Source organism: Lactuca virosa, chromosome 5 (genome assembly GCF_052849685.1).
Source record: "Lactuca virosa cultivar CGN04683 chromosome 5, Lactuca_virosa_CGN04683_v6, whole genome shotgun sequence".
Classification (NCBI taxonomy): Eukaryota; Viridiplantae; Streptophyta; class Magnoliopsida; order Asterales; family Asteraceae; genus Lactuca; species Lactuca virosa.
Window position 1 is genome coordinate 361,863,188 of NC_136430.1, and position 72,089 is coordinate 361,935,276.

Here is a 72,089-nt window from a genome sequence, read left to right on the forward strand (position 1 = left end):
TCAGGCCACTCTAGTCCTAAAATATGAAATACCTAGCCTATCTCTAGCATGCATAGCGTATCACATAATATCTCATAACACATAATGTAAGGGTATTTTGGGAAATCACCGTTCGGGCGCTGGCTGATCGTACACACTGCTCCATTCTGATTTTCTCAAAAACCATTTACTCTTTTAGAAAAATTGTTTCTTTTATGAAAATTTCATCAAATCCTCAGTTTGAGTTCAGATACGCCCGAAGGTGCATCCGAATCCCTCAAACCAAGGCTCTGATACCAACTTGTAACGACGTAAATTTTTAAAACAATTTTTCATTTTTCAAACATAATAAAACTCATATAATATTTTCAAATCTCGTGTATCAATGTCATCACACAACATCTCCCCAGAATTTCGACACATAATCTTCCGCCAGTGTGTACAAATCATGCCGGTGCCTTCCCGCGATTCCTGATAAGAACCTGAAACACATAACACATAACACGGTAAGCACAAAGCTTAGTGAGTTCCCCAGAATACCACATACAACAAATAAGCCACTCGAGGCTATAACTTGGTATGACACTCCGGTCAATGTGTCTCAACGGGATCCTCCAGTCCCGTAGCTCGTTGGACCCTCCAGTCCGGTCTAGCTCTTTGGACCCTCTGGTCCGGTCTAAATCGTTGGATCCTCTGATCCGGTCTATATCGTAGGACCCTCCAGTCCGGTCTTTATAACACATAGCATACATATATCACAATGCACATAAACTCAACATACACAGAACACATAAGACCCTCCGGTCTGCACATAGTTACCACTCTAGGTAATGTATAGTGAGAAGACTCACCTCGGCTAGCAGGTGAGCAAATAACCTCACGCTCGGATCTCGAACTAGCCTCCCCCTAACACAAAGGATAAATATCTCTTATTAATATTCTTCTCACGACTCAGATAATCGAAGGCGGTTCTTTCTCTTTCTAACTCATTAAAGTGGGTAAAAGACCATTTTACCCCTCCAAGGTCTCTATCACATATGTTGACCAAAACCCCAAGGTCAACAAAAGTCAAACTCGAGTCAATAGTCCAAGTTGACCCGACTCATCGAGTGCACTCCTGCGACTCGTCGAGTCCCCTCGTATCCTCAGAAGTCTCAAAAGTCCAGCTCAACTCGTCGAGTTGACCCCCAACTCGCCGAGTTATCGCACAATCAATCCATCGGGACAAACCCTCGCCGACTCGTCGAGTCAGGTCATAGACTCGGCGATTCCCTTTGATCTGATTTCTCATTCAGACGATTTCAACCAGATCTATCACTCTAAACTATAGATCTATCATCCCAAGGCTCAATAATTACGTAAACTTCGATCTTTACGTTCATACATGATGCTATTGCTTCAAAACGCCAATACATGCTCTTCATGAAGGTTTTTGCTCATCAACCCTCATTTGGACCACTAAAGCTGAGACATCTAGACTCTAAGGACCTTAGGAGGTCCAGATCTTAGGTTTCCAACCACAACCAGGTCTCATTCGACTCATAGATTCAAAAGGATGGAAGCAAAGCCCTAAAACTCCCAAAATGAGATCTAGTACAAGGAATGAACAACATGAGGACTTTGTACCTTCTCTTAGTAGCTGAAACACTCAATACCACAGATCCACTGCCTTCCTTTGTTCCCCATCATGAAGCTCTTCATCCTTCTTCATAGAAATGCACCAAGAACCACAATATGAGCTTCTCTCTCACTCTCTAGCTCCAATAGCAAATAGGGTTTGCTCTCAGGGGAAGGTAGCCGCAAATGAGGCTATAAATGCCTTTAAATAAGTCCCAAACCCAGGAAATTAGGGTTTCTCTGCCCAGCACCTACTCGGCGAGTCCCTCCTCTGACTCGTCGAGTCCATTCATTAAATCCACGCGACAATCTCGACTCGACTCGGCGAGTTGGTCCCTCAACTCGTCGAGTCCCTCCTTAAATCTCAATATTAACATACACAATAATGTCCCTGAAAATCCGGATGTTACAAAATGTTTCTTGTGGCCCCTTTTACTCGTGAGGAAATTAAAAAAGTTGGTTGGGATTGTGGTAGTGATAAGGCCTCGGGGCCAGATGGTTTTTCTTTCACTTTTTTGCGCCGGTTTTGGGAAGTTTTCGAGGATGATGTGGTGTCCTTTGTGTTGAGGTTTTGTGAAGTGGAAAGGATTCCTAAAGGGTGTAATGCTTCTTTTTTACACTCATTCCTAAATCTAGGAATCCTACTTCTATTAAATATTTTCTTCATATTAGCCTCATTGGGTGCCAATACAAGATCATTAGCAAACTTCTTGCAAATAGACTATCAAATGTCATTTCTTTTGTGGTGAGTGGAGAGTAGTCGGCTTTATGAAAGGTCGACAGATTCTTGATGGTCCTTTTATTCTCAATGAAGTGGTAGCTTGGGTGAAAGCGAAACAAAAAGCTCTTATGATCTTTAAAGTTGATTTTGAGAAAGCTTATGATTCGCTTTCTTGGGATTATCTTTTGGAGATTATGAATATTATGGGCTTTGGGAGGAAGTGGTGTAGTTGGATCCATGTTGCTCTTGTTTCTGCCAGATCTTCGGTCTTTTTTAACGGGTCCCCTACTGATGAGTTTGACATTCAGAGGGGGCTTCGGTAGGGAGACCCCTTATCCCATTTTTTGTTTATTTTAGCTATGGATGGTCTTCATGTTGCCTTCCTCCATGCTGAAGAGGCAAAGATGTTTTCAGGTTTTCATATTGGTAGGGATCTGATATGTATTTCTCATCTTTTTTATGCAGATGATGTTGTCTTCTTGTGTGATTGGTATTTGGAGAATGCTAAAACAATATTGCGTATCTTGAGATGTTTCTTCTTGGCTTCTGATTTGTGCATTAATTTGTTTAAAACTAATTTGATTGGCGTCAGAGTTCATTTTTCTCAAGTTGAATTTGCAGCTTCTTGCATTGGGTGTTCCCCTTCTCGGATTCCTTTTGTTCATTTGGGTATTGTGATAGGCCAGAATATGGTTAGATTGGATGCTTGGTCTTCGATTATTGAGCGTGTTAAGTCTAAACTTTCTTCTTGGAAAGCTAAGACTTTATCTATTGGGGGAAGACTAAATTTGGTAAAATTAGTTTTGGGAAGCATTGGTAATTATTTCATATCTGTTTTTCCGATTCCCTTATCGATTCTAAAAACTCTTGAGTCTTTAAAATCGTCTTTATTTTGGGGCAAAGATTTGGGTGATAAAAAGATGCACTGGTTTAGATGGGATAAAACTTTATCTAGAAAACAAGGTGGGTTGGGTATAGGAAGTATTTATGCCTCGAATAGGTCTTTGGTTTTCAAATGGAAATGGAGGTATTTTCACTACTCGGAAGCCGTTTGGGTTAAGGTTGTTAATTGTATTCATGGTACCCGACAAACTATTTCTTCAAATCGTGGTTATTATTCTATGTCTTCATGGTTAGGAGTTTTAAAGGTGATAGACAGTTTGAGGAATAAAGGGTTGGACCTGCTTCCTTTCTGTCCTATTCGGATTGGAGATGGGAAAAATACTCGATTTTGGTATGATATTTGGGTGGGAGAGACTCCTTTAGCTATTATTTTCCACCGTATATATGCTCTGGACTTGCAAAAAGAAGCTGGAGGTATCGATAGAGTGGTTGAGGATACTTTTCTTTCTTCTTTACGCAGGATGGCGAGAGGTGGGATGAAAGAGACTCAATGGAATGAGATGATATCTATTCTCGGTTCAGTTTCTAATTCTTCTTTTCCAGATCGTCTAGGTTGGTCGCTTAATACCAAATATATGTACATGGTTTCATCGGCTCGTTCTTTCATTGATGCAGGTTCTTTGGTTAATGGAGATGTTAATACAAGGTGGAATTCTTGGATCCCTATCAAAATTAATATTTTCCTTTGGCGGCTCAGATTAGGTAGAATCCCGAATAGAGAAAGATTATCTACTAGAGGTATGGATATTGATTCTATTATGTGTCCGATTTGTTAGTCTCAAGTGGAGTCAATTTTACATCTCTTTCTCATATGCCTGTCTTTAAAAGATATTTGGTTGCGTATTGCTAATTGGTGGAATGTAGATCTTCCAAATGTGATTTCGATAATGGCTTACATTTCTTTGGCGGATTCTATTGCTGGTACGACATTAGTTAAAAAGGTGTTTGATGGGGTTGTTTTAACGACCTTCTGGTGTTTATGGAGATTTAGAAATAATCTCATTTTTGGAACGAGTAATCCGAAGCTTTCGAAGATTTTTGATGATATTGTTAGTTTTAGTCACTTTTGGATTTCAAATAGGTGCAAAAAGCTAATATTTCTTGGGTTGGTTGGCTTCATGACCCTAAGTTAATAAATTTTCTGTCGTTCCAAAGAAAAAACCCTCAAAAGCTTGTGTCGGTGGAACAATCTCGTTTTCGTTATACTCACATGTTGCATTTCCTTCGTCTTTGTGAATCGTATTGTGCAATATGTTACAAGTATACATCACCTTACTTATTTTCTTCTCCTCCATATAAGGCGCGGGATATTTAAGAAGTTCCAAATGCTCGTTCAACATCATTTCTCCCCTCTCTTGAGCTATCTTAAACTTCAACCTTTTACGATCGTTTGGACAAGACAATGACTTCACAAAACAAGCATGCTCCAGATAGATCCCATCCATAAGATAATACCGATTTATATACGAAGTTCCATCTACTTGAAAGGATGAGTTGGGTGCAGTCCCATTATAAATGTCGTCAAGTAATGGAGACATGTTAAGAACATTAATGTCATTGAGGGAGCCAGCTGAGCCAAAGAATGCATTCCGTATCCACATATCCTGTGAGGCCATCGCTTCAAGTATAACGTTTGGATAACCATGATCGCCTCAGGTGTATGGCCCTTTATGGGCATTCAGAAAACAACCCCATGCCCATTGGATGCAATCTGGGCTTCCTAACATTCCAGGAAAGTCATACACATTTGAGTGATGAGCATACAATTGTTGGATGTCGCTACAAGTAGGTTTGCGCAGATATCGCATATATCCTTTAAACGTGGTGTTATCCACAAATTAATCGTGCATGAGGCGTTCATTAGCCGCCTCACGAAAACTTTGTATGTATCTTCTCTTCCTCCGACGTGCATTCTCCACATTTTCTTGTTGTAGTTGATCGATCATCTGTTCTGCCTCCTGAACGACCTATATGGTTGTTTCAAGCAATGCATCAAACATGCCCGATAAAGATGATGAAGACGACATTTTGAGAGAGTGTATATGAGTTGTAAATTGATTTTGATGGGTTAAAATGGTTAAGGGTTGTAGTATTTATATGAGTTTTTTTTAAGAAAAAAAGGGAAGTAGCCGGTGCCAACCACCCCATTGGTCCACTCAACATAGTCAAACTCGACATTTACTCACCGAGATACCGAGCCGAGCTCGGCAAGCCGAGGGGTTGGCCTGGTGTGCGCCGAACTCGTCGAGCTTATTGCCAAGCCCATACCGTCCAACCTTATTGAATTCCCTCTTATGTTCTTATTTAATACTCACTTATGGTGCAACATCCCAAAATCCAAGACCACAAATTTCATTTTGGATTTAATAATTCATAAAACGGATTATTGAAAACATCATTAAGTTAATTCATATCATAAAATCCCATAAGTCATATGTCTCAAAATAAGTCATAAGATAATAATGTAAGAGTACAAGTCCCAAGAACATCATAGTGCGGAAAATCGTGTTGTGATGCGCTGCTATCGTACCAGCTCTTTTCCCTTCGCAGAAGAAGGACCTGAAACAAAAACTGAAAACCGTAAGCACAAAGCTTAGTGAGTTCCCCCATAATACCACATACCATACAATAAACATACTATCTAACATGTCTGGGTACTGGCCTACCCCTTCGGTCTCTTTCAACCGGTAACTTGCCTAGCATATCAGGGTGCGGGCCTACACCTTCGGTCTCTTTCAACCGGTAACTTGCCTAGCATATCAGGATGCTGGCCTACCCCTTCGGTCCTTTCGACTGGTACCTGGCCTAGCATATTAGGGTGTTGGCCTACCCCTTCGGTCCTTTTGACCGGTACCGGGGACGAATTTTTGTTGGATTAGGTGTCTAAGCCTATAACTATATTTGGTATGTATTTGACCCGGTTGTAACATGGTCCTTTTGGGTTGCCTTCACCAGAGCAACTTGACTGGATGATTAACGGAGAAAGAGGTTATTATGGTTTATTAATATATTATATGAATAATATATTAAAAGAGAAATCATATTGGTTAATTAATATTGGTCAAGAATTAATTAAGAATTAATTTTGTGATAAAAAGATATTAATTGAACCTAGGGGACTGGAATTGCAATTATAAGATAATTGGATTTTGGGTTGTGGATCCCTTAAAAAGGGGTGGACGAAATCAAGGGGAAAGCCCACATTGAATTCGTCCAAGCCTTGTTTCTGGAAGGTTCCTGTGGACTGCTTAAGGCCTAAGCAATCCAATTAGGGTTTTGACTGAAACCCTAGCAGCTCACCTATATAAAGGACCCTAAGGCTTCACAAATCGGCTACCACTTGAACCCTAGAGATCAAGAGCCGATTTTTAGCCTCCTTCCCCTCTCTCCAAGATCATCCAACTTGCTTTGGTGTTTGTGATTCATTAGAGGCATCACATTTGAGGTGCTAGGTTCTCAAAGCTCAAGATCTTCAAGCTACAATTGAAAGGTAATTTCCTAACCCTAGTTTAGTTATGATTTTCGATTTTTTATATGCTAGAATTAGCGTTTACAAGCTTTGGATGATTTGCATGTACAATTAGAGAAACCTAGATCCAAAGCTTTAGGGTTTGCATGTGCACCATAGGATTGATGTAATGCTCAAAACCCATCAGTGGTATCAGAGCCTATGTTGTTTTCTATTGTATTGTATGCCTTGTTTGATCATTCATTGCTTGAAAAGTCGAGATTTCTGCCCTCTGACAGATGAACTCGTCGAGTCACCTGATGAACTCGACGAATCCAGTCAGTGACTCGGCGAGTCGGAGAGTCAGAGAGCAGATCTTTCGGGATTTTGGCCTATTTTGGATTGGGATAATTACCAAAAACGTTTTTGATTAAAAAAATCCGATTTTTATTAAATTGATATGATTATCCTTATCAAAATAGAATATAATTGCCAATTAATTAGATAATTATTGCCTTATATGATAACTTTAATTATTTGAATTATTTGATTGCATTATCTTGCCATGAACTTGAAATTTTGAAAAGTTTCAAAACTTGCCCTCAAGTTTTGGAATTTAAAAGTTTGATTAAAAGTTTAATTTTGAAATATTTAAATTTTAAACCCTAAAATTTTACAAGTTTAAAATTCAACCCTTATACTATTATACTATTATAAGATTAAGAATATATATATATATATATATATATATATATATATATATATATATATATATAAGATTAAGCTAGTCTTAACGTTAGTAGGCTCATATAATAGAAAAGAAGCCTAGACTCTAATACCACTGAAGGGTTTTCAGCATCCTAACAACCTTAAGGTGCACATACAACCCTAAATGCTTTGGAACTATGTTTTCTCTGTTATACATGCAAAATTGATTTCCAAAGCATTGTCCTATCTAGCATGCAATTGTAGGTTCTTATACAAAAAAAAATCTAGATAGAAATACATGCCTTTTCTTGTAGTTGATTGCTTGGAGCTTTAAGAGCCTAGCACCAATAATGTGAATGCCTCAAGTGGAATCACAAATCACCACAACAACTTGGAAGTCTTGAGAGAGTATGATGCACTCTTAAAAATCGGCTAGCCTTTGTTATCTCACACACTAGTGCCAATTTCAAGTGCTAAGGATACCTTTATATAGTATGGAGGATTAGGGTTACATCCATGTAAACCCTAATACCCATGACCTTTCATTTACTTAGGATCCATGGGTTAAAAACTCCATGGACTATCCATGGACTTCCATGCAAGCTTAGCCCATCCTAAATAATCCATTGGCCCATACTATTAGAATCCATATTTAACTAACCTCTTTTGATCACTAAATTAATTTCAAATTAATTTTTGATCAATACTAATTAATTAATATGATTTCATATTAATATATTATAACTTATAATATATTAATAAATCATAAATATACTATTCTCAAAAGACTATCCATACAAATTGTTCCGGTGAAGTCCAACCCAAATAGACCATGCCGTGTCGGGTCAAGTACATACCAAATATAGTTATGGACTTAGACACGTTATCCAACAGTCTCCCACTTGGATAAGTCTGATAACTATAGTTGCAAGTATGACTTCAGGAATCGACCAGCAATCGTAGCTCTTAAAACCTTGTCGAACTATGAAGTGCCATTTTAGATAAGTGATCATATAATCCTCTGTTCTCAAGATATCAGCCGGACAAATACATGGAACAACGTCGTACATATTGTCCAGCAGTTTGTTTCCCGATTTTCGATTTGTTTGACATAGAACTTAATTGAACACATCAATTTGGTTATGACCGGGCCCGACACATAGGTTAAAACAAAATCATCGAGGGGCCCAAATATCGCTTTTAATCCTCCAAGGACTAAAAGGAACAGATAAACTTCGACTCATATGCGTGTACTAACTACTTGTTGAATCATACACAATAGCACGTTTTATAACATCAAGTTACTGATGCGTTTTCGTACAATCAATGTACAACTAACTCATAGTCAACAACTCATATCTCTAGGTTTGAAGACTTATATGATATTACCGTCTCACGATCACTCGAGATAAATTCCATGAAGTGATACAAGTGAGCGTGGGTTTAATCCAATACTTAGAACTTATGAGCACTCATGAATGTTGCAGCAATCATTGCTATGTCTAATACAATTCAGACAAATCTACAAACCCAATTCATGACAGTCTTATTTCAATACCTACTTCCAAAGTATGATCGACTGTGGAAAGTTTGAATAATATAATTATCCTGGAAGTCAAAACATGCAAAGTTGAAACAATAGTAAACGATTGACACAAGATAGTAACTTTACTCATAAATAAATAACAACTTTTATTTAATCATCAAATGTCAATTACATTTTACAAGTTTCAGAAATAGCTATCTAATTATTAAAACTAATATCGTCCTTCAGCCCGATGCTCCTCGCATGCTGCAAATGCTTAACCCTAGTCAGTCCCTTCGTGAGGGGATCTGCAAGGTTCTCTTCTGATGATACCCTCTTTGCCACGAGGAGTCCTTCTATCTTGTGTCTTATGAAGTGATATTTTATGTCAATGTGTATGGATCTGCCATGATCTCTTGGTTCCTTAGCTAAGGCAACCGCACTATTGTTGTCACAAAAAATCTCCATAGGCTCTTTTATAGCTGGTACAACTCCAAGGTCTCTAATGAAGTTCTTCAGCCATATCGCCTCCTTCGCCGCTTCACTTGCTGCTATGTACTCTGATTCACATGTCGAATCAGCTACTGTCTCCTTCTTGGAACTTTTCCAAGTAACCGCCCCTCCATTCAGAGTAAAGACCCAACCCAAATGAGAGCGGAAATTATCTTTGTCGGTTTGAAAGCTGGCGTCGCTATACCCCACCACTCTCAAGACATCACTCCCACCAAGGGTAAGGATCCAATCCTTAGTCCTCTGCAGGTACTTGAGAATGTTCTTTACTGCAGTACAGTGAGCCTTGTCGGGGTTCCCCTGATATCTGCTGGCCATGCTCAAAGCAAAGGCCACATCAGGGCGAGTACAAGTCATAGCATACATGATCGATCCAACAACGGAAGCATATAGTAATCGACTCATCTCAGCTATCTCAACCTCTGTACTTGGCCTATGAGTCTTACTTAGTTTGGCATTGCTCTGGATCGGTAAGTCTCCTTTCTTGGAATTATGCATGTTGAACCTCTTCAACACCTTATCCAAGTAAGTGCTTTGACTAAGTCCAATTAGTCTTTTACTCTTATCTTTCAATATCCTTATCCCTAGGATATAGGCAACTTCTCCAAGGTCCTTCATAGCGAAACACTTCCCAAGCCAGGACTTAACCTCCTGCAAGGTTGGGATGTCATTTCCTATGAGTAGTATGTCATCCACATACAATACCAAAAAGCTGACTATACTCCCACTAGCTCTGACATATACACAAGACTCATCCTCGCTTCTCGAAAAGCCAAACTCTTTGACTTTCTCATAAAAACAAAGATTCCAGCTGCGAGATGCTTGTTTTAATCCATAAATGGATTTCCCAAGCTTACACACTCTATCAGGGTACTTTGCATTGACAAAACCCTCTGGCTAACTCATGTAAACATCCTCAGCAAACTTTCCATTTAGGAAAACGGTTTTGACATCCATTTGCCATATTTCATAATCATGAAATGAAACAATGGATAGCATAACCCTAATAGACTTAATCTTCGCTATTGGCGAGAAGGTTTCATCATAGTCAACTCCCGGAGTTTGAGTGAAACCCTTCACGACCAGTCGCGCCTTGTAAGTGTGTACCTTCCTATCCATGTCAGTCTTCTTCTTGAAGATCCATTTGCATCCACCTGTCTTACGACCCGGTATATTGTCAACCAAGTTCCAAATTTGATTGTCATACATAGATTGGATCTCGCTATCCATAGCCTCTTTCCATTTAGCAGACTCAGGCCTGTCATGGCTTCCTTATAGATGTTAGGTTCATCCAAATTTACCAGTGTACTATCACTGATAAATTTGTCACCTTCCATAGTAATATGGAAACCATAGTAATGCTCAGGTGCATTCCTAACTCTAGTGAAACGCTTTAGAGGTATGGGCTCGTCAGATGATTCAACAGGAGTTTCCTCCTCAGGTTGATTGCTAGGGTTTGAGGTTCCTTCACCGCTTGACTCTTGAAGCCCTTCAAGGTCAATTTTCCTCCCACTGTTTCCTTGGCTTATGAATTCTCTCTCATGAAAGACTCCTCTTCTTGCCACAAAGACCACATTTTCATTGGGTTTGTAGAAGAGGTAACCAAAGGATTTCTGTGGGTAGCCGATCAAAATACGCCGCTCACTACGAGGTTCGAGCTTATCATGAGTCTCGCGCCTCACGAAAGCCTCGCAACCCCAAATCTTGATGTGGTCCAATGTGGGAACTTTCCCAGTCCACATCTCATGAGGTGTTTTGGCAACCTTTTTAGTTGGGACTAGATTAAGGATATGGGCGACAGTCTCTAAGGCATACCCCCAAAATGAGATTGGTAACGAAGCTCGACTCATCATGGAACGGACCATGTCCAACAAGGTTTGATTGCACCTCTCAGCCACACCATTAAGCTGTGGTGTCATGGGAGGTGTCAATTGTGAAACAATCCCACATTCCTTAAGATAGTCAAGGAACTCTGTACTAAGATACTCACCACCTCGATGGGATCGAAGCATCTTAATGTTCCTGCCCAACTGATTATCCACTTCCTGTTTAAACTCTTTGAACTTTTCAAAGGTTTCCGACTTATGCTTGATTAAGTAGATATAGCCATATCTACTATAATCATCAGTAAAAGTCACAAAGAAGCGGTTAGCATCCCTTGTGGCGGTTTTGAAAGGTCCACACACATCTGTGTGTATGAGATCCAACAAACCCTCACCCCTTGCACAAGTACCAGTGACTTTGTCATTTTTCCAAGTAAACAAGACTCACAACTATCATCCGACTTTAAGTCAAATGATTCCAAGACTCCAGACTTCTGGAGTTGGCCTACGCGCTTCTTGTTGACATGTCCAAGACGACAATGCCACAAGGATGCCTTATCCAAACTAGTGGAAGAATTAATATGCAGTACATTATTTCCTAAGTTATCTACAACAGACACAATTTCATATACACCATCACAAGGTAATGCTTTAAAATAAAAAACATTATTATAAAAAGCATTAATACCACCACATTCATTATCAAATGAAAAAGTAAATCCATGCTTGTACAAACCATGAAAAGAAATAATATTTCTCGCCATTTCAGACGAGTAACAACATTTATTCAAATCTAACATTAACCCACTATTTAGCAATAAAGAATAAACTCCAATCTTGGTGACAGGTGAAACTTTCCTATCCCCCATGATTAAGTTTATCTTCTCGTGCTCCACATCCTCACTTCTTTTTAGCCCCTGCAAATCAGAACAAATGTGAATTCCATACCCTGTATCAAGGACCCAAGAATTAGTATGTGGTGATTTATTAGACAATATAGTGTAAATACCTGCATGGGTGGGTTTTACTTTCCCATCCCTAACATCCTGCAAGTACTTTAGGCAGCTTCTCTTCCAGTGCCCCTTTTCATGACAATAGAAGCATTCAACTTCTTTAGGGTTGGCAGAGGCAGTAGCAGAACCTCCTTTGGTTCCACTTGAAGAGTAACCATCAAGGGACTTTCCCTTGTGACCCTTTGTAGGGGTCTTCCTCTTCCTCCCTTTACCTTGCCCGAGTGCCAGAACTGGGGCAGTGGTAGGAGTAAAAACAACATTTTTCCCTTTGAGGTTGCTTTCAGCAGTCATCAAAAGTCCCTGAAGCTTGCTTAAGGTGACCTCCTCCTTGCTCATATGATAGGTCATGCGAAACTGATCATAACATGGAGGTAAGGAGTGTAGAATGATATCTATAGCCAGCTCTTCATCAAAGTTCACATTCAGTTTGAGCAGACGGTCCACAAATCTTTGCATTTTTTTTAGGTGGCCCGTGATGGACTCTCCATCCTTCATCTTAGTTGCTATCATGGAGGCGATTATTTCATACCTCTCTTGACGGGCACTCTGATGGTACCTTCCATCAGATCCTGGTGCATCTCAAAAGGGTAGAAGTCCTCATAGGACTTTTGGAGTTCAGGTGCCATAGTGGCAAGCATGATACAAGCTACCTTGGTGGCATCTTTCTCATGTGCCCTAAAATCAGCAACCTCCTGTGGAGTAGCAGACGACTCATCAAGTTCCTTAAGCTCCTTATCAAGGACATATTCCTTGTCCTCATAGTGTGTAACCATTATGATGTTCCTAATACAGTCATTGAAATTAGTTCCATCGAAAATGACCCTCCCACAAAGGTTCATGAGAGAGAAGGAGCCGGTAGGGTTTGAGCCTAAAGCATTGTTGGAAGACATCTAAAAAGGAAGAAAGACAAGTTTAGATTAGATAAAGAAGGATGCCGTAATCTAAGCTACAAAATATTTGAAGGTAAGTGAATGACGATTCACCAATTTCCACCATGAAAAACGAAATAAATTATGAATTTTTAAATGAATCGAAATTCCTAGATTCTTTTGAGATTCATTGAACTTTTCAATGGCATGTTTAAATCTCGATTGTGCCCTCCAAGTTTGTGAGTGGGATGCCGAGGATCACAAAACAAGATGTGAATAACCATGCAAATTAACTTGGTACACTTAATTTTATCACCTAATCGATGTGCCGTTTAACCACACGCGCTCCACCAATCTATGATAAACATTAAGCCACCCTTTTCCACTCTTACTAGTCCATGTTAATGTGTCGGTTAACCACACACGCTCCAGTAACGACTTGGTAAGTTACAAAGTGTAATTTGATGGGTTAGCACCAAATTCACATTTTCCTAAAGTAACTAAGATTGAGAATTTCTAAAACATTTAGTTACTTTATTATAATAATCATTATACTTAATGAGAATTAATGTCTTATCCTACCCGTTCGGCTAACGACCCTCCACCAATCAAGGAAGCGGTGGGTGATAATGGACACCCATTAAACCGCCATTTTATAGGGAGTAACCTTATACCCCCCTTATAGATTGGCTTCGTAAATGAGGCCTACTAACGGTAAGACTGACTTATCTTATACATATATATAATAATTAAACTTTTAATGTTATAATAGCATAAGGGTTGAATTTTAAACTATTAAAATTCTAGGGATTGGAATTAAAGTATTAGTGTGTGAGAGTTTACAAATTCCAAAACTTGAGGGCATGTTTTGAAACTCTTCAAAACTTTTCAACTCCATAACTTATGAGTTTAATGACCTATTAAAATGAAGACTCTTCATTTCTATAACCTATGAGTTCTTAATTACTCTTTTAAAGAAAAAAGACTTTTGGTAATCCATAACTTGAGGACAAATTATGGACTCCATTAAAACACATACATCATGGATTCAATTAATCAAATAAGCATGCATGATCATATTCAAACTCATAGAACAAGATTATTCATATCATCAATATTCAAGATATTAGCATAATCATATTAGTACAATTCTTGAAATTATAACAATCACCTTATAATTAGATTAGGATAATCATTACCATATCATAAAAAACAGTTTAAATGATTCAAAACAGTTATAGGTAATGATCCTAACCCAATTCTGGAAAAAAAACTCGAACAACATGCTGTCTGATCATCAGACTTGCCGAGTGCAGGAACAGACTCATCGAGTCCATGCCTAAAAGCATCAACTCGTCGAGTCTGTTCATGGACTCGTCGAGTTGAGCAGTCAGACAGCAAAAATAGCTTTGCAAAATCACAAATAAGCAACAATATAATAGAAAAGAAGCCTAGGCTCTGATACCACTGAAGGATTTTGAGCATCCTAACAACCTTAAGGTGCACATACAACCCTAAATGCTTTGGAACTATGTTTTCTCTATTATACATGCAAAGTTGATTTCCAAAGCATTGTCCTATCTAGCATGCAATTTTAGGTTCTTATACAACAAAAATCTAGATAGAAATACATACATTTTCTTGTAGTTGATTGCTTGGAGCTTTAAGAGCCTAGCACCAATAATGTGAATGCCTCAAGTGGAATCACAAATCACCATAACAACTTGGAAGTCTTGAGAGAATATGATGCACTCTTAATAATCGGCTAGCCTTTGTTATCTCACACACTAGTGCCAGTTTCAAGTGCTAAGGACTCGTTTATATATTATGGAGGATTAGGGTTACATCCATGTAAACCCTAATACCCATGACCTTTCATTTACTTAGGATCCATGGGTTAAAAACTCCATGGACTATCCATGGACTTCCATGCAAGCTTAGCCCATCCTAAATAATCCATTGGCCAATACTATTAGAATCCATATTTAACTAGCCTATTTTGATCACTAAATTAATTCCAAATTAATTCTTGATCAATACTAATTAAATAATATGATTTCATATTAATATATTATAACTTATAATATATTAATAAATCATAAATATACTATTCTCAAAAGACTATCCATACAAATCCGGTGAAGTCCAACCCAAATGGACCATGCCGTGTCGGGTCAAGTACATACCAAATATAGTTATGGACTTAGACACCTTATCCAACAGTCTCCCACTTGGATAAGTATGATAACTATAGTTGCAAGTATGACTTCAGGAATTGACCAACAATCGTAGCTCTTAACACCTTGTCGAACTATGAAGTGCCATTTTAGATAAGTGATCATATAATCCTCTGTTCTCAAGATATCAGCCGGACAAATACATGGAACAACATCGTACTTATTGTCCAACTGTTTGTTTCCCGATTTCCGATTTGTTTGACATAGAACTTAATTGAACACATCAATTTGGTTATGACCGGGCCCGACACATAGGTCAATACAAAATCATCGAGCGGCCCAAATATCGCTTTTAATCCTCTAAGGACTAAAAGGAATAGATAAACTTCGACTCATATGCTTGTACTAACTACTTGTTGAATCATACACAAGAGCACGTTTTATAACATCAAGTTACTGATGCGTTTTTGTACAATCAATGTACAACCAACTCATAGTCAACAACTCATATCTCTAGGTTTGAAGACTTATATGATATTACCGTCTCACGATCATTCGAGATAAATTCCATGAAGTGATACAAGTGAGCGTGGGTTTAATCCAATACTCAGAACTTATGAGCACTCATGAATGTTGCAGCAACCATTGCTATGTCTAATACAATTCAGACAAATCTACAAACCTAATTCATGACAGTCTTATTTCAATACCTACTTCCAAAGTATGATCGACTGTGGAACGTTTGAATAATATAATTATTCTGGAAGTCAAAACATGCAAAGTTGAAACAATAGTAAACGATTGACACTAGATAGTTGTTGAGTTTTGAGCATTCTAACACTCCTATGGTGTACATGCAACCCTATAAACCTTGGATGTATGTTTTCTTTAAAATACATGCAAATAAGAATTTCCAAGGTTTACATCCTAACTAGCATGGCATGGGGAACTTGAATCATAAAAAGTACTAGTAGAATGACATACCTTTTAGTAGTGGTTGATTCCTTGGAGTTTGAGAGCCTAGCACCAATAGTGTGGATGCCTCAAATGGAAATCACAAATCACCACAAACTTTGGAAAACTCTTGAGAGAATAATGCACACTCTTGAATTGGCCACCACTCTTGTACACACACAACTAGTGTCAATGACTCCTTTATATAGTGTGGAGGATTAGGGTTACATCCATGTAAACCCTAATACCCATGACTCTTCCTTTCCAAGGATCCATGGGTTAAAAGCTCCATGGACCATCCATGGACTCCCATGCAAGCCTAGCCCATTCCAAATGAGTATTAGCCCACACTATATAAAATACAAGAGCCCATATTTAATTAGTCACCTTTTGATCACTAAATTAATTCTTAATTAATTTCATATCAATACTAATTAAATAATATGATTTCATATTAATATATTATAACTTATAATATATTAACAAATCATAAACATATTATTCTCAAAAGATTATCCATACAAATTATTCGGGTGAAGTGCAACCCAAATGGACCATGCCGGGTCGGGTCAAGTGCATCTCAAATATTGTTATGGACTTAGACACCTTATCCAACAGTCTCCCACTTGGATAAGTCTAATAACTATATTTGCAGATATGACTTCAGGAACCAACCGACAATCGTAGCTCTCAAAACTCTGTTGAACTATGAAGCGCCATTTTAGATAAGTGATCATATAATCTTCTGTTCTAGATATCAGCCGGACAAATATATGGAACAATGTCTTACTTATTGTCCAGCAGTTTGTTTCTCGATTTTCGATTTGTTTGACATAGAACTTAATTGAACACATCAACTTAGTTCTGACCGGGCCCGATACATGGGTCAACACAAAATCATCGAGGGGCCCAAATATCGCTTCTAATCCAAGAAGGAACAGATAAACTTTGACTCATATGCTTGTTATACTACTTGTTGAATTATACACAAAGGCACGTTTTATAACATCGAATTACCAATGCGTTTACGTACAATCAATGTATAAACAACTCATAGGCAACAAGTCATATCTCTAGGTTTGAAGACTTATATGATATTACCGTCTCACGATCACTAGAGATAAATTACATGAAGTGATGCAAGTGAGCGTGGGTTTATTCCAATATTCAGAACTTATGAGCACTCATGAATGTTGTAGCAACCATTGCTATGGCTAAACACCTTTAGTCATCTACAAGCCCAATTCATGACAATCTTAATTCATACCTACTTCCGACGTATGACCGACTGTGGAAGTTTGAATAACTTAGTCATTCTGAAAGAATAACCTAGTTATTATCGAAGTCAAAACATGCAAAGTGAAACACAAGAATAATTTAATCCAATATGTTCTCAGCACTTATGAATATGAATAAAACACCTTTTATCCATCACCATATTGATTACACATTATTCTGTTTCGATTTATCAACTTAACACTTGAATTAAAACAATAGTTGTCCCATGCTCCAAGCATGTACACTATGTTTTTCTAAACAACAATTATGCCATACTCCAAGTATGCAAACTATGTTTGTCTATGATCTTTACTTTGTGAAATAGATCAATTGAACATGGTTTCAATGATGCTCATTTCACAATCCCAAATCCTTACTATAAATGTAAGAACATCAAATTCTTGTCATGTACTGTAATCTGTTAGATTTTAATCTCATATGCATTGATCCTCTTGTAATGACTATGCACAAAAGTCACAAGGACCTGGCAACAGACATTACAAAGTATTTCAGTGGAGATCAATTCCATGAAACGAAGTCTCACATTCAAAGTACATTCCTTTGAATATCCTTCTTGCATAGAAGTTTCTAACTTTCTCATAGATTCTAAAATCCAACTTCCAATATGGAAAACATTTCCATATTCCCATTTTGACTATCACTTTTGAACAAGAGCTACCTCTTTTCAGAATATGTCAATATGGCCCTTTCCAAAATTTAGCATCATACTTCCAACTGTCCATGAGAAACCAATCTTAGGTAAACCTCAGATTGTTCTCGACAATTGCTTAATCATTTCAGTCAAATCCGGTTCTATTCCTTTTTTTTCTCTTAATGCTCTAGGCATTTTTGAAAATTTAGAACGGATAAATATTATAGCACATGTTATCGATCCTATACCCGAAGCATATGGGACACGATTCATGATGTCTCACATAAAGACATGATGCTAGATCAGTCTTTTGCTACAATATTTTTTATTTGCCATGTTTTCAAAAATCGGCTATGAAGAGGGATGCCGTAATCATAATCGAAATTTGAGAACGCAATGTATATGGAATTCCCTTATGTTGAACCATTCCAACATAAAATTCATGTATATATATCCTTGACTAAAGATGATTGAAATCTCAATCTAAACTTTTCGGATTGAAATGAAGTATAATCTCCTCTCCCTTAATTATAGCAAAACAACCTTTTTCCAAGCGAAACTTTGTTTTCTATAATTAACAATATTTATCATAATAGATTATGCTCCCACTAGCATAATAATTATTTATCATAACAATTATGCTCCCACTAGCTTTGACATATACTCAGAAATCGACTTCTAGAAATCAATACTTTATTGACTTTCATCACCAAAGTTCAGACTTTTGATACGAGATGCTTCGATAAAACTTTATCTAAGCTACTCAGACTCATACATCTTTCCTTAGATAGTCACATGTGTGTCTAAACAATTATGAAGAGGATGCCGTAATCATAATGTTTAGACCTTTTTGCCATTTCTCACAAGTCCATGTTAGTGTGCCGGTTAACCACACACGCTCCACTGACGACTTTGAGAATGCAAATATCACAATTGCTATCTACTTAAAATCTACTTAGTGAAAGCGTTTCCTCACCATCATTTTCATGAATCGGAAAGAAACCTTGTGACACTTAGATTTTATGGTGTATGTGTTCCTATCCATGTGAATTTGTCAAAACCATTATCACAAGACAAGGTTAGTGACAAACTCAAACTCATATGAATTGAACTTGTTCAATCTTGATTTCTTGCCTCTTGGTAGCTCAAGGGCCCACCATTGCTTCCAAGTTGTTATGCACACAATTGAGAACTCACAGAACTCATATACATACTCAACTTTACCGGAATAGGCACAGAAACAAGAATTATGTCAACACGATAGGTTACAAACCTCAAGTCGTGTGCTAGCGATAAACTATAGGTTTTATCCTTGATTAGCTCTTGAAACTTTCAAGACCTTTAAGACGCCTACTGTCCTCTTGACATATAAGTTTCTCTTTGTCAAGAACCATTCCTTGACAAACAAACAAATATTCAAGAGTTAGTGCGGATTCTTATCAAGACAAACACTTCACACAATTGGCGTTAGTTGGTCTTTGTTTTATCCAAAACATCACAACTTACCAATTTCAAATGTACAAGAGCAGAAAACATTTTACTCTTACATTTGACAAGTGTTATAAACCTTCTTTAAAATGTGTCACTCAAGTTACAATCTTGGAGTATGAGTCTAAGACTTGTTTTGGAACGAAGTATGACTCATCTTCTCGATTTTAACCACTTCAATAATTCATGACTCCTCTTCTTAGCCATAAGAATGCACTAAGATGTCCCTAGAGGATGAATTGTGATATGGTATCACAATCATTAAGATGATCATAAAACATGATACTAAAGTACTCTCCCATCTTTTCAGATTTGAGAAACTTTTATCTTTCTGCCAAATTTGTTTCTTCCCATTCGTTTGGCCATACATCAAAACTTTTCCAATGTTTCAGAATTATACTTAAACTATTAAGTATAACCATATTTACTAAACTTTAGTAAATCATGACGAATAGTCTTATCGATCCTTTTGTGGTGGAATTTGACCTGCACACACCCAGTGTACCCAATCCTTAAGTCTTTCACCTGACTCACATATACATGTGGTCATGGAATTTTTCTTAACTTTACAAAATGAAAATTCTCATTCATCATGCAATACAAACTGCATGATTCCAAGTTTCGGTCCAATTGAAACTTGGGTGAATAGAATCTTTCCTTATTTGGTAAATTTAGACACTACCACAGATGAAAGAATCAAATTCATTATTGCTAGAAACATACAAACATCAACTTTCCATAAATGTCATTGCAAGGAGATATCAAATAAAATAAAACAAAAATTTTATTTATTTATAAAATGCGGAAAAAACTTTTTCCTTACAATGCAACTTTAAATGGAAACTATGCTATTACATATTTTCTAGCAATCTATCATAACTCCTAAGTAGCAGCTCAAGAATCCGATCTTCGAACCATGCGATTGAAATCCATCTTCGCGATTAGATTCAGCATACTCTTCTTTTCAGCTTCCTTCCCTTTGCTTGATCCTACAAAACATTAAAATGCAACCCAATCACATCATGTATTAAGAATCAACAATTAGGAACTTAACAAAGTTAGATAGTGGACTTACCTGAAGCAGAACCATATATTATGACTAAAGATCTCAGGTAGTCAGGGCAGCTTCGATTCCAATGTCCCTTTCCTTGGCAATAAAAAACACACAGGCTCATCTGAGCCATCACATAGAGCAGTCTTAGAAATGGCCTTTCTCTTATGATCATCACTTTTGACCATGGCCAATTCCTTCCTTTTTGGAGAAGGAATCATTTCTGGGATGTCCATGTCAGCTTGGGAGGCAGACCTTCCAATCAAAGTTGCTTGACCATTGCACCAAATCATTGTTGATTCAACAACAATAAGCAAATAGGTAAGATCTATTAGGGTCATGTCGAGATCTGTCACACAGTAGTCTTTAACAAACTCACTATATGACTCAGGAAGTGACTGAAGAACCCAGTCAATAGCCAACTTCCTAGGGAACCCGACACCCATCATCCTTAGCCTGTCAATGTGTGCCTTCATCTCCAAGACATGTGCACACACTGGCTTTCCATCCTTGTGTTTACTATCCAATAGGACTTGAGTGAGTTTGAACTTTTCAAGTCTTCGAGCTTGTGGGTCGGGGAGAATAATTGGAGGAGGTGGAGTAAGTGAAGCATGATGTTGTGGGACATCATCTTCAAGAGGAAAGCTTGTTCCAAGAGATTTGGGAAGATCATACTTGTCTGAACCAGACATCTACAATGGGGGAGATTCAAGTTAGTTGATTTAAAATCCTTAATATAACACCCAATATGAAATATTAAGGCTAGGACCCAACACAATATTTTATAACTTGGAAGAGGGATGCCGTAATCCAAGCTATAGAATATTTGAAGGTAGGTGAATGACGATTCACCAATTTCCACAATGAAAAACGAAATAAAATTAGGTTTTAATTGGTTTGAAACTCCTAGATCTTTTGAGATTCATTGAACTTTTCAATGGCATGTTTCAAACTCGATTGTGCCCTTCAGATTTTGTGACTGGGATGTCGAGGATCACAAAACAAGGTGTGAATAACCATGCAAATTCACTTGGTACCCTTAATATTATCACCTAATCAATGTGTCGGTTAACCATACGCGCTCCACCGATCTATGATAAACATTAAGTCACCCTTTGTCATCCTTACTAGTCCAAGTTAGTGTGCCGGTTAACCACACACGCTCCACCAACGACTTGGTAAGGTACAAAGTGTAAATTTCATGGGTTAGCACCATTTTCACATTTTCCTAAAGTAACCAAGATTGGGATTTATAAAAGGTTTAGTTACTTTATATTCATCATTATACTTTTAATGAGAATTATAGTCCTTGTCCTACCCGTTCGGCTAACGACCCTCCACCAGTCAAGGAAGCGGTGGGTGAGAGTGGACACCCATTAAGCTGCCATTTTATAGGCAACAACCTTATACCCCCCTTATAGACCGGCTTCGTGAATGAGGCCTACTAACGGTAAGACTAAATTGCTCTTATACATATATATATATATATATATATATATATATATATATATATATATATATATATATATTATTAACTTATAATACTATAAAGTATAAGGATTGAATTTTAACTTTTAAAACTCTAAGGGTTGGAACTAAAGTGTGTGTGAGACTTTACAAATTCCAAAACTTGAGGGCAAGTTTTGAACAATTCAAAAACTTTTGGATTTTCATAACTTATGAGTTTAATAAAGGTTTAAAAACTTTTAATGAAGAGACTCTTGGACATCCATATCTTGAGGGCAAATTATGGAGTCCATAAAACTATTTATGATGAAAAGACTCTTCAACTTATGTAACCTATGGTTTTTAATGGACTTTAAAAAGAAAATACTTTTGGTAATCCATAACTTGAGGACAATTTATGGATTCCATTAAAACACATCAAGATCAAGAACTAACTAACAAACAATTTGTAAATAATTCCTATGATCTAACAAAACTCATAAGTTCATGAACATCCATTTCAACAATTTCAAGAATCATATGAACACATACAAAACTTGAAATTTTGATATAAGCCATTGTAAATGGATTAGCACACCCATTACACCATCTAAAACAGGTTTTAAAACACCAAAACAGTCTAGGGTAATGTTTCTAGTCCATTTCCAGCAGCAAAACTCGAAAATCTGCACTCAGGTCTGCCAACTCGTCGAGTGCATGAACTGACTCGGCGAGTTGGTTGAAGATATGCATGAACTCGGCGAGTTCCATGAGGGACTCGGCGAGTCAGCTGGGCAGAATGTAGTTTTTCGATATTTTTCAGCAATTTGCATCAAGTATTCAAGAAAACAAGCCTATGCACTGATACCACTGTTGGGTTTTGAGCATTCTAACACTCCTATGGTGTACATGCAACCCAATAAACTTTGGATCTATGTTTTCTCTAAAATACATGCAAATAAGAATTTCCAAGGTTTACATCCTAACTAGCATGGCATGGGGAACTTGAATCATAAAAGTACTAGTAGAATGACATACCTTTTAGTAGTGGTTGATTCCTTGGAGTTTGAGAGCCTAGCACCAATAGTGTGGATGCCTCAAATGGAAATCACAAATCACCACAAACTTTGGAAAACTCTTGAGAGAATAATGCACACTCTTGAATTGGCCACCACTCTTGTACACACACAACTAGAGTCAAATCAAGTGCCAAGGACTCCTTTATATAGTGTGGAGGATTAGGGTTACATCCATGTAAACCCTAATACCCATGACTCTTCCTTTCCAAGGATCCATGGGTTAAAAGCTCCATGGACCATCCATGGACTCCCATGCAAGCCTAGCCCATTCCAAATGAGTATTAGCCCACACTATATAAAATACAAGAGCCCATATTTAATTAGTCACATTTTGATCACTAAATTAATTCTTAATTAATTTAAGATCAATACTAATTAAATAATATGATTTAATATTAATATATTATAACTTATAATATATTAACAAATCATAAACATATTATTCTCAAAAGATTATCCATACAAATTGTTCGGGTGAAGTGCAACCCAAATGGACCATGCCAGGTCGGGTCAAGTGCATCTCAAATATTGTTATGGACTTAGACACCTTATCCAACAATAATAACTTTACTCCTAAATAAATAACATTTATTTAATCATCAAATGTCAATTACATTTTACAAGTTTCAAAAATAGCTATCTAATTATTAAAACTAATATCGTCCTTCATCCCGATGCTCCTCGCATGCTGCAAATGCTTAACCCTAGTCAGTCCCTTCGTGAGGGGATCTGCAGGGTTCTCTTCTGACGATACCCTCTTTGCCACGAGGAGTCCTTCTTTTATCTTGTGTCTTATGAAGTGATATTTTCTGTCAATGTGTATGGATCTGCCATGATCTCTTGGTTCTTTAGCTAAGGCAACCGCAATATTGTTGTCACAGAAAATCTCCATAGGCTCTTTTATAGCTGGTACAACTCCAAGGTCTCCGATGAAGTTCTTCAGCCATATCGCCTCCTTCGCCGCTTCACTTGCTGCTATGTACTCTGATTCACATGTCGAATCAACTACTATCTCCTGCTTGGAACTTTTCCAAGTAACCGCCCCTCCATTCAGAGTAAAGACCCAGCCCGACTGAGAGCGGAAATTATCTTTGTCGGTTTGAAAGCTGGCGTCGCTATACCCCACCACTCTCAAGACATCACTCCCACCAAGGGTAAGGATCCAATCCTTAGTCCTCCACAGGTACTTGAGAATGTTCTCTACCGCAGTCCAGTGAGCCTTGCCGGGGTTCCCCTGATATCTGCTGACCATGCTTAAAGCAAAGGCCACATCAGGGCGAGTACAAGTCATAACATACATGATCGAGCCAACAGCGGAAGCATATGGTAATCGACTCATCTCAGCTATCTCAGCCTCTGTACTTGGACTATGAGTCTTACTTAGTTTGGCATTCCTCTGGATTGGTAAGTCTCCTTTCTTGGAATTCTGCATATTGAACCTCTTCAACACCTTATCCAAGTAAGTGCTTTGACTAAGTCTAATTAGTCTTTTACTCCTATCTCTCAATATCCTTATCCCTAGGATATAGGCAGCTTCTCCAAGGTCCTTCATAGCGAAACACTTCCCAAGCCAGGACTTAACCTCCTGTAAGGTTGGGATATAATTTCCTATGAGTAGTATGTCATCCACATACAGTACCAAAAAGATGACTATACTCCCACTAGCTCTGACATATTGTAACATCCCAAAAATCATGACCAAAAATTTCATTTTTGAAACATTACTTGAACCATATTTTTCAATCCATAACATAAATCATTACATAAGATCAGAGTGTTAATTCAAAACATATTCTTATTATCAGAGTAAAACATCCCAGGCTGACTAAACAATGGTGTGTGCCATGTGATCACCCCGAGCTCTTCCCTCTGCTACCGGAAGTACCTGAAACCAAAACTGAAAATCGTAAGCACGAAGCTTAGTGAGTTCCCCAACCTACCAGTCTTACCACACTCCCTAGGCTGACTATCCCGCAGTCTTACCACACTCCCCATGCTGTCTACCTGCTGGTGAATGCTACGACTGTCCCGTAGTCTTACATCCTAGCTAAAATCACGTCCTGCCGAGAAAATATTCAATCTGGTTTCCCAAACCAATCATCTACTAGTCGCAATTACACAAACTCAACAATGAGAAGTTTCCCAAACTCTCAACTCACGCGTTTCTCAATCCGAACAGCGAATCAGACTACTATCCTGCTCAACAAAGTTGCGAACTTATCCCAACTTCGCACTTGCTTCAGTTCCTGACTATACGAGGGTTCCTCCCCCACTTCGATTCAACTAGCTCCTTACGGTTCACTGTCTGGAAGGGATTCCCAATCCTTCTTACCACTCCTTGGTCGATCTGCTAAAAACTGAAGCTTACCGCTACTGGTGCTCTAAAACTAACCAATACCACGACGCCACCTGTCCTTGAAAGCTGGTGAAATACTTCTAGAATCCCAATCTAACGCTTGCTACAGCGACCGCATCCTGAGTGACCTGCTCAAAAAGGGGTACGACTACGGACTACTACTCTAAACCCATGGTATGCAGATGACATATAACTCAATCATAAGCAGGAAACAGAATCCAAAGTACAATCACTAATATCGATGCAGTTCCATATCAATTAAATCATAAATAAAACTGTCAAGCAGCTAAAGGATACGCACATGCCACATCCGGGGCTGCTCGCATGTCATCTAAAACCAACTGGTACGCCCTGCTCCGTGCCGTAGGCACCTCTGCCCGGCCCTGCCGACCGTCGGTGATCCTCAAAGTCGCAGGAGCAAGTGCTATCACCTGCCCTGCTGAAAGCAAACTCGGACACTGGGCCTTCTTGTGGCCCCTCTGACTGCAATGAAAACATATCAGGTCTGATCCCAGAGTGATGGTAGCTGTACAATCTCGGCTGAAATGGCCAGTCCGGCCGCACTTGAAGCAGCCTAAATCACCACCACTACCGCTCCTGCACGCACCCTCATGCGTCCTGCCACACTTCCCGCATCGGCTGCGGCTCTGATAATCCCTCGACCTCGAATCTGACCCCTTGGGCCTTTTCCCGAACCTATGGCTACCTGAATCTCATCCGGCTTCCTCTTCCTGATCTGCTCCAGATCAATCTCCCTCTCCCTGGACCGAGCAATCATGTCCTCCAGCGTCTTGCAGCTGGACCTGCTCACAAACTCCCTAATGTCAGCTCTCAACATCTCGTGATATCGGGCCTTCTTCATTTCCTCATCCACGACATACTGCAGAACAAGAAGAACCCTCTCTCTGAACTTGGCGGTGATCTCCGCCACTGTCTCAGTATTCTGCCTCAGATCCTGAAACTCTCGTGCTAACTGTTGCACCTCAATCATCGGTGAAAACTCGGCCCTGAACCGGGTCGAGAAATCACTTCATGTCATCTCGTCCAATGCGACATCATCACCAATGGCATGTCCAACTTCCTCCCACCAATCTCGTGCTTTGTCCTTCAGAAGACAGGAGGCAAGTCGGACCTTGTCCCCCTCAGGACACCGGCTCGTACGGAAAGCGTTGGCGACATCGGCCAACCATCTGCCGCTAGCAATAGGGTCCCTAGCCCCGTGGTAATCTGGTGTGCCACAAGCTCTAAACTCTCGAAACGTCAAGGTACGCGCTCCCATCAAAGCCATCATCTCTGCGCGAAAGGCTCCCAGCCTCTTGTCCAAAATCTCTAGTATACCCTCCTTGACCGTGCCAAATATCACAGGAGTCTGGTCCAAGATGCTGCGTGTGATCTTAGCTGATACAAACTCTCGCATCCGCTCCTCGAGCTACTCGGTCCCTGATCCCGAGCCTGAACCCTCTCCGACACCTGATCCGCCAACTGGTCTACCCCGTAGTGTCACCATTCTGCAACAAATCATAGCTACTATCAGAATACGCCCTTCTACTGAGGGATCACACTCACACTACAAGTTTCCCGGTTTCATCTCAGCCCTTCTTGAATCGAGTACAGATCCTCTGCTTTCAGTAGTATGGGCCCCTAATACCTTCCACATCTATCCATACTTTCCTCAAGAATTGCCTCGACTACACCAAGTCCCTTTCACTGCTACTAACACTGCTCCCAGCATTACTCTCATCCTAGGCTTTCCCCATAGTAACCTCCAACTCACTATCTGCCATCAGCTGCATAAGAAGTCCCTGTTATCTCCCCTTAACTAACTCGCGAATACCATTACATATTGCTTAGACTTGATAATTCTTCGAATGAGAGGTCCTCCCCTACAACGGTTAGACTCAAACAAGAGCTGCGAAATAGGGCTAGACCTAACCTTCTGAAATTATTTAATCCTTGCGATATGTAACTTAACATATTCGTTTACTAGTTAATTGGAGATAACTAAAACCCCTAGTAGCACAAAGCAAGCAGCATTCAGGCATTGGGAAAGATAACCACATAATACAATCAAGTTGTTCTATCCTCTACTCAGGAATCTGTACTAGCATGCAATTCATAAGGCTCATACACATATAACAGGAACATAAGGCATCCTCCTAGATCCTTAGTCCTAATATAGCATGCAGTTCTAATAAGTATATCATAACATAACTTGTATGGGTATTCTGGGGTACTTACTTGAGCTCGGCTGATTGCATGCACCACACCTATTTTCTTCTTTTTCAAAACTCCTTTTCTTTTTCTAGAAATTACTTTCTTTTTCAAAAAATATTTTCGAAAATGATTTTCTTTTGAAAACCCTATACCATTTCCTTTGTTTGAGTTCAGACACACCCGAAAGCATGCCCGAATCCCTCAAACCAAGGCTCTGATACCAACTTGTAACATCCCAAAAATCATGACCAAAAATTTCATTTTTGAAACATTACTTGAACCATATTTGTCAATCCATAACATAAATCATTACATAAGATCAGAGTGTTAATTCAAAACATATTCTTATTATCAGAGTAAAACATCCCAGGCTGACTAAATAATGGTGTGTGCCATGCGATCACCCCGAGCTCTTCCCTCCGCTACCGGAAGTACCTGAAACCAAAAATGAAAATTGTTAGCACGAAGATTAGTGAGTTCCCCAACCTACGACATACCATACTCATAATCACATACTGGGCCTCGCCACTGCTGCATCGGGACTAACCCGACATCAGACTCATTCCGGCATCGGGCCCCGCCCGGCATCAGGCCTCGCCTGGCATCGAGCCCCACTCGGTATACAGATCTGTCTCACTTAGGCCTCTCCTGTCTCTGGGCCTCACCCGCTAAACATATACAAACATATAACATATTGCATAACACATAAGCTATAGTACTCTACTGCATTACTGATCTGAGGCCTCACCTGTCTTGGGCCCCGCCCCTGTCTACTACTAATGAGTCATGGAACCTCGTCTGCACTCCTACTGATAATGAGATACGGGCCCCAGCCCACACTCACTCTTTCCCTAACTCGGGCCCCGCCCCCGCTCTGCTACTAATGAGATATGGAACCCCGTCGATACTCTGCTGATGGTAAGATACGGGACCTCGCCCACACTCACCTCCCTACCAGGCACGTACAAGTATCATACAGACAACGAGTATAATCTAACATGCAACTTTCCTCGGGCTTACCCCGACATCGGATATTGATCCAGAATAACAAACACATAACCTTCCTCAGGCACTCGCCTGACATCGGACCTTGGTCCGGAATAACATACTAGCATACAATGCCTAGAGCTAACCCCCGAGTCTTCCTACTATACATAAACGTAACATAATGGGCCAGCATTGTGGCCGTAGACCCATGCACACAGTGAGGAGACTCACCTCGTACAGCTGAAACTGCTGATAACCCTCTGGCTGCTATCCAACAACTCTCCGAACCGTTGCTCCTCTAGCTCCCCGAGCTACCAATACCAATAATAGTAACACTTAGCCTATCTGTCCTCAAGAAGTCAACTAAGTCAACTCTGGTCAAAGTCCTTCTCAAAGTCAAAGTCCTGGTCAAAGTCAACCTTCCAGTTGACTCGACTCGTCGAGTTGTCCTGCCAACTCGTCGAGTCCATGCTCCTCAAGTCCCAAACAACCCCGACTCCACGCGTCGAGTCTAGCGAGACCTCGATGAGTTCTCCTTCATCTAACACTTCAGGACTATCTTCAACCGACTCGCCGAGTTCATCCTTGAACTCGTCGAGTTCATCATCATCGCATGAATGTCTAGACCATGACTCGCCGAGTTGTATGAACAACTCGTCGAGTTCATCTTCATAACTAAGGAGACTGTCTTGGACTCACCGAGTTCCTCCTCGAACTCGTCGAGTACTATGATCTTCATGTCCATGAGGGACCGAGTCTGGCTGAATCCTTCACTAACTCCACTCACTGATCCGAATCATAACAGAAGGGTTTGGGTTTGCGACCCGACTCGCCGAGTCCATGAACGGTCTCGTTGAGTCCACCTTGTGACATCTCTATTCTGTCGATTACAGTCCATTCCAACACTTCCAAATCATAGATCTGGACTCCTAATGCTAGCATTGCACGTAAAGTTGCTAACTTTACGTGCATGCAAGGTGTTATGAGGCTAGAACACTTAATCCAAGCTACAATGAAGGCCTAGGTCATGAAATGAAGCCATGGCTGGGTAAAGCTGCCCCCTTAGAGCTTCTAAAGCTCAGAAATGCCTAGATCTTAAGTCCTTTTCGTCCTTAATGGCTCAATGTTCGGATTGACCTTGGAAATGGTCCAAATGTGACAAAATCTATACTAGAAAGGGGATCTAGATGATTAAGAGTCAAGGTGTAAGCTTTTTACCTCTAAATGGTCTGAAATGCTACCCCAACTCTGGATCTATAGCTTCTTCTTGCACCACCAAGGTCCTTCTTCCTTCTCCAAGCTTCAATTCACTCCCAAGGCAAGAACTAGCTCAACAATGGAGTTGGGTGGCTAGGGTTTTGGGTTCTGGACGAGAGAGGCTGTAAATAAACCCTAGGGAAGAGAATAAGATGCTTAAATAGGGTACCAAGTCCCGAAATTAGGGCTTCCAAACCCAGACCAGACTCGCCGAGTCCACTCGCCGACTCGCCGAGTCGGTCACTTAATCTTTGACACGAAACCCGCTCCGACTCGTCGAGTTCTTTCCTAGACTCGACGAGTTGACCCCTTTGACTTAGGGTTTCCTTTCATTTCTTGGTCTTTCTGATTCTGGGTGTTACACATATACACATGACTCATCCTCGCTTCTCGAAAAGCCAAACTCTTTGACTTTCTCACCAAAACAAAGATTCCAGCTGCGAGATGCTTGTTTCAATCCATAAATGGATTTCTCAAGCTTACACACTCTATCAGGGTACTTTGCTTTGACAAAACCCTTTGGATGACTCATGTAAACATCCTCAGCCAACCTTCCGTTAAGGAAAGCGGTTTTGACATTCATTTGCTATTTCATAATCATGAAATGCAGCAATGGTTAGCATAACCCTAATAGACTTAATCTTCGCTACTGGCGAGAAGGTTTCATCATAGTCAACTCCCGGAGTTTGAGTGAAGCCCTTCGCGACCAGTCGCGCCTTGTAAGTGTGTACCTTCCCATCCATGTCAGTCTTCTTCTTGAAGATCCATTTACATCCGATTGTCTTACGACCCGGTATATTGTCAACCAAATTCCAAACTTGATTGTCATACATAGATTGGATCTCGCTATCCATAGCCTCTTTCCATTTAGCAGACTCAGGGCCTGCCATGGCTTCCTTATAGTTGTTAGGTTCATCCAAATTTACCAGTGTACTATCACTGATAAATGTGTCACCTTCCATAGTAATATGGAAACCATAATAATGCTCAGGTGCATTCCTAACTCTAGTGGAACGCCTTAGAGGTATGGGCTCGTCAGTTGATTCAACAGGAGTTTCCTCCTCAGGTTGATTGCTAGGGTTTGAGGTTCCTTCACCGCTTGACTCTTGAATCTCTTCATGATCAAAGGGAACTGATATTGTAATTATAAGATAGTTACAAAGTTGGGCTTAGGATCCATAAGGAAGCAATGGACGAATTCTATATGGGAGTCCATATAGAAATCGTCCAAAGGGCCTTCTGGAAGGATCTTTGGGCTGCTTAAGGACTAAGCAACTGGATTAGGGTTTCCAAGTTGAAAACCCTAGAAGCCTCATTTATATAAGGACCCCATAGGCTCCCAAAAACGTGTCTAACACTTCTAAGAGAACCCTAGACATTTTTGGTGCCTCCTCCTCCCTCTCCTAAGTCATCTTGTTGCTAGTGGTGTTTGTGACTCTATTAGAGGTGCAACATTTAAGGCACTAAGCTTTCAAAGGTTAAGGATATTCAAGGAGAACTTGTTATTACTACATAACAAGAAAGGTAAGATCTAAACCCTAGTTTATATGTCAATTTGATTGTTTTATGCTAGTTCTTAGGATCATTGCTTTGGTATTCAATATTGTTATGTTCATATTAGAAAAAGCTAGATCAAAGCAATTAGGGTTGCATGAACACCATAGGAATGATGTTATGCTCATAACTCAATAGTGGTATCAGAGCCTAGATCGTTTTTCTAGTTGAATAGATGCAAAAGTGAACTGCCAAAAGATCAAAAAATTGAATTTTTTGCTGTCTGCGAAGTCGACTCGGCGAGTCCATCAGTGGACTCGGCGAGTCCAGTGTGCTGTTGCCAGGATTTTCGATTTTTTGAGCAGATTTTGTTAAGGATAATTACCAAAACTCGTTTTTATTGCCTAAAATCGATTTTTTATGTTTGGAATGATTATCCTTATCAAAATTAATGGATTTGGTTAAATATGGATAATATAGGATTATTATGAGTCAAATATTTTACCTAGTAAGTTTGAAAAGTTTCAAATTACACCCTTTAGGTTTTATAGTTTAAATTTGAACTTAAAAGTTTTAGTTTTTGAAATTTAAATAGTTAAACCCTAATGTTTTGAAAGGTTTCAAAACTTGTCCTCAAGTTTTAGAATTTAAAATTTAATTAAAAGGTATTAATTTTGAAATATTGAATTCTAAAACCCTAGTACTTTGAAAAGATTACACCCTTATGGTTTTATTAAATTAATTAAGTGTTTAATTAAAAGAGATAATTAATAAATCCATAATTATATGGTTTAAGTTAATCAAATTAAAAGTCTAATTTGTTAATAGATTGAACCACATAGTATTTTTAAAGTGTAAAATACACCCTTATACTATATAGAATTAAAAGTTTAATATTATATATGTATAAGTAAATGTCAGTCTTACCGTTAGTAGGCCTCATTCACGAAGCTGGTCTATAAGGGGTGTTTAAGGAAATTTCCTATAAAATGGCGATTAAATGGGTATCCACTCTTACCCACCGCACTCTTGACTAGTGGAGGGTCGTTAGCCGAACGGGTAGGATAGGACACAACCTTCCATTATAAGTATAATGAAATACAAAGTAACTAAACACTTTTATAAATTCCTAAATCTTAGTTACTTTAGGAAAAATGTGGAGTTGGTGCTAATCCATGAAATTGCACATTGCACCTTGTTGGTCATTAGTGGAGCGTGTGTGGTTAACCGGCACACTAATATGGGACCAATGAAGGATGGCAATGGGTAGCTCGTATATTTTCATAGATCAATGGAGCGTGTGTAGTTAACCGGCACATAGATTAGGTGATAGACATCTTCGAGAGTACCAAGCTAATTTGCATGGTTATCCACACCTTGTTTGTGATCCTCGGTATCCCAGTCACAAACTTGAAGGGCATAATCGAGATTAAACATGCCATTGAAAAGTTCAATGAATCTCAAAAGATCTAGGAGTTTCAATTCATTTAAAACCTAATTTTCATTTTCGTTTTTCACGGTGGAAATTGGTAAATCGTCATTTACCTACCTTCAAATATTCTGCAACTGGATTACGGCATCCCTCTTTCGAGTTGTAGAATATTGTGTTGGATCCTAGCCTTGATATTTCATTTGGGTGCTATATCAAGGATTCTTATCAACTAACTTGAATTTCTCCCGTTTTGTAGATGTCAAAATCTAACAACTACGGTCTTCCCGAATCTTTTGGAAAAAGTTTTCCACATGAAGATGATGTTCCACGATTGGATTGTGGAAAGGGAAATCATGCTTCACTTCCTCCACCTCCTCCTATTATTCTCCATGACCCACAAGTTCGAAGACTTGAAAAGTTCAAGATCACTCAAGCCCTGTTGGCAAAAAGACATGAAAATGGAAAGTCTGTATATGCTCCCGTCTTGGACATGAAGTTGCATTTTGACAAATTGGGAAAGTTGGGTGTCGAAGTCTCAAGGAAGTTGGTTGTTGACTTGGTTCTTCAATCACTTCCTAAATCATATAGTGAGTTTATTAGAGAGTATTATATGATGGACCACGACATGACCCTCATTGATTTGAATTATTTGCTTATTGCTGCTGAATCAACGATGATTTGGCGCACTGGTCAAGCAAATCTGTCTGGTAAATAAATGTCCCAAACTTCCATGGACATTGACAATGGCAACATTGGAAGTCCAGAAAGGTTTTCTCTACGCAAGAGAAATGCTAAGTCTGAGATTGGCCCGTGTGATATTCCAAAGAAGTCCACTTGTTTCTACTGCCAAGAGAAGGGGCATTGGTTGCGAAGCTGCCGTACCTACCTGAAGGATCAAGAGGATGGGAGAGTCAAGATGTATGACTCTGCTTCAGGTAAAATCCACTATCTAACTCTAGTAAGTTTCTTTTTGTAGATTCTTAATACATGATGTGATAAGATTGCATTTTGATGTTTTGTAGGATCAAAGAAAGGAAAGTACACTTAAAGGAAGAAGCGAGCTGAGTCTAATCACAAAGAAATGGATTTCGATCGCATGGTTCGAAGATCGGATTTTTGAGCTACTACTTTAGAGTTAGGATAGATTGCTTAGGAATATGTAATAGCAAAGTTTTCATTTGAATTTGCATTGTAAGGACAAGTTTTTTCGCACCTTTTATAAATAAAATAAAATTTGATTTTGTCTTATTTATATCTCCTTGCAATGTTATTTGTGAAAATTGATGTTTGCATGTTTCTATTATGAGCAATAATAGTGGATGTGATTATTAGTTACGTTATTTGTGGTAGTGTCATAATTTTCTAAGTAAGGAAAGATTCCCATCGCCCACGTTTTAATTGGACAGAAGCTTGGAATCATATGATTTGAGTCATGTGATGTATGGAAATCTTGGTACTTTGGAAAATTAAGACTAATTCCTTGTTCTCACAAGCATGAGAGTCAAGTGAAGGACTAAAGGATATAGTACACAATGTTGTGCACTGGTCAGATCCACCACAAAGAACAAAAAGACTATTCATCATGATTTGCTAAAAGTTTAGTAAATATGGTTATGCTTAAAAGATTAAGTATGATTCTAAATCATTGGAAAAGTTTCAATGAATAGCAGAACGAATAAGAAGAATCAACTAGGCAGAAAGATAAAAGTTTCTCCAATCTGAAAAGATGGGAGAGTACTTAAGTATCGTGTTTTATGATTAATTTAGTGATTATGAAACCGTATCACAATTAATCCTCTAAGGACACCTTAGTGCACTAGTATGGCTAAGAAGAGGAATAAGAAATTGTTGAAATGGTTTAATCAAAAAATGAATCATACTTCGTTCCAAAATCAAGTCTTAGAATCGTACTCCAAGATTGTGATATTGAGTGACACATCTTCAAAAAGTTTAAAACACTCATCAAATATGGAGTAGAAAATGTCTTCTTATTCCTGCACATTTGAAATTGGTAAGTTGTGATGTCTTGGACAAGACAAAGACCAACCAAGACCAATTGTGTGAAGTGCTTGTCTTGATGAGAATCTACACTAACTCTTGAATATTTTTTTGTCAAGGAATGTTTCTTGACAAGAGAATCTTATATGTCAAGAGGTCAGTGGGAGTCTTAATGGTCTTGAATAGCTTCAGGAACTAATCAAGAATAAACCTATTCTCTATCACTAGCACACAACTTGAAGTTTATAACCTATCGTGTTGACATATTCTTGTTTCTGTGCCATTCCAGTTAAGTTGACTATGCATGTGAGTTCTATGAGTTCTCATTTGAATTCATAAAGGCAAAGCACCTTAACCAATGAAAGTTCATTGATCTGTATGGGTGAGCTGCTCAACTACTTGGAAGACATGGTAGGCCCTTGTGCTGCCAGATGGAAATAAATTAAGATTGAACAAGTTCAGTCCATATGAGTTTGGATTTGTCACAAACATTGTCTTATAATTATGAAAAATTCACATGGATAGGAACACATACACCATAAAATCTAAGTGGTAAGGTTTCTCTCCGCTTCATGAAAATGATTGTGAGGAAACGCTTTCACTAGAGATATTTTAAGGAGATAGCAATTATGATATTTGCGTTCTCAAATTCGATTATGATTACATCATCCCTCTTCATAGTTCGAATTGTGAGAAATAGTAATAAGTCTAAACATTCGGGACTTACTGTTGTAGGTTCTGAAATGGTTTAGACACAAATGTGAGCTATCTAAGGAAAGGTGTATGAGTTTGAGAAGCTTAGATAAAGGCTTATCGAAGCATCTAATATCATAAATATGAACTTTGGTAAGAAAGTCAACAAGCATTGATTTCTAGAAGTTCAGTTAATTTCTGAATACATGTCAAAGCTAGTGGGAGCATAAGTGTTATGCTGAATATAATTATCATGTTAGTGGGAGCATGATTATTATTTTAAGTGTTGCAAGATAACAATATTAATTATAGAAAACAAAAGTTTCCCTTTGCAAAGTTGCAGGGGTTGAAAAGTTGTTTTGCTATAATCAAGGGAGAGAATATTATACTTCATTTCAAATATAAAAGCTTAGATCGAGAAATTTTAATCAAATTTAGTCAAAGGACATATATAAATGTTGTGTTGAAAAGATTCAACATAAGGGAATTTTATATATGGCAATATTATAGCAAGAAACTGGTAAAGTATCACGTTTTTCATTATGAATTGTGTCCCATGCGCTTCGGGTATAGGATCGATTGCATATGCTGTAATATTCGACCGTTCTAAATTTTCCAAATGCCTAGGGCATTAAGAGGGAAAAAGGACTAGAACCGGATTTGAATAAAATAATTAAACAACTGTCAAGGAAGATCTAAGGTTCACTAAGGATTGGTCGCTTGTGGAAAGTTGGAAGTATAGTAATGAATGGACCATATCGACATTATTATTTTAGATAGGATTCTATTAATAATGAGTTGTCGTATGGAAAATATGGAAATGTTTTCATATTGGGAGTTGGATATCAAGAATCTATGTCTAGATTAGAAACTTTTATGCAAGAAGGATGTTCAAAGGAATGTACTTTGAATGTGAGACTTCACATCTATGGAATTGCCTTGTAACAATCTCCAATAGAGCACTTTGTAATATCATTGGCAAAGTCTTGGTAGCTTTGGTGCTGTGACATTACGATAGGATCATTGCATAAAATGTTAGAATCTAACATATTCTAATAATGGAAAGAATTTGATATTCTTACACTTATGACAAGGATTAGGAGTTGTGAAATGAGTATCGTTGGAAATGTGTTCAATAGATTTATTTCACAATGTAAGGACCATAGGTGAACATAGTGTGCATGCTTGGAGCATGGAACAAATGTTGTTATAATTCAAGTAATAGGTTGATTATCCGAAACATTATACAATGGATAATGAGTAATCAATATGGTGATTAAATAAAGGTGTTTTATTTATACTCGAAATTTTGGGGCCATATACGATTAGTATTATTCTTGTGTTTCACTATGCATGTTTTGACTTCCAGAATAACTAGGTTATTCAAACATCCACAGTCAATTATACTTTGGAAGTAGATAATGAGGTAAGGCTGTCATGAATCCGACCGTAGATTGTCTAAAGCGTTTTAGACATAGCAAAGGTCTGCTGCAGTGTTCATGAGTGATCCTGAAATAAGATCTGAGTATTGGATTAAACCCACGCTCACTTGAATCACTTCATAGATTTTATCACAAGTGACTAGTGAGACGATAATATCTTATATTCTTGAAACGAAGACATGTGATTTGTAGTTTGCAAGTCGGTTGCACATTGACATATGTAAACACACCAGTAACTTGGTGTTATAAAACATATTGTTGTGTGTGATTTGATGAGTAAGTACAAGCGAGGGATAAAAGCGATATATGTGGGCCCCTCGATGATTTAGTGATGACACCCTAAGCGCTTGGCCAAGCCTGGACTAAGTTGATGTGTTCAATTGTAGTCTGCTGTCAGTCGTCATAAATTGGAAATCGGGAAACAACACATAGACGGAGAGAATGATTATAATCCATGTCTCATGTTGCGAGGAGAGGGGTTTTCCGAGAGCGAGAACTCATAAGACAAGAGGACAGTGGGAGGCAAATTGATCTTGAAAAGCTTCAAGAATCAAGCGATGAAGGAACCTATAACGTTGGCGTTCAACCCGAGGAGGAAAATCCTGTTGAACTAATTGATGAGTCCTTACCTCTTAGACGTTCCAGTAGAGTTAGTGTTCCACCTGTGTTGTATGGTTTTCATATAACAAGTGAGGGTGATACGTTTATTAGTGATAGTACACTAGTAAATTTAGATGAACCTAACAGCTACAAGGAAGCCATGGCAGACCTGGAGTCTGCAAAATGGAAAGAGGCTATGGACAGCGAGATTCAGTCCATGTATGACAATCAAGTCTGAAACTTGGTTGACAATGTACTGGGTCGTAAGACTGTCGGGTGCAAGTGGATCTTCAAGAAGAAGACCGACATGGATAGGAAATTACACACATATATGGCGTGATTGGTTGCGAAGGGCTTTACTCAAACTCCCAGAGTTGACTATGATGAGACCTTCTCACCAGTTGCGAAGATTAAATCTATAAGGGTTATGCTAGCCATAGCTGCGTTTCATGATTATGAAATATGGCAGATGGATGTCAAAACCGCTTTCCTTAATGGGAAGTTGGCTGAGGATGTTTACATGAGCCAGCCAAAGGGTTCTGTCGATGTGAAGCACCCTAATAGAGTGTGTAAGCTTGAGAAATCCATTTATGGATTGAAACATGCGTCTCGCAGATGGAATCTTTGTTTCGATGAGAAAGTCAAAGAGTTTGGTTTCTTGCGAAGCGAGGATGAGTCCTGTGTATATGTCAAATCCAGTGGGAGTATAGTTAGCTTTCTCGTTTTGTATGTGGATGACATACTACTCATAGGAAACGACGTCCCAACCCTGCAGGAGGTTAAGTCCTGGCTTGGGAAGTGCTTCGCTATGAAGGACCTCGAAGAAGCTGCTTATATTATAGGGATAAGGATAGTGAGAAACATGAGTAAAAGACTAATAGGACTTAGTCAACGTACTTACTTGGATAAGGTACTAAATCGTTTTAGTATGGAAAATTCCAAGAAATGGGAGTTACCAATCCCAAGCAATACCAAGTTGAGTAAGACTCAAAGCCCGAGTACCGAAGCTGAGATAGAAGAGATGAGTCGAGTACCTTACGCTTCCGCAGTTGGCTCGATCATGTATGCTATGACTTGTACTCGCCCTGATGTGGCCTTTGCTTTGAGCATGGCCAGCAGATATCAAGGGAACCATGGTAGAGCACATTGGACCGCAGTCAAGAATATTCTTAAGTACCTTCGGAGGACCAAGGAATGGTTTCTAGTCCTCGGTGGGAGTGTTGACTTAAGGGTGCGAGGGTACAGTGACGCCAGTTTTCAAACAGACCAAGATAATTATCGATCTCGGTCAGGTTGGGTCTTTACCCTAAATAGAGGAGCAGTGACTTGGAAAAGTTCCAAGCAGGAGACCGTAGCTGATTCAATGTGCGAATTAGAGTACATAGCAGCTAGCGAAGCGTCAAAGGAGGCAATATGGCTGAAGAAGTTCATCGAAGACCTTGCACTTGTGCCAGCCATAAAGAAGCCTATGGAGATTTTCTACGATAACGAAGGTGCGATTGCCTTAACCAAGGAACCGAGGGATCATGGCAGATCCAGACATATCGACAGGAAATATCAGAAGAGGGACTCCTCGTAGTGAAGAGGGTATCGTCAGAAGAGAACCCAACATATCTCCTTACGAAGGGGCTGAGTAGGGTTAAGCACTTGCAGCATGCTACGAGCATTGGGCTGAAGGACGATATTAGTTTTAGTGATTAGATAGCTTTTATAAACTTGTAATAGATAAATTATAATTGACATTTTGATGATTAAATAAAGGAGTATTATTTATAAGTAATGTTACTATCTTATGTAAATTATTTACTATTGTTTCACTTTGCATGTTTTGACTTCCAAAATAATAAGATTATTTAAACTGTCCACAGTCGTTCATACATTGGAAGTAGGTATGAAAGAAGACTGTCATGAATTAGCTTGTAGATTGTCTAAGCGTTTAGACATAGCAAATGTTTGCTTCAATGTTCATGAGTGCTCATGAAATAAGATTTGAGTATTGGATTAAACCCGCGCTCACTTGAATCGCTTCATGGAATTAATCACGAGTGATTGTGAGACGATAATATCATATAGTCTTTAAACCTAGATATATGGTTTATTGTTTGCAAGTTGGATGTGCATTGATAATGCATAAACGCATCAGTAACTTGATGTTATAAAACACATTGTTGTGTATGATTTGATGAGTAAATAGTAAAAGCATATAATTCGAAGTTTATCTGTTCCTTTTATCCTATGAGGGTAAAAGCGATATCTTGGGCCCCTCGATGATTTGGTTTGACTTATGTGTCGGGCCCGGTCATGACTGAATTGATGTGTTCAATTAAGTTCTATGTCAGACGAATCAGAGATCGAGAAACAAACTGCTGGACAATAAGTATGACTATGTTCCATGTCATTGTCCACACGATATCTTGAGAACGGAGGACTATACGATCCCTTATCTAAAGGACGTGTCAGAGTTCGACAGCGGCTTTTGAGAGCTACGATTGCTAATCGGATTTTGAAGTCGTACTTGCATCTATAGTTATTAGACATATCCAAGCGGGAGACTATTGGATTTGGTGTCTAAGCCCACAACTATATTTGGTATGTACTTGACCCGGTTGTAGCATGGTCCTTTTGGGTTGCCTTCACCATAGCAACTTGACTGGATGATTAATGGAGAAAGAGGTTATTATGGTTTATTAATATATTATATGAATAATATATTAAAAGATAAATCATATTGATTAATTAATATTGGTCAAGAATTAATTAAGAATTAATTTTGTGATAAAAATATATTAATTGAACCTAGGGGACTGGAATTGCAATTATAAGATAATTGGATTTTGCACTGTGGATCCCTTAGAAAGGGGTGGACGAAATCAAGGGGAAAGCCCACATTGAATTCGTCCAAGCCTTGTTTCTGGAAGGTTCCTGTGGACTGCTTAAGGCCTAAGCAATCCAATTAAGGTTTTGACTGAAACCCTAGCAGCTCACCTATATAAAGGACCCTAGGGCTTCACAATTCGGCTACCACTTGAACCCTAGAGATCAAGAGCCTAATTTTGAGCCTCCTTCCCCTCTCTCCAAGATCATCCAACTTGCTTTGGTGTTTGTGATTCATTAGAGGCATCGCATTTAAGGTGCTAGGTTTTCAAAGCTCAAGATCTTCAAGCTACAGTTGAAAGGTAATTTCCTAACCCTAGTTTAGTTATGATTTTCGATTTTTTGTATGCTAGAATTAGGGTTTACAAGCTTTGGATGATTTGCATGTATAATTAGAGAAACCTAGATCCAAAGCTTTAGGGTTTGCATATGCACCATAGGATTGATGTATTGCTCCAAACCCATCAATTTCACCCCTACTTCTACCATATAATATCCTAGCACATAAACACATAAGTCAAATACTGTCTAGCATATCAAGGTGACACCTTCATGAGGACCATATCTCCTACCTGAAACTCCAGGTTTGATCGTCGTCTGTCGGCATAGCTCTTCTGCCGACTCTGGGCCGTATGGAGTCTACTCCGGACCTGCTGGATCCTCTCTATCGTCTTGAGTACCACTTCGGTACTCCCCATGACCCTCTATCCAACCTCACCCCAACATATCGGGGTTCTGTACTTCCTCCCATAAAGCATCTCAAAGGGAGGACGATCGATGTTGGCGTGATAGCTATTATTATAGGAAAACTCTGCCAAGGGAAGGTAGGTATCTCAACTACCACCTAAGTCTAAGATACACGCCCGCAACATATCCTCCAAAGTCTGGATGGTCCGCTCACTCTGACCATCCGTCTGTGGGTAAAAAGTTGTGCTAAAATGCAGACGAGTACCCAACTCTTCATGAAATTTCTTCCAGAATTTGGAAGTGAACCGTACGTCACGGTCAGAAATCACGGAAAACTGGCACTCGGTGTCAGGCTACTACTTCTCTGATGTAGATGTCAGCCAGCTTCTCGGCCGAAATGCTCTCCTGGATCGGGATGAAATGGGCACTCTTGGTCAACCGATCCACGATGACCCAAATCGAATCCACTCCTCGTGTAGTCCTTGGAAGCTTCGTGATGAAATCCATAGTAATATCCTCCCATTTCCACACAGGGATATCCAACGACTGCGTCATGTCGTGAGGTCTCTGGTGCTCGGCCTTGACCTTCATCCAGGTCAGGCACATATTAACATACCAGGCTACATATCGCTTCATGCAGGGCCACCAATAATCAGGGCGAAGATCTCTATACATCTTCATCGCCCCGGGATGGATGGAAAATATGGACTTGTGCGCCTCCTCCATCAGGATCTGGCGCACACCGCCTGTGTACAAAGCCTACACTCTGCGGTGAAGTGTCAACATCCCGCGGCTATCATAGTCGAAGGAGGAAATATGGCCCATGATACGCTCACTCTTCCGGTGTTCCTCCTTCATAGCCTCCTGCTGGGCCTCCCGGATCTGCTCCAAAAGCGGAGTCACTACTGTCATCCTCAGACAGATGTCTCTGATCGGGGCTGCAAATGCCTTGCGGCTAAGTGCATCGGCCACAACATTGGCCTTCCCCGGGTGGTAGAGGATCTCACAGTCGTAATCCTTCACCGCATCTAATCACCGACGCTGCCTCATGTTCAGATTCGGCTGATCCATGAGGTACCTCAAGCTCTTGTGGTCCGTGTAAATGGTACAATGGACCACATAGAGGTAGTGTCACCAAATCTTGTGGGAAAAAACAACCACCCCCAACTCTAGATCGTGCGTCAGGTAGTTCGCCTCGTGAGGCTTCAGCTGCCTCGAGGCGTAGGCGATGACGTGCCCTCTCTGCATCAATTATGTGCCCAAACCCGAAATGGACGCATCGCAGTATACTACAATATCCTCAATGCCCTCTCGTATGGCTAAAATCGGCGCCTTGCACAACCTCCGCCTTAATGTCTCGAACGCTGCCTGCTGCTCGGTCCCCCAGCGAAATACAACGGCCTTCTTCGTCAGCCGGGTCAAGGGTACATCTATCTTGGAGAAATCCTTTATGAATCTTCGGTAATAGCCTGCTAACCCGAGGAAACTCCGAATCTTAGATGGAGACTTCGGAACCTCCCATCTCATCACGTCCTCCACTATGTCCGGGTCGACCAAAATACCGTTCTAGTTGACAAGGTGTCCCAGAAACTGCACCTTACGCAACCAGAACTCGTACTTGGAGAACTTGGAATACAAGTTCTCCCTCATCAGGGTATCGAACACCTCTCGCAAGTGCTCCTCATGCTGCTCCTGCGTCTTAGAGTAAACCAAGATGTCATCAATAAAGACTATCACAGACCGATCCAACATCGGTCTGCATACGCGGTTCATGAGGTCCATGAATGCAGCAGGGGCATTGGTGAGCCCAAAGGGCATCACCGCTAACTCATAGTGGCCATAGCGAGTCCGGAAAGCAGTCTTCTATACATCCTCATCTTTGACTCTCATCTGGTGATAGCTTGAACGCAAATCTATCTTGGAAAACCAAGATGCCCCCTGTACTAGTCGAAAAGATCATCAATCCTCAGGAGTGGGTAACGGTTCTTCACCGTTACCTTGTTCAGCTCCCGCTAGTCTATACACATCTGATGCGACCCGTCCTTCTTCTTCACAAAAAGGATCGGGGCTCCCCAAGGCAAACTGCTCGGCCTGATAAATCCCTTGTCTTACAGCTCCTGCAGCTGTGTAGACAACTCCTTCATCTCGGGAGGAGCCAACCGATATGGTGCCTTGGCTATCGGAGCCGCACCAGGGACTAGGTCGATCCTGAACTCCACCTGTCTATTCGGAGGTATCACAGGTAGCTCCTATGGAAATACGTCCAGCTACTCTCGCACAACTGGCACATCACTCACGGTCGCCTTACCCGCCTCCCGGGTATCCATAACGTAGGCGACGTAACTTGCACAAACCTGTTGAAGGTAGCGCCTAGCCCTCGCTGTTGTACAGAAAGATGGCCCACGCTGCGGTCTCTTGCCCTGAATCACCAGCTCTCCCCCACTTGGGGTCCTGACACGAACCATCTACTGCTCACAGTCGATCACCGCCCCATTAGGGCTTAGCCAATCAATGCCTATGATAACCTTGTTCCCCCTCAACGGAATGTGAACCAAATCCACGAGATAACGCTCGTCATACATCCTCAAGACACAATCTCTGTAGACCTCAGATGCCTGTATAAACAGATCGTCAGCAATCTCGACCTCTAAAGGACAATCCAACATGCCTGAAGACTCAACAAACCTGTTGCTGAGTGCAAGAGAGACATATGATCGGGTAGCCCCCGAATCAAATAACACATGTACTGGGATACTGTTCACATGGAACGATCCTAAAAAAAAACAATAAACATAGAACATATATATATCATAACTGACATGCGATAAGAGTTAGGGAGAAGAAAACATACCCGTCACCACATCCAGTGCGGCACGCACCGAGGAGGCGCGTGCCGCACCGGATGTGGCGACGGGTATGTTTTCTTCGTCCTAACTCTTATCGCATGTCAGTTATGATATATATATGTTCTATGTTTATTGTTTTTTGTTTAGGATCGTTCCATGTGAACGGTATCCCAGTACATGTGTTATTTGATTCGGGGGCTACCCGATCATATGTCTCTCTTGCACTCAGCAAGAGGGCTCGGCTCCTCACCATTGGAGCATCTGTCTTGCCCTGTCGGCCATTCGTGATCTGCAGGTTCGCTGGAGCTGGCGCCGCCACTGGCGCTCCTGATGTCAATCTCGGTCGGTTGGTATTTTTATGTACCTTCTGATTGCAATGAAAGCAAATCAGGTCTGATGTCTGAAGGGTGGGGTAGGGGCGGTACAATCCCTGCCAAAGTGCCCAAGCTTGCCGCACTTATAGCAACCTGATGACCCTAATCTGCAAACTCCTTCATGCATCTTGCAACATTTCCCACAGTGGCTCCGGCCCTGCTGGTCCTGCGACCTCGAGTCGATTCCCTTGGGCTTCTTCCCAAAAACCCCAGTCACCTGTCCGGTCTCCGATTTCCTCTTCCGGATGTGCTCTATATCAATATCCCTCTCCTTCGCCCTGGCTATCATATCCTCCAAAGTCAGGCATGCTGAGTTGCTGACATGTTTTCGGATGTCATCTCGCAACATATCGTAGTACCGGGTCTTCCTCATCTCCTCATCACCCGCGTAGTGAGGCACTACTAAGGCCCTCTCCCTAAACTTGGCGGTAATCTCCGCCACTGACTCAGTCGTCTGTCTCATATCAAGAAACTCACTGGCTAGCTGTTGAATCTCCACAACTGGCGCAAACTCAGCCCTAAACTTGGTCACAAAGTCCGACCAAGTCATAGTGTGACAACCCGAAATTTCTATCTTGTACAACCATTCACTTCAATAGAAGTCAGAACTGTTTCTGCTAACTTTTGAGCTGTGTAGAGTCAGTTTGAGTGTTATAAAGCCTAGTACTGTAACAAATAACTAGAGAGAGGATGCCCTAGGGTTTATTGTGTATCAATAAAGTCTCAAAACTCCAAGAGTTTGGAGTTTACGGCCCAAACATGGTGTTTACGACCGTAAACCCCAAGGAGTATAAATATGACACTTAGTCATTTTTATCACTTTTTCACCATTTCAAGCCTAGAAAACCCATTTCTCTCTCAAGTATCATCCGACTTTTCTTCAAGATCTTCAAGAAAGTAAGTGTTTCTTGCCTTGATTAGCTGTTCTCTACCTTAATCTAGTGATCTTACATGATTTCATCCATGAAATCATTCCATTTATGTAGATCTTCAAGTGTTCTTCAAAACACCAAGAACACACTCTAGTGTTCTTGGACTTTAAACACTCTTACAAGCTTCCTATAAGTAAGTACGCTCCTCCTAACTAATTACTTACCTAGTATACTTGTTAAACCATTGAAGAACATCAAAAACCCTCAAGAACACATGTGTTTACGGTCAAGGGATCTCCTTGAACCGTAAGCACCATCAAGTGGTGTTTGAGTGCCACCAACACCTTCTAGGGCTTGGATATTGGACTAGAACCTTGCATGCATGAGCTAGAAACACCAAAACATGAAATGGTATAAGTGACCATGAGTTTACGGCCGTAAACTCATGGGTTTACGACCGTAAACTCCAAGGGAGTGGTCCATGGACCGTAAACTCCAATGAAGGGTCATTTTGAGCCCTAGTCCCTTCCTAAGCCTTTGATACAAACCTAGAACACTTCCTTGAGGGGTATAAGACCTTAAATCACACAATGGTACAAATTACCATGAGTTTACGGCCGTAAACTCATGGGGGAAATGACCATGGGCCGTAAACTCATGTGTTGTTACCATATGGGAAGTAAACTCCAATGTGAGGTCATACTCTCTTTAGATGCAACCCTTTAGTACTCCTAGCACTTGAAACAAAGTGTTTCCACGTATTAGGGTGTCTTTACTTGATTAATTAGTTATTAAATGACTAATTAGATACATTTATGTATCACTACATGTTAAATAGGATCCGTCTGTGTGTTCAAGTCCTCACTTGACACTTAGCATCCTATCCGGCACTTCCATCCAAACCACTCACTATAGGTGAGTTCATACCCCTTAATTAACATTTTAAATGTTTTTAAATGCTTTTATGGGGGGGGGGGATACAAGTTGAATCATGATAGTTACTATATCAATCACATGTGATTATTAACTATCAAACTATGGATTTACTACACTTTTAGCTGCCTTACCAAGCAAACTACTTCCAAATGATTTCTCGAATGCTTTTACACGTTGAACTCTTTATCAAACTTGTTTTCTAAACTACATCTTTCCTTTCAAATACTGTTATGACTATGTTTCAAACAAAGGTTTTCATGTACTTCAAGCTATGTTCCAAATAAGGGATTTCTTATACTTTAAACTGTTTATATCAAATAAACTGCTTTTAAATCGTCTTACAAATTGACATCAAGTCATCAAGTCTTATTATTAAACTTTTCAAATGTTTTACAAAACTTCTTTTAAACTTTTAGATTATCAATTGCATGCCTCTATATGTATAGTTATATAAGTAATGTTTAAAGGACTTAGGACTGCTAACCCGCCTTATTTCCTGTTCCTTGTTTGGTTGTGGACTTAGGGTATCCTGTTATTTGTCCGAAGGTCGTCTAAATATTAGTTATATATTATGTATACATATAAAGACATAAAAGTTCTATCAGTCAGTTCAGTACCTTTGGGTAGCAAAGGCATACTTCCGTTTATTCATATACATATATTACTAGTAACTATAATGGTTATAGTTAGGAGATACTATTTACTATTCCTAGTGCAAGGAATCACACAAGAGTCAGTTCATTCATGAGTCTATACGAGTATATTACATACTATAGGAAGAGACACGACTACATACTATATATAGGGACACTATTGCATACTATATGAAGATGGACTAGTACATACACTACTCCTCACGGGACTAACCATCCTACACTTGGAGTCTACACTTCATTCATTTATACTTTTCGAGGCGTATTGTTCATTCGATACCACCTGGAGTCTACACTTCATTCATTTAGACTTTTCGAGGCGTATTGTTCATTCGATACCACCTGGAGTCTACACTTCATTCATTTAGACTTTTCGAGGCGTATTGTTCATTCGATACCACCTGGAGTCTACACTTCATTCATTTAGACTTTTCGAGGCGTATTGTTCATTCGATACCACCTGGAGTCTACACTTCATTCATTTAGACTTTTCGAGGCGTATTGTTCATTCGATACCACCTGAAGTCTACACTTCATTCATTTAGACTTTTCGAGACGTATTGTTCATTCGATACCACCTGGAGTCTATGTTTTATTCACTTTATAGCCAGCAGTGTCACTGCTGAGGTAAAATATTATTTTTCCCTATTACAGTTACTTTGTGATTTTATTACATACATATTTATGTAAAACTATATTTAGATAATAATAGTATTACAGGGGAAAAACCTTCATTTTTGCAGGGGTGCAAACCTTCAAAACAGTCGGGTCTTGGTAGAAGACTACTTTTTATACTAGTAGGAAATATGGGATTTCTAGAGTTTTCATTCCTATACAAAGTTTTCATAAAACAATTACAAGTCTTTTCTTTACAGTTTTACAAAGCAATGACACTAAAATACTTATGTTCTCACCAGCTTTAAAGCTGGTACTCGCTTTCAAAATAACTTGTATTCTCAGGTCACCAGTAGACAGGTACGATGACCAGGTTTTGAGAAGACGGAGCAGTCAAGACTCTTCTTTTATTTTGATACATTATATTCATACTTTATTCTATGAAAGAACACACATGTATTAAAATTTTACTATTAATGCAATGGATGATGTTGTTGCTTGTTTACTACTTTACACTGTTGTGATACTTTACATGACGTCCTCCGCCCCAGAACGTTTCCGCCGTTCTTGGTTTGGGGTGTGACACATAGCCTCAATGGCTGGGGCTCCCAACGTGTCACTGACTGCCTCCCACCAGTCTCTAGCTCTGTCTCTCAAACATCCTGCAACATACAGAACCTTCGACCCCTCAGGGCAGAAGCTCGTCAACTGTGCAGACTCGATGTTTGCAATCCATCTCCTGGCCACAATAGGTTCCTTCACCCCGTGAAAGCTTGGTGCACCACATCCCCTGAAATCCTTGAAGGAGAGTGTGCGCGTCCCTAACTGACCAGATGCCATGTCACTCCGAAATGACCTAAGGCGATCCTCCATCAGCTCAATGATCCCTTCCTTGATCGACCTGAAAATCACTGGGGTCGCCTCAAGGATGCCTCTCGTAATCTCAGATGCGATGAACTCACGTAATCCGTCATCAACTGGCTCGGAACCTGCACCCGAACCTGATCCTGATCCTGACCCAGACCCTGAACCTTCTGCTCCGTTACGTGTCACCACCATTCTGAAACAAAACACATAATCGTCGGGGTCATGCATAACCTCGAGAGGTCTCACACACTCTACAAGTTCCCTGGTTCTATCTCAGCCCTCCTTGACTCGAGTACAGATCCTCAGCTTTCAATAGTACGGGCCCATACTACCTTCCACATCTATCCGTACTTTCCTCAAGGATTGTCTTGACTTCACCAGGTCCCTTTTCACTACTACTGCTCGCTGCACTAATCTCATCCTAGGCTTAGCCTAGGGTAACCTCCAACCCACTCTCTGCCATCAACTGCATAAGGAATCCATGCTACCTTTACCTAACTAGGTCGCGAATACCATTACATATTACTAAGACCAAATAATTCTTCGAATGAGAGGTCTCTCCCTACAACGGTTATGTCACACCCCCAAACCAGAACGTCGGAAACGTTCGGGGGTGGAGGACGTCATGTCAAGTATCACAACACATGCATTATAGTAATCAAAGTACAAACAACCATTGCATTAATAAGTATAAGTTTTACATAAGTGTTTAAACATTACATATTCAAACATCAGAGTAGATATGGTAAAAGACAAAAGACGCAACACAGTACTAGGCTGTCTTCTCAAAAGCTCCGGGAGTGTACCTGTCTACTGGATTCCTGAGAATACAAGTTATTTTGAAAGAGTAGATCAGCATTTAAGCTGGTGAGTTCATAAATAGTTTAGTTATATGAAGTATACTCTAAGTTCTTAGAAAAGTTTGCTGGTTCCTCCAGAAAATCCTATATTTTCTGACGTGATAATATGATAACCATAATAGTTCCCTCTATAATTACTTAGTTTATACTAGTTATATATAACCAAATATCGAACGGACAGTTAAATGTGTGAATATGCCCTGAGCCCACAACCAAACAAGAAACAGGAAGTAAGGCGGAAGTCACACATTCCACTGCCAATCAGATATTACTTATATATAACTCTGATGTATAAACTAAGGAATTATAGAGTTAACCATTAAAGGTCCTTTATGTTTTACTAGTTTTGAGAGAGTGACTGATTACGTTCCAGAAAATCCTATATTTTATGCTTTACAGTTGATAAGTAGTTTTAATTCCATAAAACTGTTCCATTTAGGTATTATTGTACTTATAATAAGGTTTAACCTAATTTTAACTATCCATAAAATTATGAGAATAATGTTTTCCGTTTTGATGGTGAAAAGTGGTTTTAAATCCTCATAAAACCGTTCTGTAAAGTAGTTTTAAATCCCCATAAAACCGTTCCGTTTTGTTTGTGGAAAGTGATTAATACAGTAGTATTCCTTAAAAAGAATAAACTACTGGTGAATAACTACCCTAATATTAACCTGGTTAATTAGGGTTAAAATGTGATAAAGTTGTAACCATGTTGGACTAGAATGAACACGACGACCTTCTGGCGTCGAAACTGAATATGTGACATTTGTCACCCCATGGCTGGTCTGTCGGACTGTAGCTAGCAGTCGGGATGTGGGATTGTCAGTCCCATATAGATCTATACACACAATGCCCGCTCTCCCTCCAGGAGACTCTGGTTACAAGAATGTAGCATAGCAAGTATTGCTATGTCCTGAATACGTACCATCACATTTTAGTTTGAGTAAAGATCGAATTATACCCTTTTTCTTGACAAAGTAATTTAGACCTCGTATACTTATCTAGAAAATAGATTTCTCGTTTGTTTCATAAATTATACTTATTATAATTTATACGTTCTATCTGATTAGCATGATCTATCCTGAATGTACCCCTTTGCTCAACATGATACAAAGGTAATGATAGCGACTGAAGTAACCTTTTATATTCCCATATGTGTAATGTATATAATTAAGAAGGAAACAGCCTTCAGACAAATAACCCCACCGTAAGCCCACATCCAAACAAGGAAAAGGAAATAAGGGAACTCATTAGTCCTAATCCCTTTAAATCTTATTTATATACCTATACATATATGAACATGATTTTGACAATTATAAGATAAAAGAGTTTATAAAACTATTTAAAGGAGTTTAACGGTATTCTAAAAAGAGTTTATGTGATTTTGAAAAGAGTTCACATGACTTTAAGTCATTATGGAAGTATTGGGAAATCCTTTATTGTAAGAATAATAATTCAAAGCATAAGGAAATCTTTTATGTGATTGATATCACATATATTTACTAACACAATTAGATTGTGTTCAACTTGTATTCCCCCCCTAAAAAGCATTTAAAATCATTTAAAAGGTAGACTACAGGTGAGTTTGGATGATGTGACAACCCAAAATTTCTATCTTGTAAAGTCAACCAATTCAATCAAAAATCAGAATTGTATCTGTTACCTTTTAGCCTTGCTAAGGGTTATTCTATGAGTTTTTAAGCCTTGTACACTCAGGATTAGATAGTAAGAAGTGTGAGTAATGGATCTATGGAATGCATTCGAGCCAAGAACATCAACAAGGGGTGTTCACGGCCACAAACTAGGTTCACGACCGTGAACCCATGTTAGGCCGTGAACCCCTCACTACACATATATATTTCCTTCATTTTTCTTGGTTTCTCACATCTTCCAACCAAGAACTCTCAAACTCTCTCAAGTATCATCAAGGGAAACCTTCCTTTATCTTCAAAAACATCTTCAAATCACCATCTTCTTCAGTTTGCAGGAAGTGTGCGGATTTTGTTAATCTGACGACGATCATCCATAATGGTATCAAGTCTACCTTTTTCCTTGGGTGACTTGATTATGAAGCCCATTGCAATCCGCTAGCACTTCCACTCGAGTATTTCCGGTTGTTGTAATAAGCCTGCGAGCTTTTGCTCTTAAGTTCATGATAAGACTCATACTTGGCTCATCCGTCATCACCTCATGTATATGAGTCGTATATAATTTAGATTGACAAAACGTTCGGTTGGGTGACTCTGCCCCACGTCCACAAACAGACAAGGAACAGGAGATAGGGCGGAATCACACATCCTAAATCTTGTTGAGTCTAAATTATATACCACTCTTGCGTATACATTTAGCAGTGATAGATTAACCTAATGAGTTCTTAGTCTCTATTCTTGAATTTGATCTGCAGTACAAGTGGTCTTCCTCGGAGATCTATTGGGTATACTTCGGGTGGTTAATAACTTTTGAGACTTCTCTGGTGTTTTTCGCTTCAAGGCTATTGATAACTGGGTAGGCTAAAAATACGCGGTACCCCTCGCATGGGTACTTCTGAAGTTTTGAAGTGAGAGATGATATAAGGGTTTTCGTTATGGATTGGGAGAATTTCATCTGACGACTGATTAAGGAAAAAGTTCTTTTACACAGCATAAGAATTTTCCATGCTAAGGACCAAGCCAAACCATGTCAGATGAGGATGTCAGAATTTCTCGAAGAAATAGATATTAAGTCGTTCTGGGAGAAATGATTACTAGGATGATGAACTATCCTATGTACATAAGTTTTCAGCGCTTCCGGTTTATTATGTTATTATTGTTACGAATCCCCTTTTTGATTCGAAATTGGCGGGTACTACCAATACGAGGGTTCTGATAATTTGAAATTATGAACTTTCATGAAATGATCCTTACTAGGTCTCTTTATAACCGCTTGGTGTATACAAATCATGTGTAATTAAGATTGGTAAGACCTTTGACTGAGAAACCCTGCCCTAAATCCACAACCAAACAAGGAACAGGAAATGAGGCGGGATCACTCACTCTAAGTCTACAAATCTTAATTATAAATGACCCTAATGTATACACTAAGCCATCATAGCTTACCTGTTAGGGTTTCGAATTTTATATGAATGTTGTGATTTGATTTGAACGAGAGAGTAATCATAATTATAAATAATTATTGGGGTTTGGAAGCGTACCAAAATATAGCAGGGTGCTTTGATGCTTCCCCATTCCCTGGGGTCAAATTCCTCCTGCTCCCCCGTCGTTCTTCTCTGTTGGACAGTCCCTTTTAAAATGTCCTATTTCACCACAAAGATGACATATTGGACTAGTCCCAACATTGGTAGTTGAAGTGATGAACTCGACCGGAGTCCTACAGAAGCGGGCGATGTGCCCCTTCATGTTGCATCTATTGCAATACAACACTCGACAGACTCCATGATGATGGTAGTTGCACTTACTGCAGTGTGGGAGGTTTCCTAAGTACGATGTGGTAGGTGTTGGGATAGTAGGGCTGATAGGGGTATTGACTGCCCCAGTTTGTTGCCCTTTAGTAGGTCCTTGAGTTGAACAACTCCCTTTCTCGTTCACGAACTTTTGTTTCGGGATATTAGGTTTGAGGTCCGGAGTGTCTTTACAAGTAGGCATATGTTGCTGAAATTGGTTATCACCACGATCGGGATTGCCGATTACATTTCCACTAACATTTGCGTTGTTAGCATTAAGGTGAGCCATGAAAGCTGCTAGGCTGTTGTGACTGCAGCTTGAAACGTAGCCGAATCTATCTGAAGGATTGGTGTTTTATCGGAGGGTTGATTACGTTCCTTCGGAGGCATGATTCTGATACACGATAAGAAAATGAGCTCGTGAGCAACTATGGTTGGCTCCAGATGTATTCTAACCATATATATATACATATAAATTTTCGTTTTGTTATTCGATTCTCAGTGTTTCGACCTACATCCCTATGATACAGTCCTGGTAAAGAGTAGAAGTAAGTTTCTAGAATGGTTATCAGACGAGTGTCATCCGAACTATGTTATCTTTGGTTGGTGGATATCATGTTCCAACTTCCAAAAAGATCTGAAAGTAATTCATAATAAAGTCTACATAAATAGACTTATGAATTTGAGAAATAATCACTCTCAATTGAGATTTTTGTGATCCGATTTATTGTTATTAGCAATGATTAGGAAAAGACGATAAGCTCAATACCTAATGTGAGTAATGTAATCACTAACTTAATAGGTTGCATTAATTTATTATTTATTAATGAGATGAAAAGGCACTCAAACACTTCACATGAATCATGCGTGGTTTTCCTCTGTTCTCCGTTCTATTCTGGGCGGTAATGATTTGTTCTCTCCGGGTATCTATATGGTGTCCTTCTCCTTCGTAGGTATTTTGAATTCATGAGCCGTCTTACTTCTGATTCTAACACTGATTCCCATTACTTCATAATGAAGAGTTTGAATCTCGGAAGTTCATGCGAACTTCTCATTGGTGTCCTTAATAGGGTAAGGGCACTAAATGATTTCTATAGTTTCTTCACTTCTCATCTGTTTCTTTCTCAGAATTCTCCTAATGAAATTCTGCTGGGTCCACCTTGACTCTTCTATTGATTGTTGGAGTGACCACATCTATATAAGGGGTTTATACGAGAATGGGAATGTCTAAAGAATCTATGATAAAATTAAATTTTTTACGAAGGTGATCCTTTCCGGTCTTTCTATAATCACATAGTGTGTACCGATTATATATAATCCAGATCAAATATACCTTCGAATAAGAAATCTTACTCTAAAACCACATCCAAAGAAGGAAAAGGAAGTAGAGTGAAAATCACCTATTCTAAGTCTATAAAATCTCAACTATATATAACTTTAACGCATACACTTAGTAATTATAGACTTACCAGAAAAGATCTGTTAAAGTTTCCCAAAAGTTTATTTATGGTATCTAAAATACTTCTATAGTATTTTAATTATATGATTGATTCTTGAACTTCTAGATATAATAAGTTTATAAGATTTTAGTTTGGTCGTTATAGCATCCTAAAATACTCCTTTAGTATTTTAACCTTTATGTTTGGTTCTAGAATTCTTCTGGTACCTAGGTAAGTTTTAGACTTGTTGCAACACTACAATCACTCCCAAACACATGTTGGGCATATCTCAAATGAATATAGTTGATCAGGCTATATTGATCCTAGATATGATTACATAACTATCCAAGTTTATCTGCAATGTCCAACATCCAAATACTTTTGTTTTGTTCTTCTTGTGATACTCGTTCTAGTATATATATATTATGCATGTACTTATACTTTTATAAAATATTGTTATATTTTTAAAGTATAACTCTTGGTCAAAGTGTTTTTATCCCAATGTGTTTATAGTTGTATATCTTTTATGACTGATATACTGAGTTCACTATAAACAATGCTCTGATACCAATCTGTCACACCCCCAAACCAGAACGACGGAAACGTTCAGGGGCGGAGGACGTCATGTCAAGTATCACAACACATGCATTATAGTAATCAAATTACAAACAACCATTGCATTAATAAGTATAAGTTTTACATATGTGTTTAAACATTACATATTCAAACATCAGAGTAGATATGGTAAAAGACAAAAGACACAACACGGTACTAGGCTGTCTTCTCAAAAGCTCCGGGAGTGTACCTGTCTACTGGATTCCTGTAGTGAGTGATTCGAATGAAAGATCAATATAGGATGCTAAGAATGCCAAGTGAAGTCTTGAGCACAAACGGATCTTATTGGAAGCCTTTAAGGTGTTCACGGCCCAAGAACAAGTGTGTGTTCTTGGTGTTCTTGGTGAAGAAGATGGTGATTTGAAGATATTTTTTAAGAGAAAGGAAGGTTTCCCTTGATGATACTTGAGAGAGTTTGAGAGTTCTTGGTTGGAAGATGTGAGAAACCAAGAAAAATGTAGGAAATCTATATGTGTAGTGAGGGGTTCACGGCCTAACATGGGTTCACGGCCATGAACCTAGTTTGTGGCTGTGAACACCCCTTGTTGACGTTATTGGCTCGAATGTATTCCATAGATCCATTACTCACGCTTCTTAGTATCTAATCCTGAGTGTACAAGGATTAAAAACTCATAGAATAACCCTTAGCAAGGCTAAAAGGTAACAAATACAATTCTGACTTTTGATTGAATTGGTTGACTTTACAAGATAGAAATTTTGGGTTGTCACAGGTTAGACTCAAACGAGAGCTGCGAAATAGGGCTAAACCTAACCTTCTGAAATTATTTAGTCCTCGTAATATGTAACTTAACATATTTGTTTACTAGATAATTAAAGATAACTAGGACTCCTAAAAGCATAAAGCAAACAACATTCAGGCATTGAGTAACCAAAACCAAGCATATCCTAATCAGGCCATCATATCACTGACTAATCAGTACTATCATATAACTCAATAAGAAGATACAGTAGGCATATAAGGCATCTTCCTAGATCCTTAGCCCTAATCTAGCATGCAGTTATCATAATCATACAATAGGCATATAAGGCATCCTTCCTAGATCCTTAGCCCTAATCTAGCATGCAGTTCTCATAATCATATCATATATCATAACAAACATGTAGAGGTATCTTGGGGAAAACTTACTTGAGCTCGGCTGATTGCACACATCACACACCTTGTTCTTTCTCAAAACCCTTAATTTTAATTTTGAATTTTTTTTTCTTTGTAAAAATTTCCAAACCCTCGATTTGAGTCCAGACACCCCCGAAGGTGTGTCCGAATCCCTCAAACCAAGGCTCTGATACCAACTTGCAACATCCCAAAATCCAAGACCAAAAATTTCATTTTTGATTTAATAATTCATAAAACAGATTATTGAAAACAACATTAAGTTATCTCATATCATAAAATCCCATAAGTCATATGTCTCAAAACAAGTCATAAGATAATAATGTCAGAGTACAAATCCCAAGAACATCATAATGCGGAAAATCATGGTGTGATGCGCTGCTATCATACTAGCTCCTTTCCCTTCGAAGAAGGACCTGAAACAAAAAATGAAAACTGTAAGCACAAAGCTTAGTGAGTTCCCCCATCATACCGCATACCATACAATAAACATATTATCTAACATGTCCGGGTACTGGCCTACCCCTTCGGTCTCTTTCAACTGGTAACTTGCCTAGCATATCAGGGTGCTAGCCCACCCCTTCAGTCCTTTCGACCGGTACCTTGCCTAGCATATCAGGGTGCTGGCCTACCCCTTCAGTCCTTTCGACCGGTACCGGGGACTATTTCACCCCTTACTTCTACCATATAATATCCTAGTACATAAACACATAAGTCACATACTGCCTAGCAGTCAACACCTTGGTCAAAGTCAGCCTTCTGGTCAAAGTCAACATCCTGATTTGACTCAACTCGCCGAGTTGGTCCATCAACTCGTCGACTTCCATGAATCATAAACCTTTAAATCGCGATCCAACTCGTCAAGTTTTTTCATGAACTCGTCGAGTTCCTCCCTATAATAGAGTCGGGACTTCACAACTAAGCTCGTTGAGTTCTTCAGTCTTCAAAACCCAAAACCATGGCCAACTCACTGAGTCATCTCCTAGACTCGCCGAGTTTGCTTAATAACAGAAAGGGTTGGGGGACTACGATCCAACTCGCCGAGTTGGATGAACAACTCGTCGAGTTCTTATTTTCTAATTCCATTCAGTCACTTCCAATCGAGTTCAATGCTTCTAAACCATAGATATGGTCCCCTAGGACTAAGTTACCACGTAAAGTTGCTAACTTTACGTCCATGCATGGTGTCATGAATCTAGAAACACCAAAACTAAGCTATATAAGATATCTAGGGATTGGGGAAGGGCCAAGGCTTGATAAAGTTGGAAACTTTAAGCCTCATAAGCTCATGAGTTCCTAGATCTGAAGTCATAACTTCATGATATACTCAAATCCCGAAAATGACTTCAATATGGCCCAAAAGTGACAACATACTACCCTAAATGAAGATCTAAGTAATAGAAGGCCAAGGTATCAACGTTATACCTCAAATGAGTCAGAAATGCAGCTCAAACTCCGGATCTACTAGCTTCCTCTTGAATCCTCAAGCTTCTCCTTCCTTCACAAGCTTCAAAATCACAAAGAATGCACAAAATGGCTCAAAACTCTCCAAAAGTGGATTAGGGTTTCTTGGTTAGGGTTTGGGATGATGGATGCTATAAATGAGGCCAGCCTTTGGAGGTTAAGGTGTTTAAATAGGGTGAAAACCCCTTAAAATTAGGGTTTCATGCTGCCAGGACTACTCGTCGAGTAGAGGATCTCAACTCGTCGAGTAGACGTCATAACCCGCGTCCATATCCATCTTTACTCGACGAGTTTGGGGCCTCCAACTCGTCGAGTTCTTGTACAAAAATGAATAACTTATAACTGTAAATACATACCAGGAAATGGGTGTTACAAATCTCACCCACTTATTTTAGACTTCATCCTCGAAGTCTGTTGCGCCTGGGAATAGCTCGGGGTAGTGCTCCCTTATCTCATCCTTCGGCTCCCATCTCCACTCTGAGCCCTTGCGATGCTGCCACTGCACTTTCACCAACTCTACCCTCTTGTTCCTCAGATCCTTCATTTTCCTGTTGAGGATAGCTACTGGTCGCTCAATGTAGTTCAGGCTGTCATCCACTTGAATATCCTCTAAGGGCACCACTACGGAGTAATCTACCAAGCACTTCCGTAGCTGGGAGACATGAAAGGTGCTATGGATCTGACTAAGCTCGGCTGGCAGATCTAGTCGGTATGCAACCTTTCCCACCCGGGCTATAACCCTGAACGGTCCGATGTATCTGGGGCCCAACTTGCCCCGCTTCCTGAACCGGATGACACCTTTCCAAGGTGACACCTTCACGAGGACCATATCTCCTACCTAAAACTCCAGGTCTGATCGTCGTCTGTCAGCGTAACTCTTCTGCCGACTCTGGGCCGTCTGGAGTCTACTCCGGACCTGCTGGATCCTCTCCGTCGTCTTGAGTATCACTTCGGTACTCCCCATGACCCTCTGTCCAACCTCACCCCAGCATATCGGGTTTTGTACTTCCTCACATAAAGCATCTCAAAGGGAGGACGGTCAATGCTGGCGTGATAGTTGTTATTATAGGAAAACTCTACCAATGGAAGGTTGGTATCCCAGCTACCACCTAAGTCTAAGACACACGCCCGCAACATATCCTCCAAAGTCTGGATGGTCCGCTCACTCTGACCATCCATCTGTGGGTGAAAAGATGTGCTAAAATGCAGATGAGTACCCAACTCGTCATGAAATTTCTTCCAGAATCTGGAAGTGAACCGTACGTCTCGATCAGAAATCACGGAAATTGGCACTCTGTGTCGGGCTACTACCTTTATGATGTAGATGTCAGCCAGCTTCTCGGCCGAAATGCTCTCCTGGATCAGGATGAAATGGGCACTCTTGGTCAACCGATCCACGATGACCCAAATCGAATCCACTCCCCGTGCGGTCTTGGGAAGCTTCGTGATGAAATCCATAGTAATATCCTCCTATTTCCACACAGGGATATCCAACGGTTTCGTCTTGCCGTGAGGTCTCTGGTGCTTGGCCTTGAACTTCCTGCAGGTCAGGCACCTCTCAATATACCAGGCTACATCCCGTTTCATGCAGGGCCACCAGTAATCAGGGCGAAGATCTCTATACATCTTCATCGCCTCAAGATGGATGGAAAATTTGGACTTGTGCGCCTCCTCCATCAGGATCTGGCGCACACCGCCTGCGCACGGAACCCACACTCTGCGATGAAGTGTCAACAGCCTGCGACTATCATAGTTGAAGGAGGAAATCTGGCCCACGATACGCTCACTCTTCCGGTGTTCCTCCTTCGTAGCTTCGGCTATCATAGTTGAAGGAGGAATATGCCAACATTTTTTCAAAGCTCCAAATGCTCGTTCAACATCAGTTCTCCCCTCTATTGAGCTATCTTAAACTTCAACCTTTTACGATCGTTTGGACAAGACAATGACTTCACAAAACAAGCACGCTCCGGATAGATCCCATCCATAAGATAATACCCCTTTCTGTACGATGTTCCATCTACTTAAAAGGATGAGTTGGGTGCAGTCCCGTTATAAATGTCGTCAAGTATTAGAGACATGTTAAGAACATTAATGTCATTGGGGGAGCCAGCTGAGCCAAAGACTGCATGCCATATCCACATATCCTGTGAGGCCATCGCTTCAAGTATAACGTTTGGATAACCATGATCGCCACAGGTGTATTGCCCTTTATGGGGATTCGGACAACAACCCCATGCCCAGTGGATGCAATCTAGGCTTCCTAACATTCCAGGAAAGTCGTGCACATTTGAGTGATGAGCATACGATTGTTGAATGTCGCTACAAGTAGGTTTGTGCAGATATCGCAGATATCCTTTAAACGTTGTGTCATCCACAAAGTAATCTTGCATGAGTCGTTCATTAGCCGCCTCACGAAATCTTTGTATGTATCTTCTCTTCCTCCATAGTGCATTCTCCACATTTTCTTGTTGTAGTTGATTGATCATTTGTTCTGCCTCCTGAACGACCTCTATGGTTGTTTCAAGCAATGCATCAAATATGCCCGATGAAGATGATGAAGACGACATTTTGAGAGAATGTATATGAGTTGTAAATTGATTTTGATGGGTTAAAATGGTTAAGGGTTGTAGTATTTATAGGAGTTTTTTTTAAGAAAAAAAATGGAAGTAGCCGGTGCCAGCCACCCCATTGGTCCACTCAACATAGTCAAACTCGACATTTACTCACCGAGATACCGAGCCGAGCTGGGCAAGCCGAGGGGTCGGCCCGGTGTGTGCCAAACTCGTCGAGATTCTTGCCAAGCCCGTACCGTCCAACCTTATTGAATTCCCTCTTTTTTTTCTTATTTAATACCCACTTATGGGAAACTATTTGTTTTAAAGAAATATTATTGGAGGGGAAGCTCTACACGAGCGAGGTATCATCATAGATTCAACACGTTGTGGGGTCTGCATTGGAGGGGAGGACTGATGGGTTTTGAGCATAACTACATCCTATGTGATCATGCGACCGAAAAAGCGCCGCCAACTCAGCACCATGTAGGTATTTTACCATTCCACAACCAACCCTTTAGGTTGTGGAAATGGTGTTCATCGGTAGGTTGGTAGTGAAGGGGCAAAAAGAAGGAGAAAAAGAGAGAAAATGTGAGGGACCAGATTCATAACCAATCAAATGCATCGTCTTCATCCGTCTCCATGACCACTCCATAGCCAAGCCACCTGACACCGGGACGGTGTTCATGCGTGACTTGACTGTCCATGTCAGCATCACGCGTCTTCTTCTACCCCCACTATGGATAGCCTTAACTCCTGGCTGAGCGAGTGGTCCTAAGATGAAAAAACATTCCACAGCCATCTGTTACAGGCTAGTTTGGTATTTATGAAGATATAGGAATGATTGGATTTTAAAGCAGGTGTTCATGAATCCTACTATCGGGACAAAATATATTAAATCTATGGTTGCTTAAATGTAGGAGTAATGGAGGCAAATGTAAATGGAATGAGTGGATGTCCTCTCCTTTCACTTCTCTATAATTTTCTTGTAACATATGTTTTATTTTGCTTGGTCCCTAACATGCTTCTTGCTAGTTGTGGGTTCCATTTAATATATTTGTCGTTTTCAAAAAAAAAAATTAAAGAAATATTATTAACAACAATTTCTTCATTCATGATCATCACTTTGCATGATATTTGCATTAAAAAAATCAAATCCATATTACGTCAATTCTAAAGAAAAAAAATCTGAATGTGTCTTCAATCCAATTTTATGATTATAAAGAGTAAATTCTTTGATTATAAAGAATATATCATTTCATGTTATAAAACCAAATTCTTCTTGATTTACGTTTATTCTCAGTTCTTTTTTTTTTTGTGCAAGTGGGCAAGTGGCCTCACATCAATTCATTGATAATAACCGGTAAATTCTCAAACTAATCTTTTGATTATAAAGTTTTTTTTTTATATTAAAAGAATTTGGAGTTCTAGATGCATATTAACAAGGTTATATATTGAAATTACAATTGATTATAATCCACATCCCCAAACTACCGAAGGTGCATATTCATCTGTTTAGACTACAAAAAAAATTCTTAGTGATTTGTGTTTTTTGATCCATAAAAAATTATTTACTTTATTTTTTTTTCTTCTCCTTCTATTACGATTCTTCTTCTCAATCTCTTACTTATTTTGAGGAATTGAGTTTCATATACCATCCTACTTTCGTTCTGTATGTTATATGTTTCGTTAAGAAGGAAATACCATACTTCTGTTGTTCAGTTATAAAGAAAAAAGCATCTCTGTCATTTTTTCCTTAAACAAATAATGTCAGTTTTTTTACATAACATCAAATATCATGTTGCATTTGTAATTTATGTAAAAATTGACAAATGATAATTTATGTCATGTTGTTCATGCCACGTGGACCTTTTTGAAAATGTTTCACCAATAGGACCATTTGTGTAAAAAAATGTCATAGTGACCATTTCTATCAAAGAGTTTTATAACAGAAAGCTTAAGTTTTTTATTTTTTAAGTATCTATACATTGTTTTTATCATTTATAAATGAAAAAAAGAATCTATACTTTCATTTTTTTAATCATTTGTTTTTGTTTTTTCATAAATTATAAAGAAAATGACATAATTGTCCTTTTTGCTCATAAATAAATAATCGCAGTTTTGTTTTTGTTTTTTTTTTGTTAGAAGGAGATACCATACAACAGAAGTATGTTTTTTTTTTGTTATCATTTGTTATTGTTTTTCATAACTTATACAGAAAATAGCTTATTTGACTTTTTTTCCTTAAAGAACTAATGTCGGTTTCTGTTGTAACAAATTTTTAAAAACTCTTTTCACATACTTTTTAGATGAAAAAAGTTAAACTTTCTATTAAAATTGTATTCAATGTAATCAACATTACAACAAAATAGAAATGTGACTTACATGTATGACTACAACCGGGAAGTTTACATTCTCTATTTTGTCAATATTCTGTATAAAATACAAGATTGAAAAGGATTAATAATGTTACTATCAATTGAAGAACGGTGGTGTGATTTTGTCCTTGCGGGTGAGTACCTACGTATTATAAGAAGAGAAGAAATAAAGGGCTTTTTCTAATTTAACATTTTGGGGAGAAGAAAACAAGTACAAAAACTAAAAATAAACAAGACTGATTCACTTTTTTTTATTCATTTTGGTTCATTTTTTTATTCATTTTGGTTTTAACATTAAGAATTTTTTTTATTTCTTTGTTACATTTAATCAAAACAGACATTTTCGTCTTAGCTCTTGATAATCAAGTTGTCAAAATCCTATACGTCCTCTTTATTTGCTTTTGAACTTAATTTAAGTAGCTTTATGATGCTATATCATATTAATAATGTTACTATCATATCGTTTCAAAAAAATATGTATATTAAGTAATTATATGAACTTTTATATAACTTTTCTAAAAAACATTAAATATGATAATGTTTAATACAAATTCATTAGTTTTATATTGAATACAAAGATTTATATGGGTTATTTTTTTTCAAATATGTTTATTTATGTTTTTTTCAAATATGTTTATTTATGTTGATAAATGGTTATATGTTTATTATTATTTTATTAAACCCATTATGCATTTGTAATTTCAACCAATCATTATATCATTATGAAATTACTGACATAACATATATAATTATTAGCTATTAAATTTTTTATTATCATTTCTCAATAATTAAGTTATAATTTAATTTAAATTATTTTAAATTTCGTACCCATGGTGTCCACATGTTATAACCTAGTATTAAGTATTGAGATCCATTATATATTGGGAAGTTAAAATTTGAGATTTATTAATAAAAAAATCACAAAACATATCATTTGAATAATAGATCAAATAGAAACCGACTAAAATTAAAAACCGACACAACTGTATTATGTATATAATATTAAAGAACTTTTATTTATAACATACTAGTTATAACATGTGGAAAGCAGGAACGAGAAAGGAAAAAGAAAATTACAAATAAATCATAAGGTAACGATTAACCAATGATAAGAAAACATTTATTAATTTATAATAGAGAAATTTTATAAGGTTGATGTGTTACAAATTATTTTGGATTTTTTATTATCCAAACATAACTTTCTGATTTTTCTCTTCTCTTTAGCGTTAGTATAATCCGTTAGTATGATTACATGACTACATCTTGATAAATAAATAAAACATATTACATATATAAAATAAAGTAAGAAATTAATGTATTGGTTAAAATGAATATTATGTGCAGTAGATATATATTGAAATGATGATGGGGTATCCATGTTCTTGTTTGGTAAATAATGACCAATAATAAAATTAAGTTTAAAATAATCATAATAATTTGAAAGTAAGGGTAACTAACGGTTGGTAAGTCGCATTAATACACCAAATTTGAATTATAATCAAATAGTAGATACATGAATACGTTATTTAAAGGCATATATACGTTAACATATGATAAAATTTATATGTAATTCATATATAATTTTGATGATTAGTTTAAAAATCCATAAAATATAAAAAATATGATGAATAAAATTAAATTATATTAAAATAGAAAACAACCTTAAAATTTTAAACTTAATAATTTTTGTAAGTAATGATATTGACGACATTTGTGGTTTTAGGTAGAATACACGATTATTTTAACAATGACGAATGTCGTACATAAAACATAATTCATATATAAGTATAATAATGAATAAATTGTAAACTTATAAAAAAATGATTGGCAAAAAATTTAAAATTAAACAAATATTTTAAAATACAATTAAGTAAATATGACATAACAATTTTAAGATATACAATACTATTTAATTTATATTTTTTTCGTACTTGTTCAGCGATCGAAATTACGTAAATATATTAATTATCAATAAATAAAAAAAATTTAAAAATGTATAAATTATTTTTATGTTTATGTTAGAACAATAAATAAATATTGATTAATTATGTTACTTAATCATGTGATCTATATAATAATATTAATAATAAATAATAATTTATATGGTTAGCATTAAGATGATTATTTTAGTTGCGATTATATTAACAAATAAATATAAAAATATTGATTTGGCTGAAATTTGTATTTAATTTCAAAAAAAAAAAAAAAAACCTTTTATGTCCTAAATAACCCACCCACCAACTTACCCTTCATCCCCACCTGGCCACCTCCTTTACGTCTTTACCTATATCAGTCGAATATTACATCCCCTAATTTTTTGCCCTAGTGATCGACGTTATACACCAGCGTCCACCTTTGCTCCTTCTAAATTTCTCAAATCAACTGTTATGCCCATTTCGAATATACGTCCAGAGAAAAAATCTCAATTGAATACAAAAGTACATGGATTATAAGCTAAGGTTGATCAGTAATAACATATGTCGACCGAAGCAATGGAGTATTTGGATATCACGACAGCAAGATCGAAGGTATAACACAATAAATTGTTTCCGATTCTTCGTTATTTTAACACATCATAAATAGGTAGATATAAAAACTAACCTGTTTAATTTGCAGGAAACTTGGCTTTGAATTCTTGTAGTTTTGGTTTACCGGATGTTTAAACTTTATATAAACTCCATGTCTATATAATAAATAAGGAGTTTTTATTAAAAAGACTAAAATCGGTTTATGTCGTTATAACGGCAAATAATAAAACTAGTGATTATTTTTTGCGTCGAAAGTTAATATATGATATTGGTGTTTTAAACATAAAGCAACATGTTGATATTTATGTTTTATTCATGCTAAATGAGATTTAAAACATAAGTATCATCACCCAAATTTTTGTTTATCAAAATATAACTTTTATCATAAGATGCATAAAATTGAGTTTATAAAATAAAATGAGTTTATTCTATAAATTTATGAAGTCATAAGTTATTTGATTGTTAAAATGAAGTTTAAAATAGTGATTTTATAACTCATCCAAAACTCCAAGTCTTAAGTATAAAATAAAGTTTTATTAAGACTGTTACTGGTTCTTAAAATCGATCTACGACTAAACTTTAAAATACCGAATTTTAGTTTATAATTGATCGCGGTTAATGACAAATAACATGAAGTTTTATTTGGCACCTAAAGAACCTCATAACAAGTGATATGGATTTTACAAAAGGGTACATGAATTGTTGGATGCATGCAATATTCATGAGACCATGTTTTTATAAACTATAATTGTAAAACATATATATAAACCATTATTTACAAAACTTCAAATCTATGCAATCCATTTAAAATTCACTTGGGATTTTTGTGTAGTTCATATGGATTTTAGGGTCATCTTATTCATTTGTGTTGTCAAAAATAGTCAAAGTGTTTTTGTATTTGCTTATGGATAAAGGTCACCTAACCATTTGTGAAATAGAACTCACATGTTTTTTAAATGGATGATTTGATCAATTTCTTATGTGATAAATGTCACCTAATCATAATAGTTTTGAGGCATAGATGGGATAAACATGTCAAACTAAACAATAGTTGTTTAGGATCCTATAATCTAGGAGTTACATATCGTATGCAATTGGTAATCACTACCTACCGAGTTTGATTAAGTTTATGAGATAAAGGTCGTCTAACCATTTACTTGTTTCGTTACTTGGATCCTAGACTTTAATAAATTAATGTTTTAAGAAACAATATAAGGTATTACTTTTTAAAGACTAAATATTGAAAATACTAAATGAAACTTTGTTAAATTCTGTTGATAACTGTTAATAATTTTACGCCCTGCAAAATCTCGCTCTTATTGAGTTTCAAGAGACAGTAACATTTGATGGTTATAATTTCTATAACTAGTATACTATCTTGAGTTTCTACCTTTAAGATAAATAGAAATTATATATACTGAAAGATCTCATACCTGAATAATCTCTGCAACCAAATAGTCTGATCATGATACTTTGATGGAAGTATTATTGTGATGATATTGATGTGTCTCACATCATACTGGAGAAATTAACCTTGCTTGCAGAAAGTTTTGGATAATTATGAAACATATCAGATGTCTCATCAAGTAAAGCATATATTCAATCAGAACACTAGAAATAGCTTCAAGTCTGTTCAAGCATTGAATAAAAGGAAGTCTAAGAGATTGTGCACTCATATAGACTTATAGTTCAGTTAAGAGAAATAAAACATAAACCCAGAAATCAAGAAAGGACCAAATGATTAGTGTTGTTTCTATTGTGGAAGAAACTAGACACTAAAGGAGGAATTGCTCCTATCATCTCATCGAACTGAAGAAGTCTGACTTGGACAAGACTTCAGATGTCTATATGATAGAACTATTTATTTTTCCATCATTCACTTGAGTATGTAATACTTCATGTGACACTAATAATTGATATTATGTGTTGATGATTGGAAGAAATAATCAACTGATTACAAACGAATGGTATTTCGTGTTGAAGATATAACAAGTGTTGTTATAGTCTTTTATTTAAACAATAGATGTATTGTACCTATCCTTATAGGGACATGTAACAGTTGTAATTTATGAATAAATCTAGATTTACTTATCGTTTAATGGATGTTTACATTCATGTTCTGAAACGATGTATTCTGTGTTACAGAATATTTTCTCATAATGTTATTTATGAAGTAAATCTATAATCTTTCATTAAATTAATAGTTCTAATCATAACACTTATATAATCAAATGATATTTGATTGGAACTTATCTATGTCATAATCATCATGACAATATATATAAGAAATACATATACCAACTTCAAAAGGATGGAATTTTTTAAGGCAAATGAGCTTGATTCATTTGATATATGTGAATCCTATTTATATGGGAAGATGATTCACAAGTGTCTTTATCTATTAGTAGTTAAAGAACTAAAGGCTTGACAAAGAGTTATACATAAGTGATGTATGTAATCTTTTTCAATCCATGAATAGATTTGGTGATAGACGTGTATTCAATTTCACTGACAACTTTTATTCGTTATTGTTGAAACATTTGATTTGCTCAAATTGTATCATACTGAAGATTGAAATACGACTTAATGAGACCATCATTAACCTTTCGTTGTGATAAAGAAAATGAGTTTTGTAAACAAAGTCTTCTTGGAACATCTTAGGAGTTGTGGAATTGATTCACAACTCATTCCGACAAAGACACTCACTTATCATTAGTATGTTTCTTGTAGCACAGGATCACCTGGTCACTTGAATCTATCTTTTGATATTTGAGGTAGCCTTCGAATTCTCTAGTGGGATAGGGTCACCTGGCTACTGGTTTAATGTCGATAGTACAAGTTTTTGAAGAGGATAAGGATAGACCTTTTAGTCTATTATATGATGTTTTAAGAGAGCTAATTACTTTATAAAATTTTGGAATTATGCTCACTGTAACAAATATATATATTAAATATATATTTCCAACCAAACAAGTGGATTAGATACTTATATTAGACTAAGGATGAAATGGTTTATCCTTATCTAAAAGGTATGGAGTCATTGAGCTCATGTTAGACAATAAGCTTAACCACTCTAGTATCTACTAATTGCATTTATGTAGAATATCCTAAATGATTGTTTAGGATGAAGTTTCTACTAATCCCACTAACTATCAGTCCATAAGAAAGGTGATTAGAAAGTGCTTTTTCTAAGTGGGAGCTATATGGAACTTTAGGAGCTTAATAACCATAAACTAAATGCATCATAGTTTGAAACTAGCAAGTTTTCAACTGTTGTTGAATTTGCTCAATGGTTGATCAGAAACTAATAAAACACATAGAGATGCATTCATGTATGATTATCAAGTATGAGCTTGATTAATCTTCCTCGATATAGTTTGACTATAAAGAGTAAGTGATTTTTCAAGGGAGAAAACATACATGATTGAAAATCTTATCAGATTTAAGCTAACATCTCAAAGTTAGAATCTTATTTCTTATAAGTTAATTACATGGTGTGATTTGATTATGAACCTAGATGACTCTTGTGTTTTTCTACAAAGCTAGTGGGAGTGCAGTAACATTCCTAATGTCATATGTAGTCGACATATTAATTCATGGAATAAGGATCTATATAGATAGATCATGGCAACTTAAACCTACTAGAAAAACAGCCTTTTACGACACGCAATGCGTGACATAAAACGCTCAGACGACGCGCAAATGCGTGTCAAGGAAGGCCCTGCCATAACGAGAGACGACAAGCTTTTGCGCGTCGTCTATTTACGACGCGCATTTACGACGCGTATTTATGACAGGCATTTACGACGCGCAGTTACGACACACAACGCGTATCAAGGAAGGCCCTGTCATAAAAGAAGACGACACACATTTGCGTGTCGTAACCTTACGACGCGCGTTTAAGACACCCATTGGGTATCATTAAAGCTCTTGTTATAAATGAAGATGACACATATTTGCATGTCATAATTTTAAATGTTTTATATATATATATATATATATATATATATATATATATATATATATTTGATAGAATTACTAATTTTCAAATTAAACAACAGATTGAAATTATCATAATACAAAATAAAATACCATACATAAGAACGATAATTCATTTCAAAAAAATATCACATGTCAAACAAGTTACCTAACATTACATGTCAAACAACACTACATGTCAACACTAATAACACTTAAAAACATGCTTTTTCTTGCATTTGGAGCACCCACTATTCCAATATCAGCAATCAACTTTAGGTCCAATTCCAACCATCTGTAAAAGAACAACATTAGAAGATCAACATTTGCTTCTCCACTTAACCTCTTTAAAAATAATGACCATTTTATCCTTACACACCCAACAAACAATATTCATCAACTATAACAATTGAAAAAACAAAAAGATCAATGTTGGCTTTTTATTAGTGGTCCCACCAATAATTTCCAATTTGTGACCTGAAATAGATCAAAAATATAATTAAAAAAAAACAAGTAACAACAAAAATATAAGAAAACATTGGAAAGGATTTTGGTATTTAGTCTTACAGACCTTGACCACGCTGGTATAAACTTGAAAACTCTGTTAATGAATGATCTACAGAAAAAAAATTTGATTTTTTTTAATGATAATAATGAATTTACAAACAATAGTAAATTAGAAAAAATAATCAATAAGTTTTAGTAGTTTAAACCAACTTAATGTCACATTATAGATTAAGGCTATAACCTAACTACAGTTAAAAGCATGAGGTATAAAGTGGAAACAAGGAAGAGGGAATACAATACGATAAGCACATACTGATAAAAGCAACTACGAACTTGGTCACATCCATGATGAATTGATATAAGTAGGAAAAAAAGCATCAGCAAACTGAATCAAGCAACTGAGGGCATACATGTCTTTTTGCACAGAGATGAATGTGCACTGCAGCTTATGGTATAAAATATCAATGTTATTTGGTCAAAGAAAAAAAACATTCATCTCGTTTGCATTATTTAACACATCATTGTATCGTGTCACTCTCTCCTCATGTTACATACACCTATTTTATTATGCTTTTATGGGAAAATTCATTCATATCCTTCTAAACTTTAAATATTACGTCAATGTCCTTATAAATTTAAAAATTACATATACATCATTCTAAAACTATAATATTTACATCTATATCCAAATATATATTTTAATTAAAATTAAACTAATATAATATTAAAAAACTTGTCTAAAATTAAAAATTATATATGATGTTACTAAAATAACCTTTCTAAATAAAACCGGTCTTCCATTTGCTCCACCCTAGCCCTATTGATACCCTATTCATAACATCAAAGTTTAGATATAGAATGGGATAAATCAGTATGTTTATCAACAAAAAAAATATAGCAAAATACTGTAAATCGGAAGTGGAAGTTGGGATTTGAGCAGTTGAAATAAGCACACACCGTGTATTTAAGATTGGAGAAGGGTCTCTCAACCTCGCGCAAAACAAATGGTCGTCCATTGATATAAACACCTGTTCCAAGAAAGAGTTTTGCCACTGTTATTCAGGACATCGAAACCTAAAGTTATTGCCATAAACAAGTGGAAGCATGAAAAAAAATCATTTGCCAATTCTAAAAAGTTATTGTCATAAAGAAAGGGAATAAGTTATTGCCAATCATCTGGACAATCCATCAGTAAACAAGAGAGATTTAGGGTTGTAGTGGTTGACTGCGAGAGGGATTTAGGGTTTCCTTCGGTTACCCCTGCACATCTTCGTAAATCTTCATATGGTGGAGGATAGAGATGAGAGAAAACCTGGTGGAGAAGGAGAGACGAGAAGGTGGATGTGTCGATTAGGGGTTGTTCAACTGGTAGCTTCGATTGACGGTTGATGATTCGTAGTTGTTGATCGATGCTACAATCGAAAGGAGTTGCAGTCGCCGAACCATTTAGTGCGAGGATCGATTTGGAAGAAATCTCAAACCCTTAACCTTAAACATGATGTGAAGCGATTGATCCATAATCTTCTTCGTCTCTGTCAATTCCTTGGGCTCACATAATTGGACGATGGTGGTAAATGAAGCGTTCTTCGAGAAGGAAGGTGCATCGCCGCAGTCTGAGGCTAGAAGAGGCAACGAGGATTGGAGGCGGTGGATTTGGGTGAGGGCCTAAGGGATGGAGACGAGGTAGAAGAAGGCGGGGGTTTAAAAAATTTGGGGATTTCATTTTCCCTAAGGAGACGCGCGTTTTAAAAAAAAATATAAAACGACATTCACAGAGGACACGCATTTTAAATAAAGTGCCCTCCGTGTTTTTTATTTTTTTACATGAGACACTAATTTAAGGGCACGCAATAATGCGTGACCTAATTCCTTAAATTTTTTGAAGAGATGACACTTTATTAATGTCACTCTCTTTTGCGTAACATAAATCAATGAGTGTCGTGGTTTGCGCGTCGTAAAAGGTTCTTTTTCTTGTAGTGAAATTGCATTAATTGTCAAGGATCTTAAAGGAGCTTAAGATAAAGGACTCTGAGAGAGTTATCTTGTCAAATACCACATGACATAATTTTGAGAAAAATGCTAGTGCAAATGTTTTTGAACTAGATAATATGATTGTATTTCGTATGCTGATGCAATTGGATTAATCATATATTTCATGATTATGCATAAAGGCGAAATAAGTCGTATGCTTAGAGCATGTCGAATGATACCAGTATAATCCGAGAACAAGTCATTGTGTGACTTATAGTAATATTCTAAAGTACTTGCGAGAACTAGAGAAATATTCCTATTCTACAAAGTATTTGAAAGAAAGCTATGTTTAAAGTTGTTGCACATGTGCTAAATTTTCAAATAGATTGAGATGACTCTCAGTTACAATCGGGCGTGCCCTCATTATGAATGAAGAGATAGTTACATGGATAGTGGTTCCATGTAGATTTCAATTACAGTTACACATCAAAGTTAGAGTACCTTGTGGTTTGGAGAACCACGTACAAATATGCTTAATGTATAGTTCCTTATGACTATGAGTAATCCCATTACACTAGTATTGGTATCTAAGTCATATTCAAGCATCTAATTCGTTCTCAATAGTTTTTCTTTATATATGAGTTATATATAAAACTGAAAATGATTGTATTCGTAAAGTTTATACAAATCAAGTTTGTCAAATCTACTTAACAAAGCTGCTTCATTAGCTAAAGCATGAAAGTCAAGCTGGTGCTATAAAGCATTGTTGATACAAGTAGATGTATTTG

The 72,089-nt window shown here is 38.0% G+C and overlaps 2 protein-coding genes across 2 annotated transcripts; both read right to left on the reverse strand.

The window, feature by feature from the left end:
- Positions 1–4,344: 4,344 nt before the first annotated feature.
- On the reverse strand, positions 4,345–4,836 carry LOC145113538 (uncharacterized). The gene has a single exon (XM_079049609.1). It carries the CDS (start codon positions 4,834–4,836, stop codon positions 4,345–4,347), a length of 492 nt encoding a protein of 163 aa, XP_078905735.1.
- Positions 4,837–59,408: 54,572 nt separating this feature from the next.
- LOC145113539 (uncharacterized) lies at positions 59,409–59,954 on the reverse strand. The gene has a single exon (XM_079049610.1). The coding sequence runs from the start codon at positions 59,952–59,954 to the stop codon at positions 59,409–59,411; it is 546 nt and encodes a 181-aa protein (XP_078905736.1).
- Positions 59,955–72,089: the final 12,135 nt, after the last annotated feature.

Coding starts and splice junctions, on each gene's coding strand:
- LOC145113539 (XM_079049610.1), bottom strand. CDS start 59,954: ATGTCGTCTTCATCATCTTCATCGGGCATATTTGATGCATTGCTTGAA.
- LOC145113538 (XM_079049609.1), bottom strand. CDS start 4,836: ATGGCCTCACAGGATATGTGGATACGGAATGCATTCTTTGGCTCAGCT.